We start from the raw sequence: 72,089 nt of genomic DNA on the forward strand, positions 1-72,089 counted from the left end.
TGTGAGAGTTGGACTGTGAAGAAGGCTGAGCACTGAAGAATTGATGCTTTTGAACTGTGGTGTTTGAGAAGACTCTTGAGAGTCCCTTGGACTGCAAGGAGATCCAACCAGTCCATTCTGAAGGAGATCAGCCCTGGGATTTCTTTGGAAGGAATGATGCTAAAGCTGAAACTCCAGTACTTTGGACACCTCATGCTAAAAGTTGACTCATTGGAAAAGACTCTGATACTGGGAGGGACTGAGGGCAGGAGGAGAAGGGCATGACAGAGGATGAGATGGCTGGATGGCATCACTGACTCAATGGACGTGAGTCTGAGTGAACTCCGGGAGATGGTAATGGACAAGGAAGCCTGGCGTGCTGTGATTCATGGAGTTGCAGAGTCGGACACGACTGAGCGACTGAACTGAACTGAACTGAATCTTTTCTTTGATTTTATAAATAGCATTAACAAATAGAACCATTATTGGAATTTACATGTTGATTTAAAACACCTGACAATAAGGATAACTCCTTGGAAGAAAAGTTATGACCAACCTAGATAGTATATTCAAAAGCAGAGACATTACTTTGCCGACTAAGGTCCATCTAGTTAAGGCTATGGTTTTCCCAGTGGTCATGTATGGATGTGAGAGTTGGACTGTGAAGAAGGCTGAGCGCCGAAGAATTGATGGTTTTAAACTGTGGTTTTGGAGAAGACTCTTGAGAGTGCCTTGGACTGCAAGGAGATCCAACCAGTCCATTCTGAAGGAGATGAGCCCTCGGATTTCTTTGGAAGGAATGATGCTAAAGCTGAAACTCCAGTACTTTGGACACCTCATGCGAAGAGATGACTCATTGGAAAAGACTCTGATCCTGGGAGGGACTGAGGGCAGGAGGAGAAGGGCACAACAGAGGATGAGATGGCTGGATGGCATCACTGGCTCGATGGACGTGAGTCTGAGTGAACTCCGGGATTTGGTGATGGACAGGGAGGCCTGGCGTGCTGCGATTCATGGGGTCGCAAAGAGTCGGACACAACTGAGCGACTGAACTGAACTGAACTGATAACAAGGATATAAAATTAATATAATTTGCCATTTGTAAAGTTCTGGTAATAGAGTTAATACATAAACAGCTATCACTTTACCTTTTTAAAGTGCAGTAGAAATTTTGGACTTAAACAGGAGCAAAATTAATATTTACTTGATCTAAATATGTTCTTTTAAGAGTGATATAAAAACATACCTTCTTTAATTACATCTTTTAAAGTATCATCTTTGGCAAGTCATCTATACATTACTACCTTTTGAAGTATATGCTGAAGCTTTTCCAAAAGAGTTGCATCTTATTTTCTCATGTTTTCAGTGATTTCATTAAAACCCCTATAGTGAATAATAACTATCAATAAGTATTTAGTGCAAGTTAAAATTTCGTCCTCATTCTTGGCATATAAAAATCAGTAGCTTTCCATTAAGAATATTTTTTAAAATAATTTTTATTTATAGAAAAAGGCAAAAAAGCCAAAAGAAATTTAAGGTAAGATATATGATTTATAGTAACCATTACATATTAAAGTTATATATATATATCCAGTGGCTGAATGACTGAAAGTTAGAGTTGAAACAAACCATCTCGATGTATTTGAATGCAACTATGAGTAATAATACATTGCTTGTGAATTAAAAATCTAGGACAATTTTACCAGGAAGCAGGAACAACAAATCGAAGTTTGGACTCTCTGAGCAAACTGGGTATATGATTCCAACCTCCCCCCAACAAATGATTCAACACTATATCTGTCTGTGCATGGAGTACAGACATGAACTACACATGGAGTAAAGCACAATCACAAATCCCATTAGTCATCTATGCATTTTTATACAATTTACATTTTAATATTGGATTGCCTATGTGTGTGAAAACACCAAATTTCAAATTGATTCAGGGCTGGCATGATTTTGCATATGCTAACCTAGCTCCCTCCCCAGTCACTCATCATTCATTCCGTTAGCTGAAGATGCAATTAAGTCTGCTTTTTTGTGACTTTTAAGCATGCCTACTGAGTGGAGACTTAATACCTTTTCTTTATTTGCTTTTTGATGCTGCATGTAGGATAAAGACAAGCATATATGCTGACAGCATCTTGAAGGGGTTAGCAAGCAAGGAAAGTCTGTGATTTGCTTGAACATCAGAGGGTCATATTAAGTAGTATTTGTTGACCATTTCTATAAACAAGGTATTAGAAAGTTTTTCTGATACCCATATGTTGCTGGGTCAGTCCTATCATCTCTTCAAATAAATATTCTCATCTCTCAAGTAGATGTGTATGATTGTCTAAAAGGTCTAGATAGAACTGAGTCTATTAGGAATATCAATTACTTTAGGGAAAACATGTTTATTGTAAAAAACATGATTTGATCCCGATAAATTGTTAGTATGCTTGATCACTGACATCTTTAACAATTTTAAAAAGTATTTTTATTGCCAGTTGCACTGATGAGGAAACAAACATAGAAAATTCAGAGTAAATTCTATCAGGCCACACAGTGATGTCTGATAGAGCCAGGAGAGACTTTATGAAATCCAGACTCCCAAACTAATGTTCTATCAGCTAGACCTCCATGTGAGCCTCACAAATTGTAGGTAGGAATAGCTTTCCCTAAAATGCTCATGAAGCAAAACAGAGCAGTGCCTCATTTCATGTGATTTCTAATTTGAAATGCAAACAATTGCCAATTTGTTTGACTTGTATTTATAATTATTTCCTTGTGAATTACTCATCACTAAATGCTTTATAAATATTTTCTCTTTCCCAATGTCTATGGAATGATCATAGCATAGAAAATGTTGGCTTTCAAAGATTTATTAATATCTCTTTTTGAAATAACATACATTTGTAAGATAGAGTAAAAGCACTTTTAAAGAAACAAATCTTGAATTTGAATTCTCTCTCAGATAGTGACTCATTTGATGTGCTTATTAAGAACTGCATACTGACTTTGATTAAAGGTGCAAATGAAGTCGTTTCAGTTGTGTCTGACTCTTTGTAACCCTATGGACTGTAGCTTACCAAGCTCCTCTGTCCATGGGATTCTCCAGGAAGATTACTGGAGTGGGTTGCCATGACCTACTCCAGAGGATCTTCCCAACTGAGGAACCAAATCCCTGTCTTTTATGTATCCTGTATTAGCAGGCAGATACTTTACCACTAGTGCCACCTGGAAAGCCTTGATACAAAGGTAGTCATTGTATAGCAGTTCAGTTCAGTCACTCAGTCGTGTCCGACACTTGGCAACTCCATGAACCGCAGCACACCAGGCCTCCCTGTCCATCACCAACTCCCGGAGTCCACCCAAAACCACGTCCATTGAGTCAGTGATGCCATCCAACCATCTCATCCTCTGTTGTCCCCTTCTCCTGCCCTCAATCTTTCCCAGCATAAGGGTCTTTTCCAATGAGTCAGCTCTTCGCATGAGGTGGCCAAAGTATTGGAGTTTCAGCTTCAACATCAGTCCTTCCAGTGAACACCCAGGACTGATCTCCTTTAGGATGGACTGGTTAGATCTCCTTGCAGTCCAAGGGACTCTCAAGAGTCTTCAACACCACAGTTCAAAAGCATCAATTCTTCTGCGCTCAGCTTTCTTTATAGTCCAACTCTCACATCCATACATGACCACTGGAAAAACCATAGCCTTGACTAGACGGACCTTAGTCGGCAAAGTAATGTCTCTGCTTTTGAATATGCTGTCTAGGTTGGTCATAACTTTCCTTCCAAAGAGGAAGTGTCTTTTAATTTCATTGCTGAAATCACCATCTGCAGTGATTTTGGAGCCCCCCCAAATAGTCAGCCACTGTTTCTACTGTTCCCCCATCTATTTGCCATGAAGTGATAGGACTGCATGCCATGATCTTCATTTTCTGAATGTTGAGTTTTAAGCCAACTTTTTCACTCTCCTCTTTCACTTTCACCAAGAGGCTCTTTAGTTCCTCTTTATTTTTTACCATAAGTTTGGTGTCATCTGCATATCTGAGGTTATTTATATTTCTCCCGGTAATCTTGATTCCAGCTTGTACTTCCTCCAGCCCAGCATTTCTCATGATGTACTCTGCATATAAGTTAAATAAGCAGGGTGACAATATACAGCCTTGATGTACTCCTTTTCCTATTTGGTACCAGTCTGTTGTTCCATGTCCAGTTCTAACTGTTGCTTCTTGACCTGCATACAGGTTTCTCAAGAGGCAGGTCAGGTGGTCTGGTATTCCCATCTCTTTCAGAATTTTCCACAGTTTATTTTGATCCCCACAGTCAAAGGCTTTGGCATAGTCAAGCAAGCAGAAATAGATGTTTTTCTGGAACTCTTTTGCTTTTTCGATGATCCAGTGGATGTTGGCAATTTGATCTCTGGTTCCTTTGCCTTTTCTAAAACCAGCTTGAATATCTGGAAATTTATGGTTCACGTATTGCTGAAGCCTGGCTTGGAGAATTTTAAGCATAACTTTACTAGTGTGTGAGATGAGAGCAATGTGTGGTAGTTTGAGCATTCTTTGGCATTGCCTTTCTTTGGGATTGGAATGAAAACTGGCCTTTTCCAGTCCTGTGGCCACTGCTGAGTTTTCCAGATTTGCTGACATATTGAGCGCAGCACTTTCACAGCATCATCTTTCAGGATTTGAAATTAGAAAGCAAATATATGTAGTTGAATTTAGTTGAGCAAAGCCTCACTATCAGCTCCTTTTGATAGATTCACTACCTTGTGTAAGGCTAAGGTATTGCATTGAATGCATTAGTAAATCTGGTTTTACTTTTGCCTGTAATGAAAAGAACAAGCTGCCAGCATGAACCATGTATTTACTATAGTCTTAAATGTTAACTCTACCTGAAGAACTGAGCCTTTTATTTCTCAGTCTTTTTGAACATGAGACATAATTTTAAGGATTTCTAGATAGTAACAAACTTACATTCAGATTAGAATACAGAGCCTAATAATGTGACTCAGAATATTGTTCTTACTCTGTGTGTGTAATTATTTCAATATCAAATACTTTTTAAAGAAAAAAAGAAACAGCAGTTCTCTCCCTTTTTGGTCTTGGTTACTGTCATATGGTGATTATACATGTATTTTTCAATATTTCCCATGAAAAACTTGTTATGAATTTAAATCATCCTAAATACTAAAAAATCTAATATCCCCTTTTAAAAGCAGAATTAAAAATTGTTAAAGATTAACAGCAATTCCCTTAAGCAAGAGAGAAAGGAAAAACAGTAGAGGAAGTGATGAGAAAAATAACATACTTATTAAAGAGCCACAGGATTGACTTATAAGGAAAGATTAGAGAAAAAAATTTAAAAATAAAGCTAGATTTGTTGCAGGAAAAGACCATGATGATCAGAGCTGCAGTGGTAATATAAACAATCTGGGTGGAGACACTTCACATTTCAGTGTGAGGGAGGAAAATGATCCAGCTCATTTGCTCATGGTGAGTGTTATTAGCTGCCAAATGCAGGAATCAAAAAGTAAGTCCACAACTTTAAATATTATTTAAAATATCCAGAAGAAAGATAGCCTAAAATGATAAAGTATGATAGTACTCAAATGAACATAAAGTTTTAAAAATATTTATTCAACTCAGTCTGTACTTTTGCACCCAGATCCTCAAATAGTAAAAGAGAGAAAGCAACATAGACATAAAAGTCTCAACTCTGTATCTTAACAGAGGTTCCCTTTAGATGACTGACAGAGAAATGCTTGCAAAGGAGTAAGATAATATGAGGGAGAAGGTAAAAAGGAGAGGAAAATGCTCATTTTTAAAAAGAAAAGAAAAGATTGTGTGAAACATGAAAAACCACCCCATATCTGAGAGAGGTTATAAAGAGAAGACAAGAATATTGTGCAGTTTCCCATTCCCCTTACCTGATGCTTCTTGCCACTTCATTGGTTAAGTTTTATAGGCTGAAGTAACTGGCATGGAAGAGGTATGCCTGTCAGCTGTTCACAATGCAGAATTCTGAAAAGGTCAGCATAGTAGCAATATGACAGGCCATGTAAGTCATTATGTGACTTATAACACATTTGTAAGTAGAATGAGATCTAGAGCAAATTAATGTAAACTCGCCGTAAGAGCGCTGAAAACATGTTAGCTCTATCGAAAGCTAGGTTTTGCTTTTTCTCCAGAAAGACAAATAGACATTTCCTCACAAATGCATTGCCTTCCTTAGGAGCAGCAGTAATGGAAAATAAGTTCAATATTCTGTGAAGAGGTTTAAAGAAAAGATATTAGCAGAAGGAAGGCAGTTTTAGGGAACTTATACATGATAAAATATATACACAGATATTATATGTGTTTTGGTTCTGTTTGGTGCCATTGGAAATCATTTCCTAATTTAAATAAAAGGAGTCTTAAGTCTTCAAGTCACACATTTTCAGAATGTTAAAATAACATTGTTAGTCAAGAGAAAATATTTATGACATTCCCTAGTTTTATTGTGATGGATCTATTAATTGTGAAACTTGATTTTATTACCATATACCTAATTTTATACCATTAACCAAATATTGTTTTTTGAATGAAAACTAGTAATCTACACACATATCATAGTGCCTTCTTTAGTCGTGAACATGCTGCAGGTGATCGATATCAAGTAGTGAAAGAGTTAATTATCCACAATACCATCTTTCCCACCAGACATTCCGCTGTGACTCTGTTATACACTTAGGCACAGTTCCTAATGGCAAAATCTATTAGAATGCACAGTATTTTCTCAAGGGAGGTGGTGGAAGTCCTGTCACTTGAGACATTTAAAACTACACTTGATAAAGCACTAGAGAGCCATGAGTGCATGTTCCCCAACCCTCAGGATAGAACATGACCTAATGGGTGCTTTTCTGTCCTTTAATGTCTCTGATTCACTGGGTGTTTTAATAGCTACTTCATATTTAAGTAGATCTAGAACAACAGTCTATTTTTTCAATGGGAATTCAGTTTGGTCTATAAAGTGTCAAGACGGAGGTGACAAGGCAAACCACAAGGGAATGAAGGAAGCCTCGTGGAAATTTAATTGATTTAGACGAGGTTTGAGCAAACACAACAGTGTATTAGGGTTTAGCAAATGCCTCAACTTTTTTCAAATGTTTTCAGTTCAAGGAAACCCAAAACACATTTGGCTAAACACTTTTTCCTTGATTTTCAAACCCATGTGTATTTCAAGGGAAATTTAATCCATGTGTTTCTGATTCATTTACACTTAGCTCATCAAAATGTGGTTTCGTAAGACCCATTTGATGTCTAAGAAGCCTTGTGAGTTTTTTGTAAGCCTTTTTTCTTTGAACCAGGAAGTTGCTTTTTGCCAAGAGTCAATGGAACTTCAGCCCGAAAAGAGTCAGTTGTGTTTGGGATTTTGGAATCCTCGAAGTTGGTGGGAGCTAATGAGAGAGGGTGAGGACACTGATTCAGTTATAATGAATGTCCCCATTTCTAATATATTACCTATTCAAATAACTTAAATATATTTGTTTTTCTCACTTTATAGGGGAAAAGCCCATCTCAAGTTCTTGAAAATCTTGTGGAAAACATAAGGATGAATTTTATTATTGGATGTGCTATTGCCATGTGTTCTGATAATTACCCACTAATGTGCCTCTTGGTGATGAGTAATCAGGGCAGTAATTCATATTTATCTCAGAATAATTATAAAGAAGTGACTCCAAAAGGTGTTTAGATTGGCCATCTTTCTGTATTGAAAGAAAAAATCCTCTGCCTAGTTTTTGTTGCTCTGTGCACAACACTACTTGTTCTTAAAACAAGAAGGGAGACAAATAAGACTCAGTGAATGTGCTGATTCAGGTGCACACAATCCTCTATCTCATTGCCGTTGCTCTTAAAGAGCATCTGGGGTAAGGAAGCATACATCCGGTCCATCCGTCAAGAGTCCATGAGAAAGCTAACAATGTTTGCACCTGCAGGATGAATTACATCTTTGGTGAGTGTGGGAAGCTACATAATGAAACAGCTGAATAGCTGATACATTTCTTTCCTCTCGCCCTTAACATACCTTCTTTTTCACTAGCTTTATTTTTCCTACTTCTTCCTCTTCAATTTCCCCACCTTTACACTTACCACTAGATAACAGAGCAAATGTGATGCGTTCATCCAAGGATGGGTTGACATGGTTTACACATTGCTTTCATTTGGTTGTTCTTTGGATGAATTCTTCGTCGAGAACAAGATAATGAAAACCATACGGTCATTGAACACAAAATGTGCAGCCACTTTGGCTGTTCCCCTACAGCCCGTTTCATTTCATGTAGGCTGGTCCCTGAGTTTGCTCCCATATAAGAGCCCAGCCAGGTGGAACCCTGCCCCCTATGGTTTTGATCATTCAGCAAATACTGCCAATTTAGTTCTTGCCTGTCACCCATATATCAGAGAGCTCATCTGAATGTAGCACCTCTTGCTAGCCTGGTGTAGCTTTAGAAACTTGGCCTTTTAAGTATTCATAGAGCTCTGTTCAGGGACCTTCATTGTGAATCCTGAAGACAGAAGAACCAGGATAGGTGACAACAGAGAATTAAAAGAACATTAAAAATTGTTTCACTCATGCTGACCTCAAATTTTGAAACACTGCCTAAAGGAAATGAATATTTTGAATGCTGTGGTGAATGAAGGCAAATGCGTCTTTAGTTTCTGGACTGAGTTTTGACAGTATACAGGAAAATTATAAATTTTTAACTATGGCAGCAAGTTCAGACTACAGGTGTGAGGATAAAGAATTATTTATTGACTCAGACTCCCATATCAGTGAGCAAAAAAGCTCAAAGGAACAAAAATACAGATGAGGTCCCTGGCATTTGAAGAAAAGAAGTTTATTTTCATTTCTAAGACACCAAAGACATCTCAACTATATAAATTCATCTCTGAAAACACAAAAGTAAAATTGTTATTTGTGGTTTAAGATGCAAAAATATTTTCTCTTAAATTTGGCTACAGAGACTCTTTTTGCACTGAAAGAATTTATGAAAATATGCAACTTATTATATCCAATTTCATTTCCTTTCTCACAGACATATAATTGAGAATAAAAACTACAGTCAATATTAAAAATGTAACCCATACATAATACAGAAGAAATGTTGTCAATTTCTTTCTTAGTACAAATATATATTTTGCTTTTAATTATCAGAAATCTTTGTCATTATTGATCAAGTGAAACAAACCTTGTACAGTATAGAATTACTTTGTTGTCTCTCCTCATAACTAGAGAAATGGAAACAAAGTGATTGATAACAAAATATACAATAAAAAGCGTCTGCCCACAATGCAGGAGACCTGGGTTCGATCCCTGGGTGGGGAAGGTCCCCTGGAGAAGGAAATGGCAACCCACTCTAGTACTCTTGCCTGGAAAATTCCATGGACAGAGGAGCCTTGTAGGCTACAGTCCATGGGGTCGCAAGGAGTCAGACACGACTGAGCGACTTCACTTCACTTCGTACAAACTTCTATAATTTATGTTCCTGAGAGATGGAAAGGAGTCTGGAATAATTTTGTCCAAACTCTGAATTTTATATGTTAACATACAAAAAATGTAGAGACTTTAGGAAACTTGTTCAAATTTCACCGACTAGCATATATCAGGCTGCACATTACAGTTTCATTTTCTTAAATATTCATCCAGTGCTGTTTTAATAATCAGTAATTTCTGTAGGAAGGATATGTTCCTGGGATAGGGCCCACAAGATAAGATGACAGGGAGTCATTCAAAAAGTTCTCACTAGGTAGAATTTTCATATTCAGAACACCTTTAAGTTGAATTCACTCCCTAAGGTGGAATTGGGAGCCCTAGATCCTCATGTGTTTTATTTCTCTTACCCCCATCTCCTGGGAGGACTCTAAGGCATCTTAGAAAAGAATATCATAGTTTTCCTTAGGACCATGTCTTGAAAACTCTGTAACTTCTCCAATTATAGAATAAACCTTAAAGTAACCCCCAATACTGACTGCATTAGTTTGCAATTAAAAAAAAAATACTACAGACTGAGTGGCTTAACAAAAGAAATTTATTTTCTGGGCGTTAGAAGTCCAAGATGGAGTTTTCAGCAAGGTTGGTTTCTTCTGAGACGACTCTCCTTTACTTGTAGATGGCCATCTTTTCCTTGTGTGTTTTACTTGGACTTTCCTCTGTACTTGTCTATCCCCCACCCTCCTGTTCTAATAAAGAGAACACCAGTCATGTTGGACTAGAGCCCACCTTAAAACCTAATTTTAATTTAATTACCTCTTTAAAGACCCTACCCTGAATTTTTAAAAATCTTTTATTTTTATTGAAATATATTTATTTCCAATGTTGTGTTAATTTCTGCTTTATAGGAAAGTGATTCAGTTATAGATATACACATTCTTTTTTATATTATTTTTCATTATGCTTTATCATAGAATATTGAACATAGTTTCCCGTGTTATATAGTAAGACCTTGTTGTTTATCCATTGTATATACGACAGTTTGTATCTGCTAACCCCAAATTCCTACTCCATCCCTCTCCCATGCCACTTCACCCTTGGAAACCATAAGTCTTCTCTATGTCTATGAGTCTTTTTCTGCTTCATAGAAGTTCATTTGTGACATATGTTAGATTCTACATATAAGTGATATCGTTTGGCATTTGTCTTTCTCTTTTGGACTTGCTTCACTTAGTATGATCATCTTTGTGTGTGTGTTAGTTGCTCAGTCACTCAGTGTGGCTGTATAGACTATAGCCCACCATAGGATTCTCCAGGCAAGAATACTGGAGTGGTTTACCATTCCCTTTCTAGGAGATCTTCCTGACCCAGGGATCAAACTTGGGTCTCTTGCATTGCAGGCAGGTTCTTTACCATTTAAGACACCAGGAAAGCCTGTGATCACCTTTAGTTGCATCCGTATTGCTGCGAATGGCATTACTTCATTCCTTTTTCTGGTTAAGTAGTATTCCATTGTATATCTGTTCCACATCTTCTTTACTCATTCACCTATAAAAACCCTATCATTAAATGCTGTCACATTCTGAGGTACTGGCAGTCACACTTCAACAAATGAATTTGGGGGATCACAATTCAGCCTCTAACACCTTCCTCTGCTCACACTTTTGTTGTATATAATCTCCTCCTTTGAGAGTGGGTGAGGATTTTTCCTTGAGTCCAACTAGTGGAATATGGCAAAGGTGATAGGAGTCACCCCCATGATTACACAACATTTTAAAATAACCTGCCTATTTGGCTAGCAGACTTGCTTTAGAGACTTTCTCTTTTTGTCTTTAAACTAGTAAGTGGCTGTGTTAGGAGGTCTGCATGACAAAGAGCTGAGAAAGGCCTCCAGCCAATAACCAGCAAGAAGCTACTTCCCTCGGTTTTATAGTCCCAAAAAGAAAAATTCTGCTATCAACCCGAGTGAACTTGGAATTGAATTCTTCCCCAATCAAGCCTTCAAATGAAAATCACAGCCCTTGCCAACACCTTGACTGTGGCCTTGCTGAAGACTCAGCCAGGACATGCCCTGACTCCAGCTCCACAGAAAGTGTGAGATAGTAAATATATGTTGTTTTAAGCCACTAAGGTTGTGGTAATGTGTTACATGGAATAGAAAACTGACACCTAAAATTCACGAGTGGCTTTGGAACCAGGCTGGGGGTGGAGACTAGAGGAATTGTGATGAGTATGATAGGAAATGCCTCACTAGTTTAAAACAGATAATTGGCAGATGTCTGGCCAGCATTATTAAAGACACTGTCAATGCAAGCTTATGATGAAGGGGGGGGGGGCATGTTATTGAAAGTTAGAGGAGGATGGATCCTTGTTATTTAGTCATAGAAAGCAGCAACATCATCTCATATAGATACATGGAAAGCAGAACTTGCAAATGATGAATTTGTTCTTATAGCTGAGTTCCAAGCCAAGTGGTGAAGGTGCTGATTGTAGTAAAATGCGAGAAGAGAGAGGCAAATGGAAGGAAGAACTACTAAAAAACGTTGAACACTAAGATATTTACTTCTAGGAAAGCTTGTTCTGGAGAAAAAGTCAAGGATTTGACTCTAGAACTTTCAGTTAAGCTTCAGAAAATTAAAAGGCTAAGGTATTCTGTCACCAAAAAAGGGCCTTTCAAGAGAGTGACAATATGCCTAACAGATCCTCCCAATCAAACCATAAAGATTCTGCTAAGTTAAGTGTGGTGTCCTTTAGCCATTTTAGCAGGACACCAAGGTAGGGAAGGATTATCACAAAAAGCTCTATGAACCTGGTCTTTGTTTTATGACATGAACCCATTAAAATTCACGAGACCCAGGAAATACTTGAGTTAGTAGTTTCAATGCAGAAGTTACTACCAGATTAAAAAGGACAGTGAGTATAATATGAAAGGAGACAGTCCACACCCCCAGATTCTACTGGCTGGAAGTGCTGTTACAGTTTCTCAGCTGTAAACCTATGCTACTTTTTATGAAAGAGGAAGAGTGATCAAAAAGCTGAAGCAACAGCAAGGGGATGGAGCCTAGAGCCACAAAGAATTATTCTCAGTCCTTGAAATCTAATCAAGAAACCCAACATTTGCCTGGCTGAGCAGTGACTCCTTTTTATCTTGCCCCCCTCCCCCTTTTGAACTTGACTGTCTATAAATGTCATTTTGTTTGCCTTACTATTTTATAATGAGTTTGTTAAAGGCAAACAACTTGCATTTGTAGTGTTACAAGGTTACAGACGGAGAGAATGCCTCAAGACTTAGCTGTTCTTAGCAGATTCTACCTGGAATACTTATACTTACCTAGACCTGGTTTGCATAAGATTTTGATCTTGTGCTATAATGGAATGAGACTCTTGAGGACTTTGGGAGGGGTGATTTTATTTTGCATGTTGGAAGGACACGAATTATTGCTGGCTGAATGGTGGCTTTTGGTAGACAGAAGCTAAGATGATCCTAAAGAGCCCTAGTTTCAAGCCCCTGTATAATGGTTTCCTCTAGATTGTGGCAGGAACCTCTCTCTACCTTACCTCTAACCGTAGCGTATGTACAAGGTGAGGATGGGATTCAGTCCTTGATTCAGGAAGATCCCCTGAAGAAGGAAATAGCAACCCACTCCAGTATTCTTGCCTGGGAAATCCCATGGACAGAGTAACCTGGTGGGGCACGATCCATGGGGTCACAAAGAGCAGACGCAACTAAGTGACTCAGCATGCACTACTACACATGAGGAGGGGGTGTCCCTCCCAAATGTATATTACAATATATAAGAATCATGTTGCTGAAAAATCTGTTAACAGCCTGAATCATCTTGTAAGTGAACCTGTCCCCAGGAAAGCTTGCAGATAAGAAACACTTGTTGTTAATCTTTTTTGTGTCCTCTCACTCCTATGAGGACAAAAGTGAAAGAAAGAAAGCAAAGTCGCTCAGTTGTGTCTGACTCTTTGTGACCCCATGGACTGTAGCCTATCAGGCTCCTCAGTCCATGGAATTTTCCAGACAAGAGTACTGGAGTGGGTTGACATTTCCTTCTCCAGGGGATCTTCCTGACCCAGGGATCAAACCCGGGTCTCCCACATTGGAGGCAGACACTTTACCGTCTGAGCCACCAGAGGGGTCCCTATGAGGACATGGTATCTTCGAAACAAAGAGATTGCAAAATTTTGAAATTAAGGATTGTGGCTGCCATTTCTATTAGGCCCTGGCATTTAGTGGGGTGGTAGTGGAACACAGTGGAATGGTTTTAAAAAGTCAGGATTCACTTTTTCAATGACCTGAATCTATCTTTAGCAAGATCAGCAAGTTGGATTTTTCTTTTAAGCTTATAAGATAGGTACCCTAGTTCCAGGTATAAAATGAGATAAAATGATGTAAAGAAGATGATAAGGAACTACTTCTCTAAGTTTATTTTTTCAACAAAGAAACATTTTCTGGAATCCCATAGAACCATCTCTCTACATACCTCCTTGGCCAGTCCTGGGTCACATGCCCAGAATAGGGTCTTGTGCCCAACACAACAGCTCCCTGGCAAGCAGAATGACAGGACAAGTACAACCTATGTTAAGAATCATCACGATTCTCCTGAAATGCGAGGGAAGAGCTGGTTGGCAAATTTAAACAAAATTGACATCTGCCAATCTGGAAGAAAAGGTGAACTGTTGATCTTTTAGACAAACAATCGTATTTTCTTTAAGAAAATAACATACTTTAAAAAATACCGATATTACAAAAATGCCTATAAAATCCATAAGTATTAACTGAACACCTGCCATAGGCAGTACTCTAGGAGCTAGGGTTACTACAGTGAAAAAACAAATGCACATATATATATTTCTTTTTTTTCCTAATTCAAGTGAACAAAGTCACATGTTAGTGGTGTAAAAAGATCAAATTTATAAGGATCACATTTATAGATGCCTTGATTAGGTGCTTGATGCCTGGTTTGTGTAGTCCGGTAGTGTGTATATCCATGGAAGAACTGCAAGTGATAAATATAAACTGACCTGAATTCACATTTGTCTAAATAAAAAGCCATATTCCCCCATTGCATTGGTTTTTTGTTTGTTTGTTTTGGCTGCACTGGGTCTTAGTTGAGGCATGTGGAATCTTTAGTTGTGGCATTGGAACTCTTGGTTGCAGCATGTAAGTTCTAGTTCCCCAACCAGGGATCAAACCCAGGCTCCCTGAATTAGGAGTGGAGTCGTAGCTGCTGGACCACTGGGGAAGTTTCCCATTGCACTTGTTTTGAATCTCCCTAGCTTTCCCTAGTGTCTCTAACCTGTTCTTTGCTATTAGTCACTTTTCATGAACAACTCAGCAGGCCCCCAACTCTCTCACTTTAAAAATGAAGACTAAATAAATAACCCCAGTGCCACTGTATAGGGCTGCAGTGTCTGTGACCTGCACAACTCCAGGGGGATCCATACACAGACAATTGTACAAATTGTTCCAGTGTGGAGTCCCTGAAATCATCCCTGCTCTAGGTATGGTCTTATCCCTCTGCCCTCTCCCTCACTTAAAAACTCTAAAATAATCTTCTGTACTAGTTGTTTCTTCCTGATATTCTGTTTGTCTCTAAAGCCACTATAATCTGACTTTCATTCCACCGCTCCTGCAAGATCATCAATGACACCTTTTTACCAAACCCTTTTCTGTCCTTATGTTGTCTGGTATTTTGATAGCACTGGATTCTCTTTCTTGAAATACTCTCTTCCCATTTCACATTTTCCCTAGCTCCTTCAATCCCCCTGACTCTTCCTTCTCAGCCTTTCAGAGAATTTCTTGGAATTCTGTGATGCTCTACTTCTGCCTGGACTCCCTTTTCGTCTCATCCATGTGATACAGATAGAGCACTACAGACTTGACTAATCAAAATCTTGTTGGTCATTTTTTAAATTGGTACATAGAAAGTTATTGATGGATTTTGGTTACTTTAATTCATGTAAACCCTGTTCAGTTTAATTTTGGAATTTAAAATTGATATTTTTGAAATGAGATGAATAGATATACAAATAGATAAGTAGATATAGATTGATCAGTCAAAATTAAATCTATGTAACAATTAAGGGCTATTTTACCTAAGACACTGTGATCTGGCACCTGACACATCTTAGATGCTTAATTAGTAATTGATGAATAGACTAATGAATATCATTTTTAGGGGAGATTATAAAAAATGTAAAGCTATGGTCACAATCTGTAAGGTATAGATGTATAATGGCAAAATATGAAATGTAACTTGGATGGTTTATTTTCCACCCAAGAATATTCACTTAAGTGAATATAAATATATAAATTTATATATAAATAATCTGGCACTTTGGGGGACTAGTCCAATATGAGATGGATTATTTATTATTTCACATCTGAGGTTAAAGGTCAAATACTTCTTATGTTCTGTGGCATGTCCTTGGCCACAGTTATAAGAAGATAAACATAAAAGTTAATAGAGCAGGGAGATTTGTTTGGGCATTTGAATATAAGATGCAAAGTCAAAAGACACCAAAGTATTTTAGGGTACACTTCGATTATTTAGTTCATGATTTATGAACAAGAAAGAAATCTCAAACTTACTGAAATATCAAAGAAAATATGAAGCTGAAGAAATTACATTCTTGTATTTTTGAGCATAAAGAGGAAGAAAAATGAATCAGACTTCTAAACTTCCAGCCAAGCTTCCCAAGGGTCAGTTAGACATTTTTATTAAAAGGAAAAAACACACAATATAATACATCCATTATTCTTTCATTTTGCAAAATGTCAAACTCCATGTGATCCTTTTAATTTCTATGGGTGTTCTAAACAGATTCTATCTAGAGATGGAGCTAATACACAGCTTGGCAAGTATAGATCAGAATGTGCATAAAAAGCCACCATGACTTACATATACACATACACACAGCACAGTGTCAAAAACCCTTGAATCAGATATAATAAAGGGAAAGTTTTCTTTCTTTTGAATTTGCCATATCTAACATATCCATTTTTTGACCAATTTTTCTAATGAAAATGATTTTTCTGTCTAAAGGATATGAACTCTACAATGCAGCTATGCTCCTCTTTCACTTCTTTTGCTGAAAAAGGTCACTACTTGTTCCTTGAGTAGCCAAATTGATATTATTTCTGAAGTTGTTCTTGGGAGTGAGACAACACAATGGTGAGACTGGATAATTTCATGTGAAATGTGTAGCTTCCTTTCATCTCTTCTTTGCCTGCCCAAGGCTGCTGCTGCTACTGCTAAGTCACTTCAGTCGTGTCCGACTCTGTGTGACCCCACAGACGGCAGCCCACCAGGCTCCCCCATCCTTGGGATTCTCCAGGCAAGAACACTGGAGTGGGTTGCCATTTCCTTCTCCAATGCATGAAAGTGAAAAGTGAAAGTGAAGTTGCTCAGTCGTATCCGACCCTAGGCAACCCCATGGACCGCAGCTTTTCAGGCTCCTCCGTCCATGGGATTTTCCAGAGCTAGAAGTCACTTATTTATGCTCATCTTAATGTTTGAGATTTTAAACAATTCCTTGATTGCAGTGAATAGACTGATCAAACATATGTGTTTAAAAGTGAATAAACTTTATGCCATGTCCACAGAAGTCAAAGTAATAACTTAAATGAGGAAAAACAGAATTTTTTTCTTCCTCACTTATCAAAAACCATGAGGACTTCCTGTTTCATCATTCTTTAAGTCTAAGTATAGTGGTCTGGAGGTGAAATGCCTGAATATTAAGCCATAATCAATCATTGTACACACACTAATTACTTTCTGTCCTCCCCTTTCCTTGTCATCATGGTCCAAAGCAGGTTTTTGAGACTGAGTACATTCATCTGAGCTGTTAGCTGCTATGCTCCACTGCATCCTCCTATGATCTGCCTGGTCCAGACCCCTGGAGAAAATTTGTGCATGCATACAGTATGTGAACTTTAGATAAATAAATAAACACGCGAACCAGCTTCCAGATAATTGAAAGCGAATGAAGGAGGGAGCAAAAAGAAAACAATTTCTCTGGGGATAAGCGGCTAAGGTGGCAGGTATGATTAAAATCCATATGATTTATGGGCAGGTGGATTACTAACATGACAACCCTGTTAGTGTGTGTTTGTTTTGGTGCATTTGACAATAAAGTTTTGTTGTTGTTGTTGTGCTTGCTGTGGGTTTTGCTCAGGAGTTAGCCACTCAGGAATTCCTAGTGCCTGACTGAGCAGTAATTTAGCAAGCTCTCTTGTGCTCTTTTCCTGTCAGCATTAACATGTCAATTCATTTTAATAGTCTGGGCATGCTCAGTGGGCAGGCATTTTCTCAGTAGGCATCCCAGGAGCCCACCCCGCAGTGAAGAAATGTGTTATAGCTTGTCTCAGACCTCGGAGACTTCAGCAGGTTTATTTTCATTATGGCCAAGTGTATTTGTTAAGACAAAGCCAAAATAATATAGAAAATCAAGACCTTAACAAATGAAATGGGTTATGTATATTTGGTTGGTAATCTAAGTTCCATCAAAGACCAGGTTGGACAATCTTTATTTACACAAAATTATTACATAGAGTTTTGTAAAATTTTGTGCTGTCACTGCCTCTAGCTTTTGGAAGTTAAATGATAATCTGCAACAATGGGGATTTTCTCTAATCATGATTAATAGTTGAAGTGGCTTTTATGTTAAACAAGAATTTGCCTATGTTTCTCATTAAAGTGGATTTTTGTCTAATGTTCTGTCCATAAAGAAGTGGATGGATGAATGTAGAAATAGTACATAAGTACATGAACAAACACAGACACAAACACTCAAATCAAAATACCAATTAGAAATCTTGACGCTTCATAAATCTGTCCCTCCATTGTCATAGAGGGCTTCCTTAGTGACTCAGCTTCCAATGCAGGAAACCTGGGTTTGATTCCTGGGTCGGGAAGATGCCATGGAGAAGGGAATGGCAACCTACTCCAGTATTCTTACGAGGAAAATTCCATGGACAGAGGAGCCTGGCAGGCTATAGTCCATGGGAGTGCAGAGTCAGACATGACTGAGCAAATTTCACTTTCATTGTTAAAGTAGATCTCAAATTAAATCCAAATTTCAGATATGTTAGCAAATACCTTGTCAGAAAAGGAAGTGAAAAAAGAAAAGAAAGAAGAGACTTAATTCTACAACCTCAATAAAATTTGATTCACCATTGCAGAAGAGTTGGCAATTTATGCCATTATACAAGTGACTGCTTTAGAAAGCAAGATTTTGAGGGCATACTTTAGAGCAACTAAAAAATTCAAAGTATTGTAATGACACAGTTTTGAATCTCAGAATTTTTTAAACTGCTGAACAATTTCATAATATCAAAGTAAACAAAAAAGTTGGGAGAAAGATATCAGCATAGATAATACATCAGCTTTTTCTTTGAATTGTTGTTGTTTAGACGTTAAGTCATTTCCGACTCTTCTGGACCCCATGGACTATAGCCTTCCAGCTCCTCTGTCCATCAGATTTCCCAGGCAAAAATACTTGAGTGGGCTGCCATTTCCTTCTCTAGGGGATCTTCCTGACCCAGAGATTGAACCCCCATCTCCTACATTGGCAGAATTCTTTACCACTGAGCCACCAGGAATACCCACCTCAAATTTTTCTATTCCATCCCTGTTTTCTTGATCTTGAGTTGCAAGCTTTGTCTATTCAGTTATATTGGGAAAGTGAATTGATGGTGGGTAGGCCCATAAGATTTTTCTGTAGTGCATTTGGTGGGAGTGTGCCTTGGTGCATCATTACACAATAAAACAAAATTCTGGTTAGAATTTAAAGTTCAGTAGAGGATGTTTTACCTCAGCTCTACCCTTGTCTCCCACTAAGCATTCTTTAAAATAATATCAGAGAGATGTTGTGGGGAGGGAGGTGGGAGGGGGGTTCATGTTTGGGAACGCATGTAAGAATTAAAGATTTTAAAATTTAAGAAAAATAAAAATTTTAAAAAAATAAAAAATAAAAAAAATTAAAAAAAATAAAATAATATCAAGGGATAATTTTAAACATTAATTTACTATAGGTCATTTTAGAAATTTTTGACACAAACTTCTAGAATTCTCCATAGTGTCACAGTTTCCTTTTTTACCTCCATTAAGTTTTAACCATGGATATTGACTTGTTATACATTAGCAAGGATTCTCTTAAGGCTTCAAATATTCAGTGGCTGGAGATATAAACCTGGGATATTTAAGTAGTGATGTTATTCCAAAATAGTTGTAATAATATTTTAACTAATACCACCATTCATAGGACATACAATGCTTTTTACAGTCTAAAAATATTCACTGAACTCAGGAAGTAGCAGCTCATAAATACTTACTCAGGTTGGGGAAAATGTTTCCCATACTCTGTATCCCAAAGGGCAAAGTGGAAAGATAGTGGATCATAGGAAGTGGATACAGGGGAGATTAGATGGATGTGAAGGCAGAGGTCAGACCAGATGGAGTGGCTCTCCTTCCTGGGGCTTTGCTTCCCTTCCTGTGCGTTTCCATCACTCTGCCTGGTACAGACACCTTTAGAATCTTCTAGCAGCCCTTCTAGGTTTGCCCTCCTGCACACCTCCCTGTGCACGAGTATGTCTTTGGGTGTACATCTATCCATGTATTACAATAAATGCATGTTCACCTTATATGATTAGAGAAAAGAAAAATGAAGGAGCAAAAGATATTTCTTGTCTTCTGAATCTTAAACCACACCTATCCTTTATGGAGCTTCTAAAGTTTGCACAATGGGAAAATCTTGACTAGCATTTAGTCTTTTGGTCAAGATGACAAATGGTAACTTTTGCCCCAAAGTAGTGAATATTCTTTAGCTCAAAAAAAACTTTGTTCACATAAAATAGAGTCAAAAAGTCCCTTTGTTCATAAAGTGCTTTCAGATTCTCAATGAGAGGCAATCTATTTTTGTGATTCAGTTTCCTCATGCATTCACTAATATTATTATGAGAAAACAATTATAATTTTAATAAAACAAACTAGAGAATATATTCTGCCTGTCACCTTCTCTCTGTGTTCAGTATACAATGGACTACCTGGTAGCAATAAATTCCCTGGCTTGTATTTTAACTCAAAATATAATGTTTCCAATTTTTTAAATAAAATTTTTGCAGATATATAATTTGCATAATCTATGATTGATGGTGCTTATTAGCAAAACTCCAAATTTTTGTCTAATTCTCTATGTACAAATAATGCCCCCCCCCCACCATACACAAACACTGAACATGCACACACAGACACAAACATGCTCTCTCTTCAGGGTTCATTCCAATCTAATAAGGATTGTTTTCACAGCATTCCAGACATAATGCTCTAAATTATTATTCTATATTCCTTGTTCTGCTGCAGATAAAAGAAGAACACATTTAAAGGACCATTGCTTAGAAGTCTCTTTTATTTAAATGTTAAAACAAAAAAAGAATTAGCTGTGAAATATACAGGAAGGTTCCATGGGATTCTGAATGACTTCTTCTAACAAAGTGTTTACATATGTTATCTGTGACTGGAATAATGTAAGTGGTAGAGAATACCATATTTTAATCAATTTTCAGAATTATTTTGTATAGGACTTTAACTTTAGAACTAATAAAAATGTAGCACATAAATGTCCAATAGCCAAAATATACTATCTCATCATTTGCTTTTTATGGAAGTAGGGGTGAGGATAGTAAAATTATTATTTCCTTTAAATATCTTTGTCAATTTCTTTTAATCTTACAGTTTACAGCTTCCTTTTCACAGTGAATCTACCTTTCAAAGAATTACTTATTCTTTGAAAACTTTACAAAGGCATCCTACATGATTCATTTTCATGTTATTTACAGCAAATACGTAAATCATATACTAATGACAGTAGCATCTTTGTAGTTCATTCTAAAATATGGATGAAATATGAGTTTTCTTCCAAGGTACAAAACGTCATTAAGGGCTCAGGTGGTTAAAATCAACATGAAAAATACATGCTGCATTTTCTCCCCTTAAATGCAATAATGTAATCAGATTTCAAGTCATCTTACCTACCTCTCTTACAGCTTTATGGAGATTAATTAGTTTTTAGACCCCAGTCACATGATCTTTTCTGACTGTCATTTAGCTGGCTGACTAGAACCTGTGAGCTGTCTCCTGCCCCAAAGGACAGATTAAATTTTAGTATTGTTTGTCTTCTTTCTTTGATTTAAAGCTGTATTTTTAAAGTTAGGGTTTATTTTATTTTATTGTTAATTGGAAATTTACTGTAACCTTGTTTGGGGGAATTTAAATATTTGAAATTATAAATATTAGGTAAAACAAAATGTTCTCCCTCTTTTGCTATAAAGACAGTTATTTATAGACACCTAAAAAATAGGTTTTTATTATTTATGATCCAGATGTTACAAGTATTGAAATAAATTTTCTGCCAGAGAATGGCACTTCACAGGGGAAGTTACTCAGGAGCTCCAGGTTAAGAACACTAGTAGTTGGTGGTCCCAAAACAAATTTCTAAGATCAAAATGATGATAAAAATTTTTTTTCTAATTACTTGGAAATTTAAGAACCGAAAAAATATAAGTTGCCTCAGTGATAAAATTTCTGTTTAAAAAATAATACCCACAAACATAGAAAACAAAATTCAACACAACAAAAATGTAATAGTTATGCATGTGTTATTCATTAACAATGTATTTCCTATGATTACTGTTATCATTTGTTAACTCTGTTGCTGACTGAGCTGAGGATTAAAATGGAAAGATCACAGCCTTAGTTTTTATGTTAGTACACTTAGCCGTGGATTCTCAATAGGAAAACAAAAACAAAAGAAGAAAACATTGATAAAGTACTTCAATCTGCTTTACAATATATGATTAAAGTAAAAAAAAAAAAGAAACGTCTGCTACAGTTGTTAAAACATTGATATTTCTAGCTGGGGTCCTAATTAAGGTGTAATGAGAGATTTGAAGTGCAGCGAATTCCCTTCATTCACGTCACTAAACCAGTGAACCACAACTACATGTAGAGTTTCAGGGAGAAATAGGACCAAGTGAATTAGTTATCCTGTAACTCATGAGCAGTTGGTTCAGCGCTGGAGCCACTGGGGCGTAGATGCACAAGGAATGTGTGATGTCTGTCTGCTATTTGACTGCAGATTTCCTTTCATGGATACTAAACAATAAGTAGTCACTTCATTTAGAAGAGAACTAGATTCCATAAACACATGGAATTTCCTGGCTCTTGAATGAAGACACCACAGGATTTTCACTGCTCAGGTGTTAGTGGACTCGATGCTGATTCGAGAACTGAAATTATCTATTTCGCTTGTCTGTGGAGTTGGATCTTTGCCTTTGGCGTAACCCCAGACTCCTGTGAATGATGAAGGCATCCCTCTATGCCCACCTAGGAAACAGCGCCAACATGGATGCCACTAGAAAAGATTCAACTGGGTGTATTCTAAGAAAATTGCATCTTCCATACCTTGAATGAAGAGGGCGGAGAGAACACAAGAACAGGTTGAAGCTTGTTCCCTTGAATGGAATTGTTGGGTTAATCAAAGTCTCTTTAGGACACTGATATCAGATTTTCTGGCTTTTTCTTTCTTCCCCCTTCCGACATGCAGTTCATCTACTTGTGTTTCCTGCGTAACTTTGGTCATAAGAAATTAATCACACCACTCTATGTTCTTTAAATAATTAGAACAGAGATCAATGATATGAAAGAAATCGCAATACTCATCCTGGAGTATTTGTATAAGTAATAGATTTGATAAGGTTCGTATTCATTTTCTTCATAATGAACTTTGGAGAGTAAATTCCATTTCAAATTACCAATTTATAAATAGCAAAAAGCCGAAAGCAAGAGATAGGTAACAGAATAATCCAACCCCTCTCTAGATTCATTGGTCTCATCGACCTCTCTATTATTCCTAGGAAATGTATTATTACGTTTGAGTTCTTCACCAGGAAGCGTTGGTTCTCTCCTCCATGACATTCTTTTGGTCCTATGCATAGCTCTTGTGCATTCCATTATCCTTGTGTTTGTTGTTTAGTCACCAAGTCATGTCTGACTCCTTGCAACACCATGAACTGCAGCATGCTAGGCTTCCTTGTCATTCACTGTCTCCCAGAGTTTGCTCAAATCATGTCCATTGAATCAGTGATGCCATCCAACCATCTTATCCTCTGTCACCACCTTCTCCTCTTGCCCTCAATCTTTCCCAGCATAAGGGTCTTTTCCAGTGAATCAGCTCTTTGCATCAGGTGGCTATTTTCTGGCATTTTTTTTTTCTTCCAACACACAGTATTAGAGCTTCAGTATCAGTCCTTCCAATGAATATTCAGGGTTGTTAGCCTTTAAGATTGACTGGCTCAATCTCCTTGCAGTCGGAGGGACTTTCAAGTGTCTTCTTCAGCACCACAGTTCGAAAGCATCAATTCCTTGATCCTCAGCCTTCTTAATGGTCTAACTCTTATATCCAGACACGACTAATGGAAAAATCATAGCCTTAACTATATTGACTTATGTTGGTAAAGTGATGTCTCTACTTTTTAATATGCTGTCTGAGTTTGCCCATGGATTTTCTACCGAGGAGCAAATATCTTTATTTTCAGAGCTGCAGTCCTTAGTGATTTTGCAGCCCAAGAAAATAAAATCTGTCACTATTTTCATCTTTACCCTATTTATTACCTATGAAGAGATGGGACCAGATGCCATGATCTTCGTTCTTTGAATGTTGAGTTTTAAGCCAGTTTTTTCACTCTCCTCTTTCACTTTCATCAAGAGGCTCTTTAGTTCCTCTTCACTTTCTGCCATTAGTGTGGTATCATCCACATATCTGAGGTTGTTGATATTTCTCCTGGCAATCTTGATTCCAGCTTATGATTCATCCAGTCCAGGATTTCATATGATGTACTCTGCATGGAAGTTAAATAAGCAGGGTGACAATATACAGCCTTGAAATACTTCTTTCCAATTTTGAACTAGTCTGTTGTTCTGTGTCCAGTTCTAGCTGTTGCTTCTTGTCCTGCATATAGGTTTCCCAGGAGACAGGTAAGGTCATTGGGTATTCCCCTCTCTTTAAGAATTTTCTATACTTTGTTGTGATCCACACAGTCAAAGGCTTTAGCATATTCAATGAAGCAAAAGTAGATTGCTTTTTCTATAATCCAGCAGATGTTGGCAATTTAATCTCTGATTCCTCTACTTTTTCTATAATCCAGCAGATGTTGGCAATTTGATCTCTGATTTCTCTTTTTTTAAATCCACCTTGTACAGCTGGAAGTTCTCAGTTCATGTACTGCTAAAGCCTAGCTTGAAGGATTTTGAGCATAATCTTGCTAGCATGTGAAGTGAGTGCTATTGTATAGTAATTTGAACATTCTTTAGCATTGTCTTTCTTTAATTTTGCAATGAAAACTGGCCTTTTCCATTCCTGTGGCCACTGCTGAGTTTTTCAAATTTGCTGGCATATTGAGTGCAGCACTTTAATAGCATCATCTTTTAGGATTTGAAATAACTCAGCTGGAATTCCATCACCTCCATTAGCTTTGTTTGTAACTAGATTTCACACTCCAGGATGTCTGTCTACCTCTAAGTGAGTGATCACACCATCATGGTTATCCAGCTCATTAACAAATTTTTTGTACAGTTCTTCTGTGTATTCTTACCACCTCTTCTTCATCCCTTCTGCTTCTGTTATGTCCTTGATATTTCTTTCCTTTATCGAGCCCATTTTTGCATGAAATATTCCCTTGGATCTCTAATTTTCTTGAAGAGATCTCTAGTCTTTTCCATTCTATTTTTTTCATCTATTTCTTTGCATTATTCACTTAAGAAGGCTTTCTTATTTTTCCATTATCCTATTTAGCTAAAACAATAGAAAAAATATTCTCCCAATATCCTCCCATTGCCAAGTAAATATTACATACCCAATCAGTTGTCTCCAGCAGTCTTATGACTTCAGAGTTAAAAGTGCATGGTTACATTTTTCATTGGCACCTGTGAGCTATCTCTTTCTCTTTTCCCCACAAAAGAGACCTATTTCAGCAGCAGTAGAAAGGAAATGGCAACACCCTCCAGTTTCCTTGCCTGGAGAATCCCGTGGACAGAGGAGCCTGGCAGGCTATGGTCCAAAGAGTTGGACACAACTGAAGCAACTGGGAAGACAGCAAGCACCTCTCCAATCCCTCCAATCCATGGAAATGATCATAAATAAACAAATGCCTGAATATATCCATTTCTGTCACTAGTAGGCAGAATTCCAAGCCAGGCATGTTGATCCTAGGTTTCTGTTCCATTGATAAAAGGGGATATGCCATTTTTATTCCAGTCCAGAGCCATCCAATGTGTTCTTGTGAGGCAAGTTTCCATGTTGAGTGAATAAGGATCATTGTTTCCTACATAATGAGCCTCCCTCTTCTTTGGCTCTCAGTGAAAGGCTGCCACCACACTGGCTAAGAAATAGTCCTGTTTAACCGCCAAGTGTCTGCTGAACACAGTGTGGTAATGGGAATGATTTTCTTATCCATCATTACATGACTGGCATGTGAATAATTTTGCCCACCAGGTCATCATGTCACATCCTCCATGGTAACTAGCTCAATCAAATGTAAAAGCTGTATTACTCCACCAAAATGGTCATTTTTATAAGAAAAATAAGGAAATGTCTTGTCTACTCCCTTCCACCTCCATACATTGAAGATGTTGGTTTCAGAGAAGAATAGTTAAGAAAAGCCAATAAAGTACATTGATGAATTCATCACCAACTGAGCTATCAGGGAAGCTAATGAATTCATATTGTAATTTAAAATATGTTCTCAAGTAGTGCATATGTTTTATACCTGTTTCTGGCTGGCATAGCCAAAGTAAGGATCTAGATATTAATACTAGATCCAGTACACTAATATTTATTGCTCTAAATCCAATCTATATTAGCATGTCAGCCTTGAATCAAAGCAGAAGACAGCAGTATTTATGATTATTAGTACAATATTGAATCATCCTGAACCAATTACTGATCCAATTACTGTGTCATTATTATCTTCTGAATAGGGCTTGATTTGTCTGTGATAAATAAGATGCAATTAAACCACCTTTTTACATAATAAAACACTGCAGGTGTTTATTCTTAAGAGTTCACAGACACCAACAACCAATAGATTTAATTTAAAAAAAATCCTTGATATAATTGTGAATTTCATTACTTTTTTCTATCTTTAATGTACATTTAAAGTGTATCTTATTGAAAGATACAGTTGTGTAAATCTCTTATCTGGCTATTGTTTAAAAACTATACTGTCAGACCAAACAATAATTAACATGGTTTCTTAATATTCTGATTAAAAATATCATTTATTCAAGTCATATAAACATTGACTAAATTACTAAAGAAAGTTTTTAGTAACAGTTATGTTACAAAAAGAGACTGATAACAAAACTATATATGCAATTTTGAAACAGTTTTAGCTGTATGACCCACTTTTCAACCAATCTAAATATTAATAATTCTAAGAACCTTCATCTGAAAAACAAAAATCATAAAATGGAAAATAATAATTATTTTAAATGTTGAAAATATCCTAAGAAATTGTCTTAGTTCTTGATGTGTTTCCTCTCCTCACTCTCTCTATCCCCAAATTTAAAATCAACATTTGTAAGAGGAGAAGAAAAAAAGATTATCAATATCAGGGTTACAATTTAGCGGGATTTTACAAAGATATCTTGATTATCATAATAATCAATATATTTGATCATTATTATATATTTTAAAGCACTAAAATTCAAGTTAAATTGGAGATTTCTTTTTGTAAAGATGAACATCATTGATCATCAATTGTCAAAGGCATAAACAAACCAAATGAGGAATTATGACCTTATAAAAAAATTGATTACAAATAATGGATTCAGAAACAAAACCACCTTGACAGGTTCAATTTATTGCCAGCTGGGTCTATTATAGTATTTCTATCCTGCATTTTTCTTGATACATTTTGGGGAAAGAAAATTTGATAAAGATCTTCATCTGTCTATCAGGCTAGTAGCTCTTTAACTAATGTCATTTATTAATGAAACAGTGGTTGCCACCAACACCTTTTATGATGTTATTCTTCTAAATGTGGTCATGGAACAGAACATGTGTCAGTGTTTACCGCCTGCATTATTGCAATCAGTTAAGGATTTCAAAGTTGTTGATAACATATAGCTTTTATCGTACACCTTGCTATTGGCTTGTCTGAGTAATTATCAAAAGTTTGTTTTTGCTTTGAGACTATAATTACATAAATTACCGTTTTGTCCTCTTTCATCTGCTCTGCTTCTGTCTTTCCCTTCGTTCTCCTCCTCTCTTTTCATGAGTAGTCCTAAATAGGAGGGAGTTCCCATTTTTATTGCCAGCATTTCAATAATTGTAGATGTGTTCTTGTAGAAATCAATTGATAATTCTGAACACCTACCATCAATATCCAATTTTCTTCATATTTTGCAAAGGCAAGAATAAATTCAAATTCATTCCAAGTACATTAACAAAAGTGCACTTAAAAAAAAAAACTACATTGTATATAGGGGAGGGGGGAAGAGTCTGTAGTGCCTCTCACAAAGGAGTATTAAAAATTAAAATGAACATTTTCATTGGTGCAGACTAAAATTTACTCCTGTAACTAGAGAAATTCAATGTGAATTAACAGTTTGTAAAAAATTGAAAATAGGTACTAGATTCCAGACAATATTTAATTTAACCTAAGTGTGAAAATAAAAGCAATAACACTGTGAATAAATTAATGAACTACAATTAATTATATTTACAATAAGTGGTTTGGGTTTGAAACACCTACTCTCTGCCCTGATAAAATAAAACCTACATCCTGCAGAAGCTAAAGTAAGTTAAATGAAGATGCTTTTAACAAGGTTATTACTTAAGCAATGACAGGTTTACAGATTTTAGCACCACTGGGTTTTCACAGGAGCTACAGTAAGTGCTAAAATAACACACACCTTCAGGTTCATTAAATTCACCAGTGTGATGAAATAACTGATATTTTGCTATATTACTATAGTTCCTCAAAGAACCATCTATAAATAAGATACACTAATAACTGATTGTGCTGGAAAAAATAATGAAATAATTCTTCCAAGGCTTATCTGCAAGAGAGAAAGTGTTTAAGCAATACTGAGAGCATAGCTATATCTAGTAATTTTGATTTCTTTGGAGTCACATATTTATTTATTTACCTAAAATAGGTATGTTCTATAAAAGGTTTTGCCATGGGGCTGTTCTCAGAAGGAAACTTGTAAAAAGATGGTGTGTATTAAGAGGAAATAAACTGAATCTAACCCCCAAATATTTACTTTATTGTCTGATGTTTACTAGGATATTTATGGAGACTGTTTTATTTAAAGAACTTATAAAATCCCAACAACTGCCAGAAACAGCAGCATCTCTGATAAATCCTTTACTGTAGTCTGTTGTGAAATGAGCCAAAAGCATAAATAGTAGGTTTCTTATAAATCAATGGAGCCTGGCCTTTGGAGACCTAGAAGACATATGGGCAGTAATAGACTATCTCAGGTTGTCTCATGAGTGATTCCATCTGGATGAAGTCTTGGTGTTATTCACAGCCTACTTCTCCCCTAAAACACCTTCAATCTTATCCACAGCCTCCATCTCAAATGTCAGACCACCTGGGATATGCAGCTGTCAGGCTGAAAGGGGAGCTGCCTGGGACTGGCCCTGGCCTGCTCATCAAGGAGATACTGCCACCAGCCAGCAGGCAATGTTAGGCGCGCAGGGCGACTGCACTACAGAAAACAGGGGCTCTACCCAGCTCAAGATGTGAAATTTTAAGGAAAACAATAGAGAACTTAGCTGAAACTATCACTGTCTCTACAACAGAGCTGCCTCAGATGTGAGGATGTGATATTATCTCCTTTAAAATATTTTCATCTTTTTTGTCAGTGCTCATGTAGAGATCCATATATTTTGTTTATAAATCAATCAAAATGTATAATAATCACAAGTCTATTTCTTTGCACTTCACATCATTCTTGAGTTTTTGCCATATGTTCACTTATAGTGGTGTTTATATTTGTCATTATTGACCACATTTACCTTGACCAGTAATGCCTTCTGAGGTGATCTTTTCTTTATTATAACTGTGTCTGTTGGCCTCCTTTCTCCTGTGCTTCCTTACCCCCTCAGTCTCTGCTGGTTTGTGGCTCTGACACCCTGGCAGAGAGCAGCACCCTAATCCAGGTGGAAATTTTAGTTAAGAAGTGACTAGTAAGAATCCAATCAATTGAATATTTTCATGCTCCCTTCTTCACTCCCCTGAACGCTCCCTTTAAGCAATTGCTGCTAAGTTGCTTCAGTTGTATCCGACTCTGTGCGACCCCATAGACGGCAGCCGGCCAGGCTCCCCCGTCCCTGGGATTTTCCAGGCAAGAGCACTGGGTGGGTTGCCATTTCCTTTTCCAATGCATGAAAGTGAAAACACAAAATTCCTATTTCAACTTCAATAATTGCTCTCCTCTTTAGGGGCTGAATTATGCTTCCTTCATTCTGATTCTTTTCCTTTGCAAAGATATTGAGGGTCTCTTAACCCCACTAAAAATAGACCCCTTTAATCACAAATGATGGTTTCTACAAGAGGACAGATGCCATATCTAGCTTCTTTACTTGTACTTTTGAGTTTCAGCAGTGATTCTTGGCACTCCAACATATTTATCCAATGAATGACTGAATTTGTGTCTTCCTTTCTCCCTATGAAAGACAAATTTTCTCCATGGATAATCAAGACCCAATGTGATATGACGTTTTATTTGCCTTTATATATTCCTTTCCTAAATTTCTTTCCTGTGCACACTCATTACAATCATTTTATTCCTTGTTTAGATCTTTTCCCCAGTATTAAGATGTGCTCATTGTTTTTTGTTTTCTTTTACTAACCCCTGATCTGTTGTACTTGGTTTTAAGATAGGCTCTGACAGTTATTTGTTGGTTGGTTTCCAGTTTTATGAGAAATGAATTATAACTTTTCCAGGGAGGCAGTGCAGTATAATAATTAACAGCATGGATTCTGGACTCAGGTGGAATGAGTGTGAAGATTAGCCCTACAGAGAACAGCCTGCATGATACTGGGCAGGACTGGAGTGTGTGCTTAGGTTCTCCACAATGAGGACATGACAGGATCTGCCATGTTAGGTGGTCGAATTCACTGTGACAAGTGTTATGAAGTTCATGTCATAGAGTGCAGTGCTACCCCTGAATACCTGATAGTTGCTCTACGATGTTGCCTTACTCTGTGAGATAAATATTATCATCCCCATTTCACTCTTAGGAATCTAAGCATGGAAATGTTGTTTGTTTGATGTCACATTGATGGTGAGATGGGGTTTGAATTAAGGTTAATCTGCTTCTAATGTCTTTATTTTTTCCGCAAGTTGCTCTGGAGGCAACTTGTGTGCCTTCGTGTAATTTCACACTCTATATACATAAATAGCAGGAAGACTACTGGATCCCCCTTCAAAACAGATCTGGAACCTGACCATTTCCTTCTGTCTCCAATACTAACTCCTTAATCTCAGCCTCCATATCTTTTGCCTGGAATTCTCTATTTACCTCTTAACAGAACTCTCATTCTAATACTCTTGCCCTGTATCTTTTCTCCTTAACACAGCCATTCCTATGATCTTTAGAAAGTGGAAGACCTATCTTGCTATTGTTCTGCTGAAAACCCCACACTGAAACCCCATTGAATGGAGCCCAAGAGCCCAAAATCCTTGCAATGGCAAACCATGTCACATAAAGGGTTGGCAGTATGACATGCATACCAAATCTGCCCACTACATAGTTTAATAACCCATGAGCTAGGGATGGTATTATATTTTTCAATGGTTAAAAAATTTCTAACTGTAGAATATATGAAATTTAACTTTCAATGTCCATGTGAATAGATGCTCAGTCTCCAACTCTTTGCAACCCTGTGGACTGTAACCCACCAGACTCCTCTGTCCATGAGATTTTCCTGGCAAGAATACTGGAGTGGCCTGCCATGCCCTCCTCCAGGGGATCCTCCTGACCCAGGGATCAAACCCATGTCTCCTATGTCTCCTGCATTGCAGGAAATTTTTTTTTTACCATCTGAGCCACCAGGGAAGCTCTTCAATGTCCATAAATAACATTAATTGGAACGTAGTTATATTTACTTATATCTTGCCTATGGTTGCTTTGGCACTACACAGGTAGAAATGAGTTGCTGGCAATAAAGATGATGTGTTGCAAAGCCCAAAATTTTTACTATTGGTCTTTTTAAAGAAATGCCTGCTGACCTAAAAAAAATCTTGCCCCAGTTATTTCCATGACCTCACGCACTACTCTCCTCTACTCACCGCACTTTAGTGGCACTGGCATTCTGTCCCACCTTGCGGCCTTTGCGCCAGCTGTCTCTTCTTCCTGGAATACCCATCCCCTAGATCTCTACTTGGATAATTTAGTTTGTCTTTTTCAGTTGTCACCTGCTGCATGGGTGGCCTGCACTGAGCATCCGATTTGTTACCACAATGTATACCCTACATTTTAGAGTCTAATTCTCCTCCCCCCACCTAACTTGCTCCATTTTTTCTTCTGTCATAGTACTTACCACTTTATAACAGGCTATATCATTTGCTTACTTATTATGATTGTTTTATTCTTTTATTCTGTCTCTCCTTGCTAGACTAGAAGCCCCAAGAAGACAAATGTCTGTTTTGTTCGCTAATATACCCTAAGAGAATATTGCCACAAAAATGATTGCCCTCTATAAGCATATCTGTTGACTGTTGCAGGTGATGCTATAGTGCCTCTTGCTAAGAAAAGGATTTTAACATTTGACCTCTGGTACCTCACTAGAGCTGCTATTTAGATTCAATATTTTCCCTCAGGTTCATTACACACAAAGGAAAATATACTGAGTTATATAGTTATCTAATTTGATTATAATAGCATTTGATACTATTCTCACTTTTCCAAAAGGAGCCCATCCTTCTACTGCCTTACTTCAAAAACAATGGAATAACTTTTAATTCTTAAATATATGAAATGTCTGATAATTAATGCTTTTACAGTCTTGAGCTGTGTATACAGTTATTTTAATGCCTTTTATGCAGGGAAAAGATTGTCTAGAATATTTAAATAGTATAATTCTTTATAAGAAATAACATTAAGAATAAATTAGTCATATATATTTTTGAATAGTGTTATAGACTCTTATTAACAAAATTTTTTTAAATGATAAATAATGTATGATTTATTTTATTTTATATTTTTGGTTTACCATGTGGCTTGCATAGTTTCCCTACTAGGGACAGAATTCATGCTTTTGACAGTGAAAATGCAGAGTCCTAACCGCTGGACTATCACTGAACTGCCAGGGAATTTCCAATATATGGTTGATTTTAAATGAAATTTTATATAGCACTTTGAAGAAAAGTATCTTTACAAGATACTTTGTTCCAAAATAATGATTCCTTCATTGCCTATATAAAGTCTTAAAATTTAAAATTTAATTTGGCTTTTGTTGTTGTTCAGTCATGTATGACTCTTTGTGATGCCATGGACTGCAGCACACCAGGCTTCCCTGTCCTTCGCCATCTCCTGGAGTTTGCTGCCCTTATTCATTTCAAAAAAATTAATTAAATGTAACGTGAAGTAAGTTTTTAGGTGAAAAGCTTAGCCTTTCTCCTATAAATTTAATTCCCTTGAACAATTTTCATTGACGCTTGCCACATATGTCCAAAATGAGCAGAAAATTCACATTCACTTAGAGCAAAACTTACTGAAAATGTATAGAGAAACATGTTTTATGTAGAATTTGAACAACTTATTTCAACAAAGAGTCTGAGGATAGAAATACAAAATATATTAATTAAATGACTTGCTAAAATGTTAAAAGCAGAAAATTATAGCTATGGCATTCTACAAAATGAAAAATCACTTTACCCTCTTGTTTGGTCTGATATTCAAAATGATACCTGTAAGAAATTTTTAAATCCTACAAGCCCATTTGAATCATCTCATTACACTCTACTATCTTAGTAAATTTTACATCATTCTTTTCATTTCAAAGTTAGCCATCTATTCTAGAATAAATACAAATGTTTTAGACAGAATCCCCACTAATATGAGTGAAATAGAGGATATACACTGATCTTATCACACATGCATCACTTATTTTAGGACTGGTTAATAATCCATTATTCAATTCAGTTCAGTCACTCAGTCGAGTGCGACTATTGGCGATCCCATGACTCACAGCACGCCAGGCCTCCCTGTCCATCACCAACTCCCAGAGTTCACTGAAACTCATGTCCATCGAGTCGGTGATGCCATCCAGCCATCTCATCTTCTGTTGTCCCCTTCTCCTCCTGCCCCCAATCCCTCCCAGCATCAGGGTCTTTTCCAATGAGTCAACTCTTCGCATGAGGTGGCCAAAGTACTGGAGTTTCAACTTCAGCATCAGTCCTTCCAATGAATACCCAGGACTGATCTCCTTTAGGATGGACTGGTTGGATCCTGAAATCCAAAGGAATCTCAAGAGCCTTCTCCAACACCACAGTTCAAAAGCATCAATTCTTCACACTCAACGTTCGTAACAGTCCAACTCTCACATCCATACATGACCACTGGAAAAACAATAGCCTTGAGCAGATGGACCTTTGTTGACAAAGTAGTATCTCTGCTTTTCAATATACTATCTAGGTTAGTCATAACTTTTCTTCCAAGGAGTAAGGTCTTTTAATTTCATGGCTGCAATCACCATCTGCAGTGATTTTGGAGCCTAAATAAATAAATAAAGTCTGACACTGTTTCCACTGTTTCCCCATCTATTTCCCATGAAGTGATGGGACCAGATGCCATGATCTTAGATTTCTGAATGTTGAGCTTTAAGCCAACTTTTTAACTTTCCTCTTTCACTTTCATCAAGAGGCATTTTAGTTCCTCTTGACTTTCTGCCATAAGGGTTGTATCATCTGCATATCTGAGATTATTAATATTTCTCCCGGTAATCTTGATCCCAGCTTGTGCTTCTTCCAGCCCAGTGTTTCTCATGATGTATTCTGCATATAAATTAACCACTAACCAGTAACCAGTAACCCCAAACAGTAATGCTGAAGAAGCTGTTGAACAGTTCTATGAAGACCTACTAGAACTTTTAGAACTAACACCCAAAAAAAGATGTCCTTTTCATTATATGGGACTGGAATGTAAAAGTAGGAAGTCAAGAAACACCTGTAATAACAGGCAAATTTGGCCTTGGAATATGGAATGAAGCAGGGCAAAGGCTAATAGAGTTTTGGCAAGAGAACACACTGGTCATAACAAACACCCTCTTCCAACAACACAAAAGAAGACTCTACTCATGGACATCACCAAATGGTCAACACTGAAATCAGATTGATTATATTCTTTGCAGCCAAAGATGGAGAAACTCTATACAGTCAGCAAAAACAAGACCAGGAGCTGACTGTGGCTCAGATCATGAACTCCTTATTGCCAAATTCAGACTTAAATTGAAGAAAGTGGGGAAAACCACTAGACCATTCAGATATGACCTAAATCAAATCCATTATTATCGGCATTCAAATTGTCAGCTGTGAATGATCACGCTACCTGCAAACAATTAACTGGCATTCTCCTTCCAGCTTCCCCTGTGAAGCTCCCCACAGCTCTTAAAATGAGGGAAGAGAGCCACACTTCAAAGCTCAGAACTGACTACTTCTGAAGTGGCAACTATTTTAGGAAGGGATTATTATGTGTCAGTGACTCTCTCATACTACATTTTGTATTGTATGAATCAGTCAATGAATGCAAATTAGTAATAGCAATGTGTCAATGACTATAATTCCATCCAGGTATAATAGAAATTGAAGAAAGTGGGGAAAACCATTAAACCATTAAGGTATGACCTAAATCAAATCCCTTATGATTATACAGTGGAAGTGAGAAATAGATTTAAGGGAATAGATCTGATAGAGTGCTTGAGGAACTATGAATGGAGGTTCATGATATTGTACAGGAGACAGGAATCAAGACCATCCCCAAGAAAAAGAAATGCAAAAAAGCAAAATGACTGTCTGAGGAAGCCTTGCAAATACCTGTGAAAAGAAAAGTGAAAAGCAAAGGAGAAAAGGAAAGATATACCCATTTGAATGCAGAGTTCCAAAGAATAGCAAGGAGAAATAATCATTCCTCAGTGATCAATAGAAAAAAATAGAGGAAAACAATAGATTGAGGAAAACTAGAGATCTCTTCAAGAAAATTAGAGATACCAAAGGAACGTTTCATGCAAAGATGGGCTTAATAAAGGACAGAAATTGTATGGACCTAACAGAAGCAGAAGATATTAAGAAGAGGTGGCAACAATACACAGAAGAACTGTACCAAAAAGACCTTCATGACCCAGATAATCACAATGGTGTGATCACTCACCTAGAGCCAGACATCCTGGAATGTGAAGTCCAGTGGGCCTTAGGAAGCATCACTATGAACAAAGCTAGTGGAAGTGATGGAATTCCAGTTGAGCTATTTCAAATCCTAAATGATGATGCTGTGAAAGTGCTGCACTCAGTATGCCAGCAAATTTGGAAAACTCAGCAGTGGTCACAGGACTGAAAAGGTCAATTTTCATTCCAATCCCAAAGAAAGGCAATGCCAAAGAATGCTCAAACTACCGCACAGTTGCACTCATCTCACATGCTAGTAAAGTAATGCTCAAAATTCTCCAAGCTAGGCTTTAGGAATACGTGAACCATGAACTTCCAGATGTTCAAGCTGGTTTTAGAAAAGGCAGGGGAACCAGAGATCAAATTACCAACATCTGCTGGATTATCAAATAAGCTAGAGAGTTCCAGAAAAACATGTATTACTGCTTTACTGACTATGCCAAGCCTTTGACTATGTGAATCACAATAAACTGGAAAATTCTTCAAGAGATTGGGAATATCAGACCACCTGACCTGCCTCTTGAGAAACCTGTATGCGTGTCAGGAAGCAACAGTCAGAACTGGACATGGAACAACAGACTGGTTCCAAATAGGAAAAGAAGTACATCAAGGCTGTATATTGTCACCCTGCTTATTTAACTTATATGCAAAGTACATCATGAGAAATTCTCGGCTGGAGGAAGCACAAGCTGGGATCAAAATTTCCAGGAGAAATATCAATAAGCTCAGATATGCAGATGACACCACCCTTATGGCAAAAAGTGAAGAACTAAAGAGCCTCTTGATGAAAGTGAAAGTGGAGAGTGAAAAAGTTGGCTTAAAGCTCAACATTCAAAAAACTAAGTTCATGGAATCTGGTCCCATCACTTTAGGGCAAATAGATGGAGAAACAGTGGAAACAGTGTCAGACTTTTTTATTTTTGGGTTCCAAAATCACTGCAAATGGTGATTGCAGCCATGAAATTAAAAGATGCTTCCTCCTTGCTAGGAAAGTTATGACCAACCTAGACAGCATATTCAAATGCAGAGACATTACTTTGCCGACTAAGGTCCGTCTAGTCAAGGCTATGGTTTTTCCAGTAGTCATGTATGGATGTGTGGAGAAGGCAATGGCACCCCACTCCAGTTACTGTTGCCTGGAAAATCCCATGGATGGAGGAGCCTGGTAGGCTGCAGTCCATTGTGTCACTAAGAGTCAGACACAACTGAGCGAACTCACTTTCATTTTCCACTTTCATGCATTGGAGAAGGAAATGGCAACCCACTCCAGTGTTCTTGCCTGGAGAATCCCAGGGATAGGGGAGCCTGGTGGGCTGCCGTCTATGGGGTCGCACAGAGTTGGACACGACTGGGGCAACTTAGCAGTAGCAGCAGCAGCATGTATGGATGTGATAGTTAGACTATAAAGAAAGCTGAGTGCCGAAGAATTGATGCTTTTGAACTGTGGTATTGGAGACGACTCTTGAGAGTCCCTTGGACTGCAAGGAGATCCTGCAAGGAGATCCAATCAGTCCATCCTAAAGGAGATAAGCCCTGGGTGTTCATTGGAAGGACTGATGTTGAAGCCGACACTCCAATACTTTGGCCACGTGTTGTGAAGACCTGACTCATTTGAAAAGACCCTGATGCTGGGAAAGATTGAAGGCAGGAGGAGAAGGGGACGACAGAGGATGAGATGGTTGGATGGCATCACCAAATCAATGGACATGAGTTTTGGTGAACTCTGGGAGTTGGTGATGGACAGGGAGGCCTGGCGTGCTGCAGTTCATGGGGTCTCAAGAGTCAGACATGACTGAGCCACTGAACTGAACTGAAGAGAAATAGGGGATGGGGAAGAGAATGACCCATTTAGTGAACTGGACAGGAATTAGAATCTTGAAGGAATGGGCCTAGGTAGCTAAATACTATAGTTAGTATGCGTTTAACTTCATACGTAATTTCAGTTGACTTGACATGCTGTCCTTGACCATTAATTTTCTAGAAGATGCTGAAAATATGTGACCTGGAGTGTTTTTTTCCAGTTTATGGACAAGGTTTTGCAGGTCCCCTTGCTTTGTTTTTTGAGGAAAACAAAGTTCCCTCAAAAGTTGAAATGACTCACTTGGGACTTAAAAATTCTAAAAGTAGCTTTTGAGAAAATCAATGTTGAGAAATAATGCTTATGAAAGTAAATAAAAATTGCAGAAAAATATTGATCTTGGTTAGGGTCTAGATATTTTTATATGAATGATGTAGAAAAGGCCATGAGCATGTATCTGTAACAGATACTGAAAAACTGTAGTACTGTACATGTACAATTATTCAGTTCCAGCACTACAACTTTGTAGATATTCATTGTATCCCAAGAAAAACAAAACACCTAAATTTGACACTGCTTTGGGGAAAGTTGAGTTCTGGGAAAGACAGTTAGAAGTGAAAAATGTGGAGGTGAAATAATTACTTAAGCCAGAGGCCCTGTGGAAATTTATCCTCAGACCCTTAAACAGAGAGGAGTGTCAACTTTGGAAAACTCATGGAACCTACATGGAGTTACAAGTGAAAGATGTGGGAAACCAACCCAGTGTTGCAGTTGTCATAAGGACAGAAGATTCTCTATGGCTTCTGGTACTTGAGGGAAGGTAACCAGGTTACATAGTATCAATCCAGTGTGTGTGTGTGTGTGATGTGTGTGCTGTGCTTAGTCATGTCCAATTCTCGGCAACCCCATGGACTGTAGCCCCAACAGGATCCCCTGTCCCTAGAGTTTCCCAGGCAAGAATGCTGGAAGGGGTTGTTATTTCCTACTCCAGAGGATCGTCCCAACCCAAGTATCCATGTTCCGTGTCTCCTGCATTAGCAGGCAGGTTCTTTACCACTAGCACCGCCAGGGAATCTCATCAGTCTCATGGTTACCATCAATTTTTACTTCCTCCAAAATGTACTCAACTATGAAATACTTTTTAATATCATTTTAAAACAACTTCCATATTTAATAAATTTTGTTTTTAAATGTTTTAGGCCTTTTATTGTCAATTTTAAAGGAAATTTTACTTGGTGTATGCTTAGTCACTCAGTCGTGTCCGAGTCTGTGTGACCCCATGGACTGTAGCCTGCCAGGATCCTCTGTCCTTGGGGATTCTCTAGGCAAGAATACTGGAGTGGATTGCCATGCCCTCCTTCAGAGGTGTCAATTTTAAAGGAAATTTTACTTGGTAGCAGAGTTCTAATAAAATTAAGATTGTCAGCTTAACAAAGGTCTTCTTTGAGACTGGACCTCTTGGTGCTTGGATCCCAGGAAATACTATTTTTTATGTAATATGTTGAGATATTTTGGCTTTGGAGTGTCAAATTAAGCTAGAGATTTAAATAGTTTTCTTCAAATAGTTCTGCACCTATTTGTTGCATCCTCCTCAATGCTCTGTGGAGCATATTATTTTCTAGAAAAAAGAAATTTGTCTAGTTTTCTGAGCTAAGACTTGCTTGGACATTGGTTGCCTTCTAAGCAAGTGAGGTTTATATCAGTTTTCATAACTTCTTACTATACATTTGAATATTTCCTTCTCCTGTCCTTCTGCACCACAGTGGAGGAAGGGTGTCCTTGAGACTCCTGAAAGCGGACCAGTAAGAAAGTAATTATATCAAACAGGCAGTTATTGCACAAGAATATTTGTCAAGTTCTGCTGAAAACAGTGATTAGTGGAGAACGGAAATTGCTTTCTAATCCTTGCAGTCTAGAAATTTTGTGGGAGCTACTCTGACTACAACACTTACTATCTTTGAATAGATTCCAGGGCATTACTTTTACTTTAGAAATGAAACAATTCATTAGCAATGCATTAAATGTTTTATTTGCTTGTTCATATGTTTCCAGTCAATACAATGTAATTATCAGTTTAAAATATTTCATCCCTTAAAGAGCATGTGATATGTCTGTGTGTGTTTGTGTGTGTAATGGAATATTATCCAGCCGTTAAAAAAAAAGAATGAAATAATGCCATTTGCAGAAACATGGATGGACTTAGAGATTATCATTGCTAAGGTAAATAATTTAGAGAAACACAAATAGCATATGATATCATTCATGTGAAATCTAAAAAAAAAAGATACAAATTAACTTATCTACAAAACACAAATAGACTCAGACATAGTAAACAAAGTTATGGTTACTAAAGGGGAAGAAGATGGGAAAATAAATTAGGAATTTGGGATTAATATATTCATACTGCTGCTGCTGTTGCTGCTAAGTTGCTTCAGTTGTGTCCGACTCTGTGAGACCCCATAGATGGCAGCCCACCAGGCTCCCTCATCCTTAGGACTCTCCAGGCAAGAACACTGGAGTGGGTTCCCATTTCCTTCTCCAATGCATGAAAGTGAAAAGTGAAAGTGAAGTCGCTCAGTCATGTCCAACTCTTAGCGACCCCATGGACTGCAGCCTACTGGGCTCCTCCGTCCATGGGATTTTCCAGGGAAGAGTACTGGAGTGGGGTATATACACACTATTACATATCAAATTGATAACCAATAAAGACCTACTGTATAGCACAGTGTGTGTGTGTATATTGCTTTAGTTTAAATATGTTAACACTTTAAGGGGGCTTCCCAGGTGGCTCAGCGGTAAAGAATCTGCCTGCAATGCAGAAGAGGTGAGTTGAATCCTTGGGTCAGGAAGATCCCTTGGAGAAGGAAATGGTAACCTGCTTCAGTATTCTTGCCTGGGAAATCCCATGGACAGAGGATACTGATGAGCTACAGAGTCAAACACAACTTAGAGACTAAACAACAAGAGCAGTACTTTAAGTAGTAAAATAGCTACAATATGATTATTTCTTCATTCATTTTAGGATATTTTCATTTGAAAGAACTCTGTTCATGTTAGTTGCTTAGTCGTGTCTGACTCTTTGCAGCCCCATGGACGATAGCTTGCCAGGCTTCTCTGTCCATGGAATTCTCCAGGTAAGAATACTGCAACAGGTAGTCATCCCCTTCTCCAGGAAAGAGCACTATATGGGTAACTAATATCATGGCCATATCTGCGCAGAGACAAACATCTTGGAAAGTGGGAGAGAAGGAGGAGACCCAGATCTCTGGGTCTTTGGTCCACATGAATGATTCCACATACCTGGATTCTTAGAAATATCTACATACTTGAATGGGGTTAACACAATATTTGGATGACTGAAACCATTGTTCTCTTTACATAGAAATATTTGAACATTTTTGCATAGGTTATCCCCCAAATAGATTACATAGTGTAACATGTCAAAGATTTATACTTTTTTATGTGTTTGTGAGAAATATATGGGTGCCCAAACTTCCAACTATGTCAGCAGAATGGACTTGTAATTCTACTTTGTCAGCCTAACTCACTGTAAACCGATGGCCAAAACAAGCACAAAGATTTACAAAGAATGACAGCATTGATGGGACACCATAGAAATTCATGCTGCACCTGTTCTCAAAAATAAAGTTTTCTGTCTCTGCAGTTTTCAATATAGCACCTTCCCCTGATGCTAAATTTGTTGATTATTAAAAAAAAGAAAGAAAGAAAGAATGATACGGACAGACAGGGAAATAAGGTGCCTGCGACACCCCCTGTTGAAGGCTGCATTACTTATTCCGCTTGGATGAATTTGTATTGGATAAATCTAGTACGAAGTGAAAACCCTATTTCCAGCTGAGACTTAAAGATGTTTTAGTAAAACATGCTTAAGCAAATGCATTTTGATGCCTCACAAGGAAGATACAGAGCTCTTTTTGCAGAAGTTCAATAAATTGTGTATCAGCAGCTGAAGAAAGATGTTCTCTTTCTGATTGGCACTCATAGTTTGCATTGACTTCATTTAAAATTCATGGTATGCAAGAAAGAAATGGTTAACTATGACTTTTGGATTATGCCTAGCAAGGGAAACTAACTTTTTCTTTCTTATTCAGTTGTTAGGCACGCTGCTGAAACTCTACAATCTCACCAGAAGCTACTTTTCACGGAGGGTCCCTTCATCATAAAAGCCTAGGACGGTAGAATTGCACCTTCAACTGGCATCTCTCCACCTTACAGGGCCCTAAAAGCTTTCAAATCCACCTCAGGCCCAGGCAGTAGCAAAGTGGGAGAGGAACTGAAGAAACAAAAATAAATATTAAAGTACATGAGAATTAAATATTACCTATTTAAATGGCAATTATGCAGTTGAAAACAAGATCATCACACCTGTACAAGAAAAGGCATGCAAGCCCAAAACATCTGCTTGGATCCACCTGCCAGGCACCTGTTTTGCTGTTTCAATGCCATTTGATTGCTGGAGATGTAGAGGCTCTTGTGAGGTAATGAGTGATTTTACATTATGCATGATTGAAAACAGGTGTTCTAATGCTGTACAATTCTATGCATGAATAATTCAGTTTGTTTAGAGCAAGATCTTTAAAAGAAGTACTGCATGGGCTTTATTATTTCTATAAACATGAAGGTTTTTTTTTTTTTTTAATTTACAATGATTGTTCCTTTTCAGTCAGCTTGTTTATGGCAATTTTTGTGTAATTTTATGGATGAGGAGTAATATCTTGAAAGGTAAAATTGATCACACTTAAAACATGTAAGAAGTAAAATTGAAAGGTCTGTTAGCAAGAGGAAAGATGGTATTAATGTTCAATGTTCTAAGTGAAAATGCCTGATTATTTCCTTCCTGCTTTGCCTGCTTTCTGATGGTAACAAAACATTTGTCTGAGGGCTATAATTAGGGAGGGGTGAACTATTTGGGAAAATAGAGAAATTGTTTTGTATCTCAGCCCAAACATCATGCAGAGCCCAGACTTCCTTAAAGACAGAACTGATGTTAGTCAGCAGCCCTCTGTTCTTAGATATCACGAGTTCACACCCTCCTGTAAGCCACTGTAGGATACCACTGAGAAAGACCATCTCTTTCACTCCAATTCCCACGTCGTTTTGTCTACCCTGGTTTTCTAGAGTCAGAAATATTAGTATCAGATTATGGTGTTTCAAATAGCAAGTAAAATCCCCACACTCCCAATGTTAAGATTTAGAACCTCACCATGATGCACGAGACTTTATCTCTTAGAGACTTGGTCTCTTGGACACCAGAGACCAAAGACACTGTGGTGTCTTGAACCACATGTTATTAAATATTTTGCATTTCTAAGGTATGAGAGAAAGCATATTTGCTTCAATTAATACTATTTAAGTAATAGAAATACAAGGCCAAAGAATTATAGTCATTATCACATTGCTATTACTAATTTACATCTGTTGAATGTTTCATACCACACAAACCATAGTGTAAGAGTTATTGACACATAATAATCCCTTCCCAAAATATACCACATCAGCAAGTAGTCAGCTTCAAGCTTTGAGGTTTGGCTCTCTTCCCTCATTTTAAGAGCTGTGGGGAGCTTCACAGGGGAATCTATTATTGAAAAGCTTTTCAGTTAGAAGTAAATTGTAAGACTGGTCCTTCAAGTGGGGAGCAACATTAGGAAAGTCACAAAGAAAAATAGAAGATTTAGTATGAAGGAGAACACTTTCACTGCTATTGACACAGGGAATTGCCCTTATTCCCTCCCTTGGGGATAAGGTTGGCAAGCAGGCCTTTACAAGCATTCACCAAATATAAGTGTTGGCCTCATAAACTCAGAGAATCAATGCCAGGAAGGGCTTCAGGAATCTAAACTAAAGGATATAAGAACCCAGAAGATAAAAATGTTGGTCTGGCAATCCTGACCTAGCATTAAATGACCTCTGTCTCTAAAAGTTAAGATAGCACAATTTTCTTTTTAAATCTACTAGTTATTTATATAAGGTCTCTTTTTTTTTACTACACAGTTCAATGGGAAGGACACCTAAAATATTAAGTTGAATCATATGAAACTGCAGTTTTCATTAGTCAGAGTTGGTTGAAAATTAGCCATTTCATGTGATCTGATCTATCTCTGCTAAGGATCCCTCAGCTGGAGACATCACTCATTCTTGAATGCAATCAACCATACCTTCCTTGCATGCAATCCATAGCTAGTAACGAAAGCCATGCTCTCTGATAGGAAGAAACACAGAGGCAGACAAAGTGTAATAAACCACTTTATGAACAGACCTTGCAACCATGATAGAAACTGGGAAATGTTCCACCTCATATTAAGAGGTGGATGTGTTTCCCCATGACTCAGCTGTTCTTAACGAATAGTTTGACAAATAGATTGAAGTAGAGCTGTGCAGTTCTGTCCCTGTATCTCAGAATGAGAGTTGGTAGGACTCTTTCTCTAACATAGTGAGAGTCTGCTTAGGGTTGCACAGGTCAAAAGACTGAACTGAGCTTTCAGCCCATTCTCAACATCAATTCACGTACACATGAGGGAGCCAACTTCGCTGTCTATCCTAAAGGAGGCTTCAAATGTCCCCAGCCCCAGTACCCCCTGCAAATGCTTACTTGATCAAACATGGAGGCCAATATATCGACACTCCTACAACCGACAGGCATGGCCTATCCTTTCCTCTGACTTTGGATGGCTTTGATCTTTAGAAAGTGGTAGAAGCGATGTTCTGACCTACTTGTAAAAGGTAGTTGTAGACCTACTTATAAAGGGATTGCCAGATTTTGCTCCTTCTCTCTGGGAATATTGGCTCTTAAAAGGCAGTGTCCATTAAGAAATAAGACTCTTCAGCCTGCAGCTCAGTGAGAAACCCGAACTGTATCGAGAAGCTATGGATGATGCGACGCAATGTTGGCCAGAGACAAGAAGTATGGAGGCCACGGGTTTGAGTGAAGAAATCACGGAGGAAGAGGTTTCTCTGTCCTGTGCTGCTCCAGAGGAGGCCCCAGGGATCAAAGAGGAACCCTGCCAAGCCCTTTGCACACTCCTGACCCACCAACATATGAGTAAACAAAATGGTCATTTTAAGGCATTGTGTTTTGTGGAGGTCTGTTATGAAGCAATAGATAACTAGAACTTGCTTAAAGAAATAACACAGATTCAGCCACTGAATGTGACTAATATGGGAACTTAAGAAAACCACTCTCTCAGCCTCTATTGCCACATCTCAAAAATGGAGCACTGGGGAAAAGGTGGAGTACTGGTAGGTTCTGCCTGCTAGGACCCTTTGAGAAAGAAAATATATGATGTTGCCAGAACACTGCCTAACACTTACAAATTCTCAAAAATTGTGAGTTTTTACGATTAGAATTTAGAGCTCTACAAAGAATAGAAAATAGCAAAATTCTTAAACCAGTGTGTCCGAGCCACTTTACATCGAGATGCAAAGCTTCTTGAAGTAGTCCTAGCTTATTGCCTTCTACTTTTTTATGTGACAGTTGTAGGTTTCCTCTTAGTATGAGGTGGAGAATTTCCCAACTTCTCTCATTCTTGCAAGGCCTTCTCATAAAGCGGTTGCTGATTGTGTATTAGCGCATTGTCTGCCTCTGCATATCCTTCTTTCAGAGACGCTTAACTCTGGAAGTCTGAAAGACTGAAGTCAGGTGCTGTGTGAATGCGAATTTTTAATTTAAGTGGCAAATTTCACTCAGAGCACAGTGAGCATAAGACAGTTCTTTGTGCTTATCTGAGGTGTCCAAAAGGGTAGCTGCTGCTAGGAGAGGTGGTGTTAAAAGATGGGAAGCTGGCAAAGAAAAACTATTATCTTTTAGTTTTATCCAGACCCTTTTGGGACCCCTGGTGTGTGCCCATGGACTGATGTGACAAGTGTTAAGTTTTCTGTGGACCAACAAATGGTTAGCAAGCTTTTTAGCATGTCTTTAGTGTATAGTTATAATAATCCCACATATAAGGCTCAATTTCTGCTAAATGTATTGTAAGTGTTTTGAAAAATTTTCGTAAATGGTTAGTTGAAGCAGGTGAATATTACTGATCATTTGATTATAATATTTATACTAAATTGCCGGTAACTTTAAGTGTTAGTTTTTTAAGTACTGATTTAAATTGTCAGCACCTTGCAAGTAGAAATCATATCTGTTGAACTAGTGCATGGATTTAAATTCTAAGCATTTAAATTTATTATTTAACTGAAGGATGATTGCTTTACAGAATTGTGTTGTTTTCTCTCCAAGCATTTTTAACTGGACAGGCAGCATTGCGTAATGGCTAAGAGCATGGGCTCAGCTCTGGTTCATGACTTACTAGCTGTGTGGCCTTGAACAAGTTATTTTATGTTTGTGCCATTGCTTTGCTTCTTTATAAAGTGTAGATCCTAGAAGTATCTACTCATTGAACTCTTATGAGAACTAAATTAATATTTTCAAATTGCTTGGAACAAAACTAGGGACAGTGCAGAGTGCCATGTTAATATTAGTTAATCTGTATGCAGGTCAGGAAGCAACAGTTAGAACTGGACATGGAACAAAGGACTGGTTCCAAATAGGAAAAGGAGTACGTTAAGGCTGTATATTGTCACCCTGCTTATTTAACTTATATGCAGAGTACATTGTGAGAAACGCTGGACTGGAAGAAACACAAGCTGGAATCAAGATTGCTGGAAGAAATATAAATAACCTCAGATATGCAGATGACACCACCCTTATGGCAGAAAGTGAAGAGGAACTAAAAAGCCTCTTGATGAAAGTCAAAGAGGAGAGTGACAAAGTTGGCTTAAAGCTCAACATTCAGAAAACGAAGATCATGGCATCTGGTCCCATCACTACATGGGAAATAGATGGGGAAACAGTGGAAACAGTGTCAGACTTTATTTTGGGAGCCTCCAAAATCACTGCAGATGGTGACTGCAGCATACAATTAAAAGACGCTTACTCCTTGGAAGAAAAGTTATGACCAACCTAAATAGCATATTCAAAAGCAGAGACATTACTTTGCTGACTAAGGTCCGTCTAGTCAAGGCTATGGTTTTTCCAGTGGTCATGTATGGATGTGAGAGTTGGACTGTGAAGAAGGCTGAGCACCAAAGAATTGATGCTTTTGAACTGTGGTGTTGGAGAAGACTCTTGAGAGTCCCTTGGACTGCAAGGAGATCCAACCAGTCCATTCTGAAGGAGATCAGCCCTGGGATTTCTTTGGAAGGAATGATGCTAAAGCTGAAACTCCAGTACTTTGGCCACCTCATGTGGAGAGTTGACTCATTGGAAAAGGCTCTGATGCTGGGAGGGATTGGGGGCAGGAGGAGAAGGGGACGACCGAGGATGAGATGGCTGGATGGCATCACTGACTTGATGGACGTGAGTCTGAGTGAACTCCAGGAGTTGGTGTTGGACAGGGAGGCCTGGTGTGCTGCGATTCATGGGGTCGCAAAGAGTCCGACACGACTGTGACTGAACTGAACTGAATCTTAATGTTTATGCTTTAGAAATGAGGAAATTGATCCTAGACAAGATAAATAGCTGAATACCCTTCATTGCAATGTCATCATAGGGTACCAATTATAACACATATCACAGAAATAGAAAATAATTATTTAAATACCAATAAAAATATATGAATATAGTAAAATGAAGTGAGGATTAATATAAAGTCTTAATGTCCTCAGTGTTGGCAAATGTGGTACTGATTTTGTAATTCAGAACCAAATCAAAGTATCTGCTTAATGTTCCTAAATTTGGAAAAATGTAAATGAAGTAAAAACAATCAAAAACTTCAGAGAAGCATGTTATAAATTGAATTATCACAATAGAGTATATTACTGCGTGAGGCAATTGTGCAAAGAGTTCAGAAGAAATTGAAAAGCAGAATACCTGCTCCTGAATTGCTCGGAATCTGTTGAGGAATGACGATCTGAATATTTAAACCACCCTGAGGACAGTGTACTCAGGACCGGTCCAAGAAAGGACTAGAATCATTGTCCGTAGCAAATTCACATGTGGAATGAGCAGGCCACAAATGGAAAGAAAATGGAAAATGCCCTTCAGTCATCATTCACAGAAGCTGTGACACAGAAATAAACACTTTTGTTTGGAAAGTGAGTAAATGTGTATAAGTATTTGTAAAATTATTATATAGTCCATTTATGAGAAAAATCTGCTTATGACATAGAAGTTGGTTCTCCCCATCCCAGTGTTACTGCTTCCCCCCTTTTCTAGTTCCTCCTAATCTCCCATATTGATTGTTCCTTTTGAATTCTACTGAGAGTGCACACTTCCAGTTTGCTTATATATTGCAGATAAATACACACATATACATGTACACAGTAAAACTTTGGTATGCAGTAGGCATGAAAGCCAAGTTACGAATTAAGGTGATAAGGAATTTAATTTTTCTATAACTGAAATTCTTCTCCATTTAAGCTTCGTTTCACTCTGTATTGAAAATTAAATCCACATCAAATAGTTTCCCATCCCTAAACTCAATCCTTGAGAAAGGAGTACCTAGTATTAAGAATGTATGGTGTGAGGTGAATGCGGCAAGAGGAGTCTGGTTCAGGTTGTTAGCATCCATCCAAAGAATTGGACTTCACTTTCACTTTTCACAGTGACATCTACTGACACTTCAGCCACCCATGGAAGCTCTGCTCCCAAATAAATGCGTTTTATTGCTGCTTTCTCCTTATTGCAAACACAAGACCTTTCCAGGCCAGCTCACTCACAGAAGGTATCATGCTCTTCTTGGCCTCATAGATGACCTTTACCTGCTTCCATTCTGGGATTCCTGGAAATGTGCTCAGCCAAGCTCTATCTAGATGTTCCGTGAAGCTGTATCCATGCTACTGCCCCTTGTCATTGCTGGGTAGTTGGCAACTGTGGATCTTGCTGGTGCTCTAGACTTGATGTGATTTGTGGGCATATTCACCTATTTCTCAGAAAACACCCACCCCAACCATAGTTTATATCATCCCTACTTTCCTCCCTGTCCCTTTCCTCAACCTGTGGAATAGTTTGTATTTCCAGAGGAGAACTTCTCTTAACTAGGATTAGTCCAAGTGTGTTTGTTTGTTGGTTTTCCTGGTAAAAATCTTATGCCATAAGTAACTTCTATGTTGAGAAACGCAATAATCCGGAGGTTCTCAGGATGACTGATGCCTCATGGTCCGGCAGATAAGGAGAAATAACTGGATGAGCAGTCATTAGATAGGGAGATGGCATGGAAAAGAAATCAGTTAATATGAAAAGTTATCCAATTATTTGTAAGTCAGCAAATCACAGCATTTCTGAACCTGGCTCTAGGTTACTTTTAATAGCTTCTCTTGTATACTTCCCCCAAATTTTAGCTCTCTGAACACACATCATCTTTTATACATTCACACATTTACTCACCTGACTCCTTTGGTTCAAACTACCTCTCCGTCATTGTCATTCAGTTGCTCAGTCATGCCCAACTCTTTGCAGCCCAATAGACTCCAGCATACCAGGCTTCCCTGTCCTTCACTATCTCCCATAGCTTGCTTAAACTCATATACACTGAGTTGATGATGCCATCAAACCATCTTATCCTTGGTCACCATCTTCTCCTTCCCCAGCATCAGGATCTTTTCCAATGAGTTGGCTGTTTGCATCAGATAGCCAAAGTATTGGAGTTTCAGCTTCAGCATCAGTCCTTCCAATGAATATTCAGGGTGATATCCTTTAGGATTGACGGTTTGATCTCTTTGCCGTCCAAGGGACTCTCACAAGTCTTTTCCAGCACCACAATTCAAAAGCATAAATTCTTCAGCGATCAGCCTTCTTTAGGGTCCAACTATCTCATTTGTATATGACTACTGGGAAAGCTATAGCTTTGATCATATGGACTTTTGTCAGCAAATTGATGTCTCTGCTCTTTAATTGTTGTCTAGGTTTGTCATAGCTTTTCTTCAAAGGAGAAAGTGGTCTTTTAATTTCATGGCTGCAGTCACCATCCACAGTGATTTTGTGTAACTGTTTCTACTTTTTCCCCATCTATTTGCCATGATGTGATGGTACCAGGTGCCATGATCTTAGTTTTTTGAATGTTGAGTTTTAAGCCAGCTTTTTTACTCTCCTCTTTCACCTTCATCAGGAGGCACTTTAGTTCCTCTTCACTTTCTGCCATAAGGATGGTATCATCTGCATATCTGAGGTTATTGATATTTCTCCTGGTAATCTTGATTCCAGCTTGTGCTTCATCCAAACTTCTGGCATTTCACATGATGTACTCTGCATAGACATTAAGTAAACAGATAATAGTATACACCTTGATGTACTCCTTTCCCAATTTTGAACCAGTCCATTGTTCCATACTTATATAACTTATATGCAGAGTACATCATGAGAAATGCTGGATGAAGCACAAGCTGGAATCAAAATTGCCAGGAAAAATATCAATAAGCTCAGATATGCAGATGACACCACCCTTATAGCAGAAAGTGAAGAAGAACTAAAGAGCCTCTTGATGAAAGTGAAAGAGGAGAGTGAAAAAGTTGGCTTAAAACTCAACACTCAGAAACTAAGATCAGGCATCCAGTCCCATCACTTCATGGCAAATAGATGAGGAAACAATGGAAATAGTGACAGACATTTTTGCGGGGCTCCAAAAGCACTGCAGATGGTGACTGCAGCCATGAAATTAAAAGATGCTTCCTCCTTGGAAGGAAAGTTATGACCAACCTAGACAGCATATTGAAAAGCAGAGACATCACTTTGCCAACAAAGTTCTGTCTAGTGTAAGCTATGATTTTTCCAGTGGTCATGTATGGATGTGAGAGTTGGACTACAAAGAAGGCTGAGCACTGAAGAATTGATGCTTTTGAACTGTAGTGTTGGAGAAGACTCTTGGGAATCCCTGGACAGCAAGGAGAGCCAACCCCAGTCCATCCTAAAGGAGATCAGTCCTGGGTGTTCATTGGAAGGACTTATGCTAAAGCTGAAACTCCAATACTTTGACCACCTGATGCAAAGAACTGACTCATTTGAAAAGACTCTGATGCTAAGAAAGATTGAAGGTGGGAGGAGAAGGGGATGACAGAGGATGAGATGGTCGAATGGCATCATCTACTCATTAGACCTGAGTTTGAGTAAACTCTAGGAGTTGGTGATGGGCAAGGAGGCCTGGTGTGCTGCAGACCATGGGTTCGCAGATAGTCAGACATGGCTGAGCAACAGAACTGAACTGAACTGATTGTTCTGTGTCTGGTTCTAACTGTTGCTTATTGATCTGCATTACCTGGGCAATTCTACACTTAAGAGTGAATCATCATGGGAGAGTAGTCTGTGGGTTCAGGCCTCAAACCCACTTACAACTTAATCCATGTGAGGAGGTGTTAGACAAGTTACTTAACTTCTCTTGCCCAGTTTCTTCAACTGCAGAATGTGAATTACTAATGTGCCATCCTGAAGAGTTTGTCAGGAAGATTAAGCAAAATAATGTATATAAATTACTTAAAATGGTATTTGGTGAATAATAGGCACTGGCTATTTCTGCTTATCTTTTAAGACTTGCTCAATACCATTGCTTCTGGGTAGCCTTCATGAATAACTCAACTTGGACTCAGTATCCATCTATCTTTGGAGATATGATAGCTCCTTTTGCTCACCCCATGTACCCCCATTTTTCTGCCTCTGGTATTCAATTAAATACAGCGGCCAAACTTCAGTGCTGGAGGGTGGAGAAAGAAGGGGTCAGAGGCATTGATTGGGAAGGGCACAAGGTGCATTTTCTCAGGTGAGAACAGTCTTTCACTTTCTGCAGAGCAGCCTCTTGTGAATATATTTATGGCAGCTTTTAATGTTAAAAGTCTGTTTCCTTCCTCAATGCAACACAATATTATAAACTCCACTTCTGCCTCATTAGCACACCAGGTGGGCTGGAGTGGGCGGGGGGTGGGGGTGGTGGAAGGAAGAAAAAAAAGATTTGTATCAAAATATTAGTAGAACTAGTATTTAGCAGAAAAATATCCCTACTTTTTCAACTAAAGGAAAAAAAGGTTAATAGAGACAGAATGATGTATTCAAATTTATTGGTCACATGGCAAGCAATTAAGTCAAGACTCAGTTTAACCCTTAAGACTTCGATCATCTTGGTGTTCAGTTCAGTTCAGTTCAGTCGCTCAATCAATCGTGTCCGACTCTTTGCGACCCCATGAATTGCAGCACGCCAGGCCTCCCTGTCCATTACCATCTCCCGGAGTTCACTCAGACTCACGTCGATCGAGTCAGTGATGCCATCCAGCCATCTCATCCCGGGTCGTCCCCTTCTCCTCTTGGTGTTAGGTAACTGTAATTCTGCTTCTCCTGGGAGTGTGCCTTCCCTGAAGATTGTATTATAAGTGATACACTCTTCTGTGTGTGTATCACTGGGAAATGAAGACAGAAAAGATTTTGGTTCTAGGAACTGGACTCTGGTTTCTCTCACTGTTCTGCAGGCCTGCCTGGCTTGATTGGGATGTAATCCCAGTTTCTTAAAGCTTTACTATTAAACTTATTGACTTGAATTTTGTCCCAATGTCTCAAGTTTCTTGTCACAGATACAGTTTTTATCTTAAAGCAAATCCTTCATTTTCTTTGTACAAAATTCCAGGGCCTGGATATCATCTTGTCTTTGGGTAACATCTTCCAGATTTGCTTTAAGCTGATTACATGTTGCTGAACAATCAGATTTTCTGCTCTAAGCCACACAAAACCAAGTGATGACAGCTCTGGCTCCTGGCCACCCGCAATGTGATGATGCAGCACGGGTCTTTGACAGCCATGATTTGATGCTGGGTGTTCTGAGATGGTGAAATACCCCTAAAGAGTGGAAAGTGGACTCTTGTGCGTTATGACACAATGACTGTGTCGTGGCTCTTTTAGGCATCTGCACTCCCCCTTTGGTATTCTCTGTTCTACCTTTCCAATCTCTTTTCATGACCTCTTACATTTTTATACATGCTTATATTTCTAATGGATGCCTGCTAAATGTTTTTAAAAATCTACTTTAGGACATATAGTCCAGTGGAGGCTGTGTTCTGTTTGGAAACACAGGAAGCACTAGACATGTATTTTTAGGAACTACTGAACCTAAAATGTAGAAACTCTTGAGCTAGGACTCCATTTTTCTGGCCTAAATGCCCCATTCAAGCAGCCCTTCCTTGCTTTGCTAGTCTGTCATGTCCTGAGCTGCAGTCACTGATGCCGTGTGCCAATGCATGGTGGTGACTTCTGTGCTTTTCAGCCCCCCACTATAGGGAAGCAGAAATGTGTGTCTGGAACACACAGTCAGCTTTATTCAGCCTCTCTATACCTGAATGCTTAATTCTGGGAAGTCACAGAGACGTTTGCCATTACGGAATAGACCGCCAATAACTTGAAGAAAACGCAGGAATGAGAAAATGACAATCAAGGAAATATTTGTTGAGCTTTATTAAATATTTACTAGGAGTAGTGTTCTGGGTAGGAAATGTAAAGTATACTAAGAGAATGCCCCCATCTTTCAGAATCTCAGTTTGGGGAATCCCAGCACATTGAAAGTAACTGAAAATACTGAATATGACATACAGAGTTTTAATTTAGTTCCTAAGGAATTAGTTCTTTAAAACATTTGAAAGTAAAACGGAGATCATTATGGTTTGTAGTGATCAGAGGATCCTTTAAAATCTGGAACATAAACTATGCTGTGAAGAGTAAGTAGGAATCAGAAATTTCAGAAGTAAAAGGAGTAACATTTCAGGAGGAAAGGAGATGTGAGCAAAATTTTCACCTGGGTGGGGGAGGGGAGGTTTGAAAGAGTGTGGGAAAGCTGAGGGACTGAATTTGGCTGAAGCACTCATGTACATTTCAAGCCGAATGACTGTGTTTGCCACCTGTGAAATACATGATAAAGAGTTTAAAAGATGGGTTGATGTCATGTTATGATACATGGCTATTTTCTGTGCACTTTTTTAGTTGAAGGTGACTCTTGTCTGACTTGAGCCTAAAAAGCTCACAGGTGATGAATTTCCTGAGCACTTTTATGTTTGAGAATATGTGTTCTTTCATGTTGTATTTAAACAGCATTTGTTCTGCTTTCTATACTTTCTGACCTTCTACCCACTGCCTCCCTGTCTTCTAGCTTTGAATCAGAGAGAAGATAAACTCTATAAGGAAAGATAGTTTTGTCTGTTTTCTCTTGTTGTGGCCTGAAACCATTGTACCAATTGGAAACGCTCCCAAAGTATACATGTAACGAATGAAGGAATATTGTGTAAAGAATCCTGATACTAGCCTGGATTTTATTCCTGTTTCGGTACCTGAAAAATTCTTTCATAATTTTTACATTTTAATAGCTTAACTGGGATGTATTCTGGCATTGGCTTTCTTTATATGCTTCTTATTGCAACAAAAATGGACATTTCGGTATTTCAAGTAAATATTCCTCCTTTTTTTATGAAAACTATCAAATTTACACAAATTGTTTCCTGAAGAAACAATGGGGATAATAATGGTATCTACCATGGATATTTAAATGAGTTAATGCAAGTAAAATGTTCCAGGAACATAATTTTTACCTGACACATCCTCCTAACATTATTCTATTACAAAAGGTATTACATAGGAGACTATGATTACATTTCTCATCTTGAACAATTTATGATTTTCCCTAGTTAATAATTACCTTGCTTTTTGTTTGCTTTAGTTTACCTTGTATTAATCATTAAATCTCCCCAGAAACCTTACCCAGAGACAACTTCACTTCGGTGTGTCTAAACATATCAATGGTCTATCAATTGTATGCTGCTCAGGACATCTCTCTCTGAGCCTGCACAGCTGGTCTAATATAGACTAGAGGCTTGTGCTTCGCGCCTGCCTTACAGCTCTCACACCTGTCTTGCCCTTGCCAACTACCTCTGTTCTTAGATAATGTATCTATATCTTTTTTGAATTACTATTTTGTTAGCTCATCTTCTAGGAATTTCCTAGTTCCTAGTTCAATAATTTGAGGGCATGCATGTTGGGAGATAAATCACATTTATTTTAATTTTCCACTGAATTTTCTGCTGTAATATACTTAATTTCCAAAAGCTCTGGACTTTCTTTGCTGTTGTTCCTTTAATATTTGTTTTTAAATAGCATACTGTTGTTTAATGGATGTAGCACTTGCTTTGTAATCTAGCTCTAGTCATTGCATGCTTTTAATTTGTCTCAGTTTATCTTTTTATTGACTTGATAAACTTAAATCTACATTGTTGTTGTTCAGTCACTTAGTCGTGTCCGACTCTCTGTGACCCCATGGACTGCAGTACTCTAGACTCCTCTATCCTTCACCATCTCCTAGAGTTTGCTCAAACTCATTAAGTCAATGATGCCATCCAACCATCTCATCCTCTGTCACCCCTTTCTCCTTTTGCCTTCAGTCTTTCCTAGAATCAGGCTATTTTTCAAGGAGTTGGTTCTTTGCATCTGGTGGCCAATGTATTGGAGCTTCAGCAACAGTCCTTCAAATGAATATTCAGGGTTGATTTCCTTTAGGATTGACTGATGCGATCTTGCAGTCCAAGGGACTCACGTCTTCTCCAGCACCACAATTCAAAAGCACCAGAATTCAAAAGCATGAATTCTTAGACATTCAGCCTTCTTTATGAACCACATCTCACATCTGTACCTGACTACAGGAAAAAACATAGCTTTAACTATACAGACCTTCGTCAGCAAAGTGATATCTCTTTTTTAATGTGCTACCTAGGTATTGTCATAGCTTTCTTTCCAAGGAGCAAGCATCTTTTAATTTCATGGCTGCAGAAACTGTCCACAGTGATTTTGGAGCCCAGGAATAAAATTTGTCACTGCTTCCACAATTTCTCCTTCTGTTTGCCATGAAGTGATGGGACTGATACCTTGATCTTAGTCTTTTTAATGTTGAGTAAATCCATACATATAATTAAACATCATTAATTGCATCTGTTAATTGGGAGCTTCTTTTCCATATGTTCAGATCTCTTATTTGGTAATATCAAATACTTTTGTATTATCCATATGCCCCCAATTTTACTAACATTGCTATGTATTAAAAATCTCTATCACTTTCTCTGCCATCAGAAAAATTTTATGACACCTCTCTCACTGTTGGTGGTATAGTTCTCATGCACATTCTTTTATTTTTTCACATTTATTTGTAGGTGTTTTCTTTGGTAGACCAAATCCATTTTCAGTGAATTCTCCTTTTTTCCTAAGTCATTCATCTTTGAGCCCTAATGCTGTTCCAGTTTAAAGTCTTCAATAGTGTCATAGGAAATGTTATTTTGATCCTTTTGTTTGTTCTTCTGGATTGTGACCTTTATCTTTTTCTTATTTTTGCATGCTATATCCTTTATGTTTTCTTTTTCTAAAATATGTCTCCATACTTTTCTTTGTACTTTTAAGTTTAATTGTTTTAACTTAATGGAGTCTTTAGTCAAGCTTTTATGCTCTAATATTAAACTGGTCAAAATATCTGTTTGAGTTTTTCCAGGGAAAAGTCAAACAAATGTTTTGCCATCCCAATATAATAGGGACAAATTCTCCTGTATCATTTTTCATCTTAAGAACAAGTTTTTCTCACTTCAGAAGTGAAACATGCTTTCTTTATAGTCTGTGATGTTGGGAGGAGGTGTGTGTGTGTGCGTGTGTGTGTGTGTGTGTGTGTGTGTGTGTAGCAGATTAAGTAGAGGAGTAAAGGGGAGAGGGCAGCTCCCAGTTGGAGTATGCACATGCTGTCTTGTTAGAGGTAGATTCTGCTCCCTTTTCTTTAATTTTGGCATATTAATAATTAGTAACATGAGAGCAGTAGCCTAGGATTTAAACAATTTTCTCTCTGTTCTCTCCTCTTCCCTCCTCTCCCCCACCATCTCCCTCTCTCCCCTTCCTGCCTTCCCTTTCTGGTTAAACCTAAGACCTCTTCTTCTATCATGGAGCCCGATTCACTTGTTAATTTCTTCTAATTCCTTGCTACTTGAAATATTCTTGTACCAGCAGCACAAGCATCACAAGGGAGCCTGTTAGAAATGCAGAATCTCAGTCCTTGCCCCCAGATTTCTTGAGTCAAAATCAGCAGTGACTGGGAAACATATTAGGATGCCCATAGCACCAGTGCCGACAGTTGGAGGTGAGGATGTCACATGGCACCTGGGGCTTTTTATGCGCCTTCCTACCTTTTCTGTTTCCAAAGATACTGTCGTCTTTTTCTCTGGATTCAATTCTAATTAAGTTCTGTATTATTGCCTAAGATAGTCAGCTCCATTTGATTTTGATAATGGGCAGCTACCTCTCCAGCCACTCCCCTAAACTAAGAGTATAAATAATAGGGGAAGCCCGGTGGTCCTTTCTAAGTTGTCCCCTGAGATCCTGCCACTGTAGATAGGCAGAACTTCTCCCAGTAGATTTTTTGTAATTGACCCCCTTTCATCCCAGGTGGGTCAGAGGTTAAAGCCTCTGCCTGCAATGTGGGAGACCTGGGTTCAATCCCTGGGTCAGGAAGATCCCCTGGAGAAGAAGATGGCAACCCACTCCAGTATTCTTGCCTGGAGAATCCCATGGGCGCAGGAGCCTGGTGGGCTACAGTCCACGGGGTCGCAAAGAGTTGGACACGACTGACGGACTTCACTTTCACTTTTCATCCCAGGTAGTTGATCTGTTTCTCTATGAACTGAGTAGTTTTCTTTAAAGTTTGCTCCTTCACATTGTCTCTCCAGTGCTATATTTAGACAGAGAGAGGGAAAGCATAGCAGGCTAGCAAAGATACAAGCCACATTAGACTCTTCCTTATTCTCTCTTTGGCTGCTGTATTGTACTTATCCCTTTAATGTTACACTTCTGGCAGACATGGCAATAATGGATTTTCCTTTTCTTTCCTGAAGCAGAGAGGAGGTATTGTGGGAAAGAGATACTGAGTTTTAGTTTTACTCTACCTCCGTTACTCTTAGGTACCATCTATAGTTACTTTAGGATTAATGATGTTTTTACAGAAGCACAATCTTATTAAGACAAATATATTTGTATATTTTGTCCTCTTTCCAAGGAACATAGGAATAAAAGCAACAACAAAAAATGCATTCTGAATTTTAAATCTGTTTTATCTTACAATGCGTTAGCAATTGGATAATGCTGGTATTTTTAAGTTTTATGTATTGATGGTACTCTATCACTATGGGCTTTGCTGGCAGGTACTTTTTGCTGATATCTCCTCACTACATTCCTTTCAACCTACTCAAAAATGTTCATGGAGTTGCCCTTACTAAAGCTGTGGTTTACTCAGAGCCTGGTAAGCTGTGAGCAATATTAGTGTGAGCATCCATACATTTCTTACAACCTTTACCAGGAAAGGTCAGCCTCTCAGGGTGAGAGAGAATTCTGTTTTTATGATCGCTCCTGCTGGATCATGCTGTATTATGTGTGATCTGACTGGAATGGTGTTAGTCAGTAGCGTGCCACTCTGTCTCTAACAAAGAGTAACAGAAATGAAAGAACAAACAAATTGTTATTTATAGAAAAACAAAACAAAACATGGGCTTGTATGCTGTAAATCTAGCATTTATCATACATGGATTTGCAGCAATTCAGGATAACATAAAGTAGCTAATGGGTTGATGTTGTTAGTCAACTGGTTAGAAAGGCAGTGTATTCCAAAATATAAAAGAAGTTGTGGTAGTAAAAGAGATAAGGGGGAAAGTATGGGGGAAGGGGAGAGATAAAGAAGATTGCACTTTCAAAGCTTGTTTGATTAGATGATTATAGTCTATTTGAGAGTGCAAACAAATTTGCAAAATTCATATCCTGGAATCATCAATTTTCTTACCTGTTAATTCGCTGAATGAAGCATAATTCATCATTAAAGTTTTAATTTTATAATTAGAATGGATGTTGGTACTATTTGATCCCTCTCAAGAAAATTTGAATTCAAAGTTTTTCTCTATTTTGTCTGAATGGTTCTTTACACATACCCATGGCAGATTCATGTTGATGTATGGCAAAACCAATACAATATTGTAAAGTAATTAGCCTCCAATCAAAATAAATAAATGTATATTTAAAAAATTAATGGTTTGAATCTCTTTTTATGTGGTAAATTTCCTAATAAAAGTGTGTGTTTCTAGTAGAAGAATCATAAATTTCCATATGCATCTAATAGCAGGCAAAGCGTGGGAGTAAGCAGAAGAGGTTTTTAGTAGATTTTATGTAAAATCGGAAAGTATGTTTAGAATTAACCTTGACTTTCCTTCTCTGCTCATCTTCCAAATTCTGTTCTTTTCTAAATGGAAGAGTAGCTATCTATTTATGACCATTTACTTAACTTAACCAAGCTACTGTTATGAAGCAGATAGTTTCCTTCAGGATTGTTAAATGAGAATAATCATTGATTTCACTGACAAATGTCCCCTTATTACTAATATTTGAGAGCAGAACTTATTAGGCAAATAATTCTACTAGCTTAAGAATATGTCTAAAATGAAGGGAGGGAACTTCCCACATCACCCAATTAAAAAAAAAAAGAGCAATTTGCATCATTTTGAAAGAATCACAAAAATTGATTCCCTAATAACAATGGGAAATATTTTATCCTTTCATATCACAAACATTTACTGAACACCTTTTGGCTTCTAGGTACCATATCAGGTACCAATAAGCTCACTCCTTGCATCATAATTAAATGAGAATATAGAATAAAATCAAGAACTGTCTTATAGCTTCTATATCATTAAATCTAATTGAAAAATGTATTGGGATAAAAGTCCCACACTAATTAACTTTCATCAATTGTTAATCAAGTTATTCACGTACATTATTTATATTTTCTATTTACCTTTCATTACTTCTTTCCTCCTATTGTTTTGAATTCTTTTTGTCAAAAAAAATTGATAAATATATGAATCTCTCAATGTTAGAGGTAGAAGCCACTCAAATGATTATTTGTCCAAGCTTGTTTATTTTACAAATTGGTTGACACTAACTAGGGACACATAAATAAGAAAGATATCATTGAGCCCTGCCTGAGGCACTCCAAGAATGGATCCATCAGAGAAAGAATTTCTAGGACATGGAACTGACAGGAAGTAGCCAGTGATAAGTGTGTGTGTGTTAGTCACTTAGTCATGTCCGACTCTTTGTGACCCCATGAACTGTAGCCCACCAGGCTCCTTTGTCCGTGGGATTCTCCAGGCAAGAATACTGGAATAGGTTGCCATTTCCTTCTCCAAATGGAGATTAGGCTTTCTTATCTTTCCTTGCTATTGTTTGGAACTCTGCATTCAAATGGGTATAACCTTTTTTCTCCTTTGCCTTTAGCTCCTCTTCTCAGCTATTTGTAAGGCTTCCTCAAACAACCATTTTGCCTTTTTGCATTTCTTTTTCTTGGGGGTGGTCTTGCTCATTGTCTCCTGTACAATGTCAGGAATCTCCAACCATAGTTCTTCAGGCACTCTGTCTATCAGATCTGATCCTTTACCAGAATACCAGACCACCTGACCTGCCTCTTGAGAAACCTATATGCAAGTCAAGAAGCAACAGTTAGAACTGGACATGGAACAACAGACTGGTTCCAAATTGAGAAAGGAGTACGTCAAGCCTGCATATTGTCTCCCTGCTTATTTAACTTATATGCAGAGTACATCCTGAGAAACGCTGGACTGGATGAATCACAAGCTAGAATCAAGATTGCTGGGAGAAATATCAATAACCTCAGATATGCAGATGACACCACCCTTATGGCAGAAAGCGAAGAAGAACTAAAGAGCCTCTTGATGAAAGTGAGAGGAGAGTGAAAAAGTTGGCTTAAAGCTCAACATTCAGAAAATGAAGATCATGGCATCCTGTCCCATCACTTCATGGCAAATAGATGGGGAAACAATAGAAACAGTGACAGACTTTATTTTTCTGGGCTCCAGAATCACTGCAGATGGTGACTGTGGCCATGAAGTTAAGACACTTGCTCCTTGAAAGGAAAGCTATGATCAACCTAAACATCATATTAAAAAGTAGAGACATTACTTTGCCAACAAAGGTCCATCTAGTCAAAGCCATGGTTTTTCCAGTAGTTATACATGGATGTGAGAGTTGGACTATAAAGAAAGCTGAATGCCAAAGAATTGATGCATTTGAGTAAGCTCCGGGAGTTGGTGATAGACAGGGAAGCCTGGTGTCCTGCAGTTCATGGGGTCGCAAAGAGTCAGAAATGACTGAGCAACTGAACTGAACTGAGCCAGTGATAATATGGGACACTTTGTATGGTGTCTTTTTTCAGCTTTCCTATTTCACTTAACTAGTTACTTAATTAGGCTTCTAAATCATGAAAATGTTGAGATTTGGGGCAGATTATTCTTTTTTTGTGGGGGCTGTCCTGTGCACTGCAGGGTGTTTAACAGTATCACTGGTTTCTGCCCATTAGATGCCAGCAGCAACCCCTACTTGCGCGAACCAAAAATGTTACCAGACATCATTAAATATCCACTGAGGAGAAAATCACCCTGATTGATAATGACTGTTCCAAGCAAATTCCTACTTGCTAAAGGGATAGACAAACCTGAAAATTTGTGCTAGTCTCTTAGCAAAATGTATTGAATTATTTGGAAGTATTTTATGGCTAGTTAATACCATAATATCAATCAATCTATATATATATATATATATATATATATACACTTTGTGTTTGCATTAATAAACAGTTTTTTAAGCTCTTGAAGGATTTTTGGAAGATAAGAAAAATAAAAATATAACTTTAATTTTGGCTGCCACTATCCCATTAAAGTTTATTTAGAGAAAGTCTTTCTTAGTCACTAGAGAAGTATAGTAGCAGGTTCATTTTTTTCCTCTGGGCCTTCACTGGTAGTAAAGGTCCTCTGGTTACTTTAAGTCACAAACCCATTCTTAATTCAGAAGCTAGAACACCCATCTTCTGGAATAATCCTGATTTTCACTTGATGTGGCACTAAATCTTCTCTCCCCCAAGCCAGGGTCTGCTTGGGGCAAAGGAGAGGGCAGGATGATCTGGGCTTCTCTTTGGTTCTCCCCTGCCATCCATTTCTCCTCCTCCTCCAGCATTTTGTTACTTCTGACCTCTTAAATATCAGGCTGAGGGGATTGAGAGGTCATGGGGGAAAAGTATAGCTAACCCCATGTGGAGGGTGCCATTGTCGCCTGGCATGGAGACCCATGGTGGGCAGATGTTTAATACCGACTTTCACTTCATGGGCACTTTTATGAGTTCTTCCTGCCCTTTACTGGCCCCTCTGACAATACTTCGTGTCATAGATGTTGCATTCTTTATACTTATTGCCCCTGCTCCTCACCTCCTGGCCTTCCAACGTCCATTCTTCCAAACTCTCTAATGCCCTGCTAGGTCTTCTATAGCAGGTACCCAAGAAGCCATGAGGGAGCCCTCTTCCCCCCGTGGCCTGTGTCTGGTGAATGGGAATACTCACATCCTCTGCCATTGGGAACTTTGGGAATGCAGGTCTAGGCCCTATCCCTCTTTACTGCTGGAGGTGAGTGTAATTAATTATTAAACAGACATAGACACCAATGTTCTGGGTCTTCCAGAGTAAACTCCCTACTTAAGTAATTTCCTATTAGCTCTAGGGTAGCTGATCGAACCAAGATCCCTGAATAAATATAACAGCATTTCAGTAGCTCTTTTAAAAAGAAACCATAAAATAATCTCTTAATTTTGAACTCTTGATCCTGTTTTGAATCCTGAATAGGAGGTGAGTCTCTGAGTATCTAGTAACCTGGTCCTAGATTGCCACTTTAGTTTTTTTTAGACTGGTCTGCCTCTCCTTCAATTTGGTGCTTGATATTGGTAAATCTAGGTGTCTATGTCAGACTGTTGTTTAGATCCTCTGTCTACATAAGTAAAGAGTCTAATTTTAGACTAAAATGTAGATTGTTAGCACCAAAAGAATGGTGTACTAATATACTAATTCCCTATTGTTTTCAAAATTCTGGGAAAATATGTCTGGACCTCTATATAATCATCTATAATATGATTGCATTGCATCAGATGATACTCAGGTTCATATAATACTTAAAATTCTGAGTCTCTATATACTACAATTCCCAGGACAAGCCTGTATGAATAAAAAAAAAAAAACTGATTCTATATTTCTTAACTTTTATTCATTTATTTTCTTATTAACAAGAATCATAATTTATTAATATTTAGGACTATTTAGGTATTTTAAAGCATGGGAAATAGTTTAATAAATATTTATTGAGTGCTTACCATGGACTAAGAACTGTGCTGTTAGAGCATATGAATGTTGTTATATAACTTAATTTACTTTGCCATTTAAAGAAAGTCAATTTCTACTCTAAAATACTATACTCTAGTATTTTCCCATCGGTATTTGGATAAATTAACCTGCCATTAAACCACCTTATGATTTTAAGAGACATCATCTCATATGAAAGTATAGTGATCATCTTGCCAAAAGGTTTGGTAAATCTTCAGGACCTACACAGAGTAGTGGTATTAGCTAGAGATATCACTAGAAGTGGCTAGATCTTTATGTTTTAGATTTATAGCTGCTTCCTATAAACTTATAACAGTTATTCCCCAATGGAAACAGTATCTCTAGTAATTATCTCTCCAATTTCCCCAATTTTATTTTCATGCACCATAGTATGTATTGCCAAGATACATGGAGAACCAAATAATTAAAGAAATCCTTTGAATGAAAGTACTCAGTGTTCACTGAAAATGAATTCATCTCCAACTCCATCCCAGAAACATGACTGATTCAGACACTTTAGCTTTCAAAACAACTAAATTTACCTCAATTTGCTCTAGATGAAAAAGCAAGCTAAATAACTGTTTTCCCATTTTACGAAATTTGAAAGTTCTTGACTTGCCATTCGCATACACTTTTGGAAGACTATAGACAAAGATGGGCTGTCTTTGGCAGAGAAACTGAAGAGAAGTTTTTGACGCCTAAAATTTCAACTATAACATGCTGGACCACATGAAATCTTTTTATCATGTATCTGTTTACACATTCCATAATAATAAAAAGTGTTGTGGTTGTTCACTTGCTAAGTAGCTTCCAGCTCTTCGCAACCCTGTGGACTGCAGCACACCAGTCTTCCCTGTCCTTCATTATCTCCTAGAATTTGCTCAAACTTATGCCCATTGAGTTGATGATGCCATCCAACCATCTCATCTTCTGTTGTTCCCTTCTCCTCCTGCCCTCAATCTTTCCCAGCATCACGGTCTTTTCCAATGAGTTGGCTCCTTACATCAGGTGGTCAAAGTATTGGAGCTTCAGCATTAGTCCTTCCAATGAAATTTGTTGTTAATTTCCTTTAGGATTGACTGATTTTATCTCCTTGCGATCCAAGGGACTCTCAAGAGTCTTCTCCAGGACCACCATTCAAAACCATTAATTCTTTGGTGCTCACCCTCCTTTATGAACCACATCTCACATCTGTACCTGACTACTGGAAAAATCATAGCTTTGACTATATGTACCTTTGTTGGCAAAGTAATGTCTCTGTCTTTTAATATAATAAGTTTGTCATAGCTGTCCTTCCAAGGAGCAAACATCTTTTAATTTCATGACTGCAGTCACCATCTGGAGTGATTTTGTAACCCAAGAAAATAAAATCAGCCCCTGTTTCCACTTTTTCCCCATCTATTTGCCATGAAGTGATGGGACTAGATGACATGATCTTAGTTTTTTGAATGCTGAATTTTAAGCCAGCTTTTTCACTATCCTCTTTCACCTTCAGCAAAATGTTCTTTAGTTCCTCTTCACTTTGACATCAAAGAGGTATCATCTGTGTATCTGAGGGTGTTGATATTTCTCCCAGCAATCTTGAATCCAACTTGTTCTTCATCCAGTCCAGCATTTCACATCCAGCCCGGATGTATTCTCCATATAAGTTAAATAAGCAGGGTGGCAATATACAGCCTTCATGTACTCGTTTCCCAATTTTGAACCAATTCAAAATTCCATGTAAGGTTCTAACTGTTGCTTCTTGTCCTCCATACAGGTTTCTCAGGAGGCAGGTAAAATGGTCTGCTATTCCCATCTCTTTAAGAATTTTCCACAATTTGCTGTGATCCACACAAAGCTTTAGCACAGTCAATGAAGCAGAAGTTGATTTTTATTTTATTTTTTAAAATTCCTTTGCTTTTCTATAATCCAGTGCATGTTGGCAATTTGATCTCTGGTTCCTCTGCCTTCTCTAAACGCAGCTTGTATATCTGGATGTTCTTCATTTACTTACTGTTGAATCCTAGCTGGAAGGATTTTGACCATAATCTTGCTAGTATGTGAAATGAGTGCAATTGTACAGTAATTTGAACATTCTTTGGCATTGTCTTTCTTTGGGACTGGGATGAAAATTGACTTTTTCCAGTCCTGTGGCCACTGCTGAGTTTTCCAAATTTGCTGGCATATTGAGTGCAGCACTTTAACAGCATCATCTTTTAGGAGCTCAGCTGGAATTCCATCACCTCTACAAGGTTTGTAGTAATGCTTCCTAATGCCCACTTGACTTCACACTGCAGGATTTCTGGCTCTAGGTGAGTGACCACACCATCATAGTTATCTGAGTCATTAAGACCTTTTTTGTACAGTTCTTCTGTGTATTCTTGCCACCTCTTCTTAGTATCTTCTACTTTTGTTAGGTCCATACCTTTTTCTGTCCTTTATTGTGCCTATCATTGCATGAAATGTTCTCTTGGTATCTCTAATTTTCTTGACGAGATCTCTAGTCTTTCCCATTCTATTTTTTCATGTTTCTTTGCATTATTCACTTAGGAAGGCGTTCCTATATCTCCTTGACAGTCTCTGGAGCTCTGCATTTGGTTGGGTATGTCTTTTCCTGTTTCCTTTGCCATTCATTTCTCATCTTTTCTCAGGTATTTTTGGGCTTCCGCAGACAACCACTTTGCCTTATTGCATTTCTTTTTCTGAGGGATGTTTTGGTCACCACCACCTGAACAATGTTATGAATCTCCATCCATAGTTCTTCAGGCACTCTGTCTACCAGATCTAATCCCTTGAGTCTATTTGTCACCTCCACTGTGTAATCATAAGGGATTTGATTTAGGTCCTACCTGACTGGCCTAGTAGTTTTTCCTACGTTCTTTAATTTGAGCATGAATTTGGAAATTAGTTCATGATCTGAGCCATAGTCAGCTCCAGGTCTTGTTTTTGCTGTCTGTATGGAGCTCTGCATCTTTGGCTTCAAATAATATAATCAATCTGATTTTAGTATTGACCACCTGGGGTCAATACATGGACCACCTGTCCATGTGTAGTGTTGTCTCTTTTGTTGTTGGAAGAGGGTGTTTGTTATGACTAGAGCATTCTCTTGGCGAAAGAGTTAGCCTTTACCCCGCTTCATTTTGTTCTGCAAAGCCATATTTACCTGTTATTCCAGGTACCTCCTGTCTGCCTACTTTTGCATTCTAGTCCCCTGTGATGAAAAGGACATCTTTTTTGGGTGTTATTTCTAGAAGATCTTCTAGGTTTTCATAGAACCATTCAAGTTAACTTTCTTAAGCACTATTGATTGGTGCATAGACTTGGATTACTGTGATGCTGAATGGTTTGCCTAGGAAATGAACTGAAATCATTGTTGTTCTTGACATTGCAGCCAAGTACTGTACTTCAGACTCTTTTGTTGACTATGAGGGCTACACTATTTCTAAGGGATTCTTGCCAAAGTAGTAGATATAATGCTTATCTGAAATATATTTGCCCATTCCCATCCATTTTAGTTCACTGATTCCAAAGATGTTGATATTCTATCTTACCATCTCCTGCCTGACCATAACCAATTTACTTGAATCCACAGACCTAACATTCCACATTCCTATACGATATTGTTCTTTATAGCAATCAGACTTTACTTTCACCACCAGACAGACACATCCACAAGTGAGAATTGTTTCTACTTTGTCCCAGCCACTTCATTCTTCATGGAGCTATCTCTTCTCCATTAGCTTATTGGACACCTACCACCCTGGGATGCTCATCTTCTAGTGTCACGTATTTTTGCCTTTTTCATGGGCCTTTGCTCTGGCCCCCAGGCAGCATGTTGACTGACTCCCAGCAGCTGATGAATGTTTACATGCTCAACAAGGACCAGCAGGGGGACAACCAGGGTGCTGGCCATGTTGTCTGGCAACGTGGAGCAGCTGAAGGGGGCATATCCTTGCTAGTTAGGGCCTGACAAAATGTGATTCACTGGAGAAGGGAATGGCAAACCACTTCAGTATTCTTGCCTTGAGTACTCTGTGAACAGTGAAAAAGGCAGCAAGGAATAGAACAGTTGAAGCTTTGGTTGGTGCCATGGGATATATACACAGAAAAACTTAAAATATATGCATAAAGAAAAAAAATCACATTTCTTAGTGCTTCCTTCTGTCTACAGTACTTTTTTGACCTTGAGGGAATTATACTTACAAAAGATGAGGTCATCTAAGTAACAAATAACCAAGATGTTTGTTAACTTTGTTGAGAATTGAAATGATTCCTGATTTTACCAGCACCTCCTTGACATATCTCTAACCTAGTCTGCTTGTAGGGATTATTGACACTTTTTTCCTTTTCCCTTGTTGTTGTTATTGGACAGTGGCACTGATGCGATGACCATGCTTTTATGTCTTATCTGCCAAGGTTGGTCTATGGGCTGGGAGAGAAAATGAGAACTCTGTCAGGGAAGGAGTACCCATAGTGTAGTCCATATGTTTCCACGAGAAAATAGGGAAAGCAGGTGGGATCTTAGTTGGAGTAAAAGAACAAATGACAACTCAGTTCATGACAGTTTATATTTTGGTATCTGGATCAGCACGCACTTTCCCATTGTCTCACAACCTGTCCCCTACTCGACTCCTTGAATTTTTTTGCCACCATGATTTCCCTTCCTTTTCTTTCTTCTCACTCCCTTTCCCCCTCCCATTTCTTCCTCCTACCATCTTGGTTTCTTCCTCCTCCTCCTCCCTATCTGCTCTTTGTTCCTCCTCTTTCTTCTCCATTAAGCTCCTTCCCCTGTCCCCATTTATCTCATATGGAGAGTATAATTTGTTCTTTGTTCTATAATTTCTTAGCTCTATAATTTGTCCTACCTCCTCCACAGACTTTGCCATTGCAGTCGATAGACTCTCTCCCATTAAGAGCAGATAAGCCCTAAGCAGGGCATTGAGAATGGTGGCTCTGCTCTGGATAAGAAATGGAACAAAATTTCTCCAGGACAGATATTGGAGTGGGTAACCATTCCCTTCTCCAGTGGATCTTTGCATCCTAGGGGTTGAACTTGGGTCTGCTGCTTTGCAGGCAGATTTTTCACTATCTGAGTCACTAGGAATGCTCCTAACAAGCCTTAAGCAAAACATTGAGAATTGTGGCTCTGCTCTGGATAAGAACTGGAACAAAATTTCTCCAGGGCAGGTAGGCAGATTAATGTGATTGCTCAGGGCTCTCTTTTCGTTAAACATAGACTTGACTTTCCTCCAGGAATTTGGAGTAGGGAACTCATCCCCACCACTCTGTGGAAACGGTTTGTTCAGATAAGCGAATGCTAAACATAATGAACTCCTTAATTTATTGGTTGTGCATAAGGAAACATAGGCTCTGCAGTGGAGACTTTATTCCTCTTTCGTACGGATTTTAATGCTGTGGCACAGGCATTCATTCCCCATCCTGGACATAGTTGTGAATTGAGATTAGTACTTAAATCTACATTACTGCAAAAATAGACCATGTGTGAGAAACAAGTTACACAAAACTTGCAAAGCAATGTGTCAACAAGTCTAACTCAATTTGGCACAGTACAAATTGAAAACAGAACTGCCCGCTACCTGTGTTATTTGCCACAAAATGGCTTTTTAGAATAAGTATAGTTAAGGTTGCAATGATTTCGTTGATTAAAGCTAGCATCTATTTAAGGGAAGATAACTGAATTTGGCATCAGAAGTGCCAGGTTCCAATTCTGTTTAGCTATGAAAATTTTGGTAAGTTAAAAATTCCAATTTCATAATCATGAAATAAAATTAGAAACAGGATATTACTGAAAAAAAGTAATTTAAATCTTGGGATCATGTGCAATGTAATGCATAATTTTAAAATATTGACTTAAGGAATGATAAGCACAGATCAAACTAAAGGTAATGACAAGTCTTCATTCTTTTACAAATATTTGATATATATTTGAAGTGTATTTTAATTTTGATGGCCTTTTAAGAATAATATAACATTGTGAAATTGATTTATACTATTTATATACTCAACTTGATGTCGTGTAAGAAAGTTTATCTAAAATATGGGTAAATATTTGCTTTATTCTGTAAATAAATTATAGCCATCACTGTCTTTGATTTTTCTTTGCTACTGTATAGTCCACAGAATACTCTTGGCCAGAATACTGGAGTGGGTAGCCTATCCCTTCTGCAGCAGATCTTCCTGATCTGGAAATCGGACCAGGGTTTCCTGCATTGCAGGCAGATTCTTTACCAACTGAACTATCAGGAAAGCCCAAGCAAGGCTTTTCCAACAGCAAAGCAGAAGCGCCAACAAGATTATTCTGTTCAGTTCAGTCGCTCAGTTGTGTCTGATTCTTTGCTACCCCATGAATCGCAGCACGCCAGGCCTCCCTGTATATCACCATCTCCCGGAGTTCACTCAGATTCACGCCCATCGAGTCCGTGATGCCATCCAGACATCTCAACCTCTGTCGTCCCCTTCTCCTCCTGCCCCCAATCCCTCCCAGCATCAGAGTCTTTTCCAATGAGTCAACTCTTCGCATAAGATGGCCAAAGTACTGGAGTTTCAGCTTTAGCATCATTCCTTCCAAAGAAATCCCAGGGCTGATCTCCTTCAGAATGGACTGGTTGGATCTCCTTGCAGTCCAAGGGACTCTCAAGAGTCTTCTCCAACACCACGGTTCAAAAGCATCAATTCTTCGGTGCTCAGCTTTCTTCACAGTCCAACTCACATCCATACATGACCACTGGAAAAACCATAGCCTTGACTAGATGGACCTTTGTTGGCAAAGTAATGTCTCTGCTTTGTAATAGGCTATCTAGATTGGTCATAACTTTTCTTCCAAGGAGTAAGCATCTTTTAATTTCATGGCTGCAATCACCATCTGCAGTGATTTTGGAGCCCAAAAAAATAGTCTGACACTGTTTCCACTGTTTCCCCATCGATTTCCCATGAAGTGATGGGACCAGATGCCATGATCTTCGTTTTCTGAATGTTGAGCTTTAAGCCAACTTTTTCACTCTCCACTTTCACTTTCGTCAAGAGGCTCTTTAGTTCTTCTTCTCCTTCTGCCATAAGGGTGGTATTACATGCATATCTGAGGTTATTGATATTTCTCCCAGCAATCTTGATTCCAGCTTGCACTTCTTCCAGCCCAGCATTTCTCATGATGTACTCTGCATATAAGTTAAATAAGCAGGGTGACAATATACAGCCTTGACGTACTCCTTTTCCTATTTGGAACCAGTCTGTTGTTCCATGTCCAGTTTTAATTGTTGCTTCCTGACCTGCATATAGGTTTCTCAAGAGGCAGGTCAGGTGGTCTGGTATTCCCATCTCTTTCAGAATTTTCCGCAGTTTATTGTGATCCCCACAGTCAAAGGCTTTGGCACAGTCAATAAAGCAGAAATAGATGTTTCTCTGGAACTCTCTTGCTTTTTTGATGATCCAGCAGATGTTGGCAATTTGATCTCTGGTTCCTCTGCCTTTTCTAAAACCAGCTTGAATATCAAGAAGTTCACAGTTCATGTATTGCTGAAGCCTGGCTTGGAGAATTTTGAGCATTACTTTATTAGCATGTGAGATGAGTGCAATTGTGTGGTAGTTTGAGCATTCTTTGGCATTGCCTTTCTTTGGGTTGGAACGAAAACTGACCTTTTCCAGTCCTGTGGCCACTGCTGAGTTTTCCAAATTTGCTGGCATATTGAGTGCAACACTTTTACAGCATCATCTTTCAGGATTTGAAATAGCTCAACCGGAATTCCATCACCTCCACTAGCTTTGTTCATAGTGATGCTTTCTAAGGCCCACTTGGCTTCACATTCCAGGATGTGTGGCTCTAGATGAGTGATCACACCATCATGATTATCTTGGTCTTGAAGACCTTTTTTGTATAGTTTCTATGTATTCTTGCCACCTCTTCTTAATATCTTCTGCTTCTGTTAGGTTCATACCATTTCTGTCCTGTATCAAGCCCATCTTTGCATGAAATGTTTCCTTGGTATCTCTAATATTCTTGAAGAGATTCTGTTGTTTTCCTCTATTTCTTTGCATTGATCACTGAAGAAGGCTTTCTTATTTCTTCTTACTATTCTTTGGAACTCTGCATTCAGATGCTTATATCTTTCCTTTTTCCTTTGCTTTTTGCTTCTCTTCTTTTCACAGCTATTTGTGAGGCTGCCCCAGGAGGGGCGAAATCACATTTAGAATCAAACCCCATACCTGCCAGAGACTCTCAGAGGGCTCAAATAAAACCTTGTGAGTACCAGGACCCAGACACCCCACAGAGACTGAGCCAGACCTGTGTTTGAGTCTCCTGTAGAGGTACTGGACAGCAGTGGCCTGCAGCAGGGGCTGTGGGTGCAGCTACCTGGGTCACACAGCCTGTGATATAAGACCTCTTGGAGGAGGTCGCCATTAACCCCACCATAAAGATGCCAAGCAGATGACCCACAAACTGCAGAACAATTATACCAAAGAAATTCTTGAACTGTTAAGAAAGTTCTAGGATCCATAACAAATTTACCACCCTGGGGATCTGGCAAAGGGACTGAGAATGCCCAGAGAATTTGACTTTGGAAGCCAGTGGGATTTGATTACAGAACTTACACAGGACTGGGGAAACAGACTCTTGGGGCACAAACAAAACTTCGTGTGCACCAGGATCCAGAAGAAAGGAGCAGTGACCTCACAAGAGACTGATCCAGTCTTGCCTGTGAGTGTCCAAGAGTCTGCGGCAGAGGGGTGGGTCGGGAGTGGCCTGCGGCAGGGTTGGGGGCACCGAGTGTGGCAGTGCGTGCACAGGACCTTTGAAGGAGGTCACCATCATCTTCATTACCTCCACCATAGTGTAGCCTCAGGTCAAACAACAGGGAGGGAACAGAGCCCCGCCCATCAACAGAAAATTGGCTTAAAGATTTACTGAGCATGGCCCCGCCCATCAGAACAAGACCCAGTTTCCCCCACAGTTAGTCTCTCCCATCAGGAAGCTTCCATAAGCTTCTTATTCTTATCCATCAGAGGGCAGACAGACTGAAAACCACAGTCACAGAAAACTAATTAAATTGATCACATGGACCACAGCCTTGTCTAACTCAGTGAAACTATGAGCCGTGCATGTAGGGCCACCCAAGACCGATGGGTCATGGTGGAGAGTTCTGATGA

This window comes from Capra hircus, chromosome 2, assembly GCF_001704415.2.
Source record: "Capra hircus breed San Clemente chromosome 2, ASM170441v1, whole genome shotgun sequence".
Taxonomy (NCBI): Eukaryota; Metazoa; Chordata; class Mammalia; order Artiodactyla; family Bovidae; genus Capra; species Capra hircus.